The 69,842-nt window shown below is 46.2% G+C and overlaps 3 protein-coding genes and 1 long non-coding RNA gene across 5 annotated transcripts; 1 reads left to right on the top strand and 3 right to left on the bottom strand.

The window, feature by feature from the left end:
• Positions 1-14,357: 14,357 nt before the first annotated feature.
• On the bottom strand, positions 14,358-38,635 carry TRPV5 (transient receptor potential cation channel subfamily V member 5). The gene is made up of 15 exons (XM_032245195.1): positions 38,305-38,635; positions 35,293-35,390; positions 35,003-35,125; positions 34,368-34,505; positions 33,961-34,059; positions 33,630-33,805; positions 33,030-33,176; positions 30,515-30,727; positions 20,417-20,503; positions 20,242-20,318; positions 19,827-19,992; positions 19,584-19,650; positions 17,434-17,702; positions 15,776-15,882; positions 14,358-15,056 (listed from the first exon to the last, which is right to left on the bottom strand). Exons 1-15 carry the CDS (start codon positions 38,430-38,432, stop codon positions 14,762-14,764), a joined length of 2,190 nt encoding a protein of 729 aa, XP_032101086.1. The 5' UTR covers positions 38,433-38,635; the 3' UTR covers positions 14,358-14,761.
• A 1,285-nt stretch (positions 38,636-39,920) lies between these two features.
• On the bottom strand, positions 39,921-42,723 carry LOC116527960. The gene is made up of 3 exons (XR_004258801.1): positions 42,023-42,723; positions 41,100-41,452; positions 39,921-40,545 (listed from the first exon to the last, which is right to left on the bottom strand). It is a non-coding gene; the product is annotated as an uncharacterized LOC116527960 (long non-coding RNA).
• A 614-nt stretch (positions 42,724-43,337) lies between these two features.
• Positions 43,338-68,758, bottom strand: KEL (Kell metallo-endopeptidase (Kell blood group)). 2 transcript variants are annotated; one of them, XM_032245188.1, is made up of 18 exons: positions 68,367-68,758; positions 67,514-67,655; positions 67,086-67,262; positions 64,567-64,691; positions 63,935-64,081; positions 60,600-60,662; positions 60,319-60,507; positions 59,938-60,086; positions 58,646-58,775; positions 50,221-50,331; positions 48,937-49,035; positions 48,614-48,691; positions 48,081-48,181; positions 47,788-47,898; positions 47,578-47,645; positions 47,177-47,346; positions 46,736-46,831; positions 43,338-45,390 (listed from the first exon to the last, which is right to left on the bottom strand). In XM_032245188.1, exons 1-18 carry the CDS (start codon positions 68,367-68,369, stop codon positions 45,352-45,354), a joined length of 1,998 nt encoding a protein of 665 aa, XP_032101079.1. In that variant the 5' UTR covers positions 68,370-68,758; the 3' UTR covers positions 43,338-45,351. The 2 variants fall into 2 exon arrangements, with proteins under 2 accessions (XP_032101079.1, XP_032101078.1); XM_032245187.1 differs by lacking the exon at positions 43,338-45,390 and adding an exon at positions 45,421-45,720 and having other exon boundaries at positions 68,367-68,755.
• LLCFC1 (LLLL and CFNLAS motif containing 1) lies at positions 43,851-45,186 on the top strand. Its single transcript, XM_032245189.1, has 2 exons — positions 43,851-44,115; positions 44,652-45,186. Exons 1-2 carry the CDS (start codon positions 43,854-43,856, stop codon positions 44,855-44,857), a joined length of 468 nt encoding a protein of 155 aa, XP_032101080.1. The 5' UTR covers positions 43,851-43,853; the 3' UTR covers positions 44,858-45,186.
• Positions 68,759-69,842: the final 1,084 nt, after the last annotated feature.

Below are 69,842 nucleotides of genomic sequence, written 5' to 3'. Positions count from 1 at the left end.
CATGGTGGTGCACCTGTAGTCCCAGTTACTTGGGAGGCTGAGTTGAGACTGCAGTGAGCCATGATCATGCCACTGCACTCCAGCCTGAGCAAGAGTAAGACCCTGTCGCAAAAACAACAAGAAAGAACAAGTTGTTGCAATCCTCCCTTTGCAGCTGCCCTCTCTGGAGGTGGTTTATTTAGGGAAAAGAGAGGGAAAGTGAGGGACTACAGGATGAAGGGCTGAAGTCTGAGAGTTCTTTAAGAAGGAAAGAGCCATCACTGGGGGGTCACCCTCTCTGACCCATGGGCATGAGAGCGGCGCTAAGGACCTCGCCAGTGACACCTTCACGGAGCCATGGTCTTTTATTTCTACATCTCCTTCCCTTGCCTCCTTATGTCTGAATTGGAAGACAGTGTCCAGAGAGGGCTGAGAAAAAGCAGAGGGAGCAGGAGCACAAGAGAAGGGAACCAGGGCAGCCCACAGTATTGCAGTCACTCCTTACAGCAGTACGATTTTAGGAACGTGTGTGCTTTCACATGCTTGGCGCCATTTTATTATCATAATCATGTCAGGTGCACAAGTCAAAAATGATCATCACTCACTGATGTACAGGTTTCCTCAGCTAACACCACGGCAGAGCTGGGGAGTGAAACTGGGTTTTCACGTGCTCACGTCATCCGTAAAGGGCCCTGATTCTCGAGGGAGCTCTGCTCATAGGGACAAGAAAAAAAGCTGCAGCTGAGGTGGCCTTGGATTAGCCCAGTACCTAAGACAGTCACCCACCAAAGAAGGCCCTGGTGGTGGCGGGGCAGGGTGGTAGTGATGACGTGTTGCAACCCTCGGTGGGCACCATAGCTTGGTCAGGAAGAAGAAAAAAAGAAGTGCAGGTAAAAGGGCTGAGGAGAGAAAGCTTCATTGATAAGACAATGGCCTTTAAGAGTCATGAAGGAGTTTTTTTGATCTTGCTCCTCTAGCTCTTTCAGTTTTGACGATAGGGTGTCAATTTTAGATCTCTCCTTGCTTCTCATGTGGGCGCTTATTGCTATATATTTTCCTCTAGAGACTGCTTTAAATGTGTCCCAGAGATTCTGGTATGTTGTGTCTTCATTCTCGTTGGTTTCGAAGAACATCTTTATTTCTGTCGTCATTTCATTGTTTATCCAGTCAACATTCAAGAGCAGGTTGTTCAGTTTCCATGAAGCTCTGCAGTTCTGGGTTAGTTTTTGAATTCTGAGTTCTAACTTGATTGCACTGTGGTCTGAGAGACTGTTTGTTATGATTTCTGTTCTTTTGCATTTAGTGAGGAGCAGCATGTTCTCACTCATAGGCGGGTGTTGAACAATGAGAACACATGGACACAGGAAGGGGAGCACTACACACTGGGGTCGGTTGGGGGGAAATAGGGGAGGGACTGTTGGGGGTGGGGAGCTGGGGAGAGAGAGCAAGGGGAGAGATGCCAGATGTAGGTGATGGGGTGGAAGGCAGCAAATCACACTGCCACTTGTGTACCTATGCACAATCTTGCATGTTCTTCACATGTACCCCAAAACCTAAAATGCAATAAAATAAATAAATGGGGAAAAAAAAAAAAGAATCACGAAGGAGGCTGGGTGCGGTGGCTCACACCTGTAATCCCAGCACTTTGGGAGGCTGAGGAGGGCGGATCACATGAGGTTGGGAGTTTTAGACCAGCCTGACCAACATGGAGAATCTCCATCTCTACTAAAAATACAAAAAAGATTAGCTGGGCCTGGTGGTTCATGTCTGTAGTCCCAGCTACTTGGGAGGCTGAGGCAGCAGAATTGCTTGAACATGGTTTTGCGGCACTCCAGCATGGGTAAACAAGAGCAAAACTCTGTATCAAAAAAAAAAAAAAAAAAAAAGAATCATGAACGAGAAGCTCTTTCCCTCAGGCAGTGCAGGGAGCGCTGCACAGGTCAGGGTGGAGGCACACACTCGGGCTTTCCAGCTGCAGCTGGCTTGCACAAGCCCCTACCCCTCAGGCCCGGTTGGTCCTAACTGCCGCCTCCTGGACCACAAAGATAGCAAAGAGGTGCAAGCAAAATGAAGAAGGTGTGTCCAGTCCTTCCGCAGGTGGCTGCGGCCTGGCTGCCATCCCAGGGCAGAGAGAAGGGGGCCACACTTCTGCAACCTCTCCCTGTCCACATGACATCACTCAGCATTACCTGGGTAAAGTATTTCTCTCCATGTTCACTTCTCATCTTTTCCTCATTAACCTTTAAGAAACAAGTGAGCCTGGCTCAGAGAAGTCAGTGCTCCTTGACCCCACGCCAAGGCATTCTCTCAGCTTTTCCTGGAGTGAGCTCAGGTGTGCCAAGAGGCCTTTTGGATGCCAGTGTCTCTTCTCTGCCCTGCCATGCAATGCCATCCTGCCCTAGGGACCTGCTAAGGCAGCCCTTCCCTGACATACTCTCTCCCTCCTCCTTTTCTTCCTCTCGTTCAGCTCTGCCCAGACCTTATCTTGCATTTCTTCAGGTGCAACACAGAGGGAGGAATGCTGCCCTCTGGCCTCCCTTCCTGAGGCTGCCGGCAGAGCCACTTCTCAGGTGCAACTCAACTGTCCTTACCAGAACGGAGCACCTTGTCCATAACACACTTTGCAAACATCTGAGGGAGGGAGGCATTTTAAAAGTCCAGTGATGCCTGTGAGAACATCTTCACACTGCTTTCCTGCCTCTGGCCTCCAAGGCATACAGGAGCATGATTACTATTATTTTTTCTTTGCATATTCTGAAATAATCAGGGACAGCGGGAGACAGGAGGGAAGAATAGTAACCATTTGTGAGTACCTGAAAAATTCTTGAGGCAGAAAGAGCAGTAAGTATTTCTTCTACTCCTTGTCCCTGTCCCTGGAGCCCCGTAAAGAAGCCTTGCAGCTGCCTGGCAGGAAGAGACATTTGCCATCTAGTTTAGCACATGGTTCACTTCCCACATCTGCCCTGCAGTGAGCTGAGTGTGTGTTGTGTGTGTGTGTTCTCCTCCTTTCTTACTTGGGCTCCTGAGGGCAGAGGTGGAATCTCGCAGATTATCTTAATGCCTCTTAAGGATTCTACATACCAGCCTGATCAGTAAGCACGGTTGCAGAGCTTTGCTGAAGGACTTTCCCCCCTTTTCCTCTTTTTTTCTTCTTCCTCTTCTCTTCTCTGTCAGCCCCCCTCCTGCCCCTTCACTTCCACCACCTTTTTCCTCTTCCTCCTCCTCTTTTCTCTCTCTCTGTCTCACATCCACACACAGACACATAGACACACACACACCCACATACACATATTCACACACACAAGCCTATTTAGGCTAAAAAATTTCCTTGTAATCTCATTTGCATTGGTTTTTATTCTTTCCAAAGCATTTCCACTCGTATTACGTGGTCATCTTTAATGACTATAACCTCACTCAAAAGGCAGCCATGTTTTCAACACCTTTGAGAGGTGGAACAAAGTGGAAACATGTATGGCCAGTGAGAAAAGTTAGAATAAAAATCAATCAATCATTTATAGATTCAGTTAATGAATATTTATTTCACAATACATCGTACTAGGAATTATGCCAGATGCTGGGAATACAAGGATGAATAAGATGGACATCACCTTTACCTTTGTGAAGGTAACAGTCATTTAAACAAGTAAGTGCAATACATTTCAGTGCGTGTAATAAAAAGAAAATATAGGTGGTCTAGCAACATAAAGCAGGTGGTCTTTCACCTAGCCGAGGAGACAGGGAGCCCCCTCTTTTAGCACACAGGTGCACATGCACACCCCCTAAGTGTATAATCTTTAAGCTGAGACCAATAGGATGAATAAAAGCCACAAAGATGAAAGAGGAAATGGAGGCAGAGGGGTAGAAAGGTCCAGAAATTATGAAGCCCAAGAGGAAGGAGAATATAGCACTACCCAGGAGTAAAAATAATACATCATGGTAAAATCATGTGCAGAATGAGATACTTTAAAATATCTTAAGGACAAACGCAACAATTTTTTCTAATCTACTATGCTATTATATGTATTTTAAGAGAAATGTATACACACATATCCTTGGAAATGCCTACAGCATTTCTGGAAGGATAAATAATAAACTTTTTATCAGTGAATGTCCTTGAGAATAACAAGCAAGAGGCTGAGACAGAGATAGGAGAGCTTGCCTTCCTAGATACCTTGTGTGCTCTTTGCTTTTTGTACCATGTGATGTGTGATCTAATCAAAATTAGTTATTTTTCAAAGCACATGTTTAGGGACTAGACTATCCACAAGACGTGAGATCATGAGATTCACTGGATCTGAGAGTTGAGATAGCGCGTGGAGGACGGGGCGCCTAGGATCCTGGCTTAGGCAACTTTGTTGTGCTGCTGCATAGTTCGTTGGGAACACTGGTGGAGGAGCAGGTTTGGTGAGGAAGAAAAGCTTTTCAGTTTGGGACATGTTGATTTTGATGTGTCTGTAAAATATCCAGGTAGAGCGGTCCAATCAATAGGCGTCCAAGCTGTTCCTGCCTGGAGCTCCAGAGACAGACAGATCTAAGGTGAAGATAAGGAGCTAGGGATTCTGAGCTGGGTGCGTGGTAATCTATTGAATTAGGCAGGACTACCCAGGTGGGGAGGAAAACAGCCTGTGGACTGAAAATCTTTAAGGGGTCGGTGGAGGAGAAGCAGCCAGAGCAGTTACAATGTGTGGCACCAGACGTGTTAACAGGTAGTGCAGTTAACTGTAAGCTGAATGCTACAGAGAGTTCAAGCAAAACTAAGACTGTTCAGTCTACAGGTATGTAACCTCCCCACGTGATATCTGTAGCATGAAGTAGACGGGGTCAAATCACAATGAGTGGAAGTGTCAGTGGGAGGCCAGTAGACAATTGGGTTTACTCTTAAGAAGTTTGGCCCTGTATAGGGAGTAAAAAAGGTAAAGCAGTCGCCGAAAGGAGAGGTGGGGTTGAGGGAGGGAGTTTGCAATTTCTTTGAAAATGCAAAAGAATAGAGCATGTTTATTTGCTGACAGAGCTACCAGGGAAGAAGAGGTTGAAGGTACACACGTGAGAAGAGACATCGATGGACCTGGGGTGTGAAAAGACAGCGTTCGGAACGGATCTAGAACACAGATGGGAGTTTCACTTTGCACAGGAGTGGAAGTTGTAAACTCAGAAAAAGATGTCTGAGACAGGTCCCGATCAAGTTAGAGTTTTGTTTTGCAAGGTCGAGGACACACTCAGGAATAAGAGACACAGTAAGCTCTGAGGCCTGCACACAAAGTGGGTTTTGAAGGCTTCAGTATTTAAAGGGGGAAAAGTTAAAGAAAGGGGGAGGGTAGACAAATAAGACAAGTGGTTACCTCCTTTTTTTTTCTTTTGTGCTGCCACCCAACCCCCACACCAAGTGGTTACATTCTTTAGAGGCTTTGATTAGTGCTCACTGAATCTACATGTTGCATGTAAGAAGCAGGGAGCAGAGGAAAATTCAATTGTGTATTTGTATCATGCTCCATACATCTGCACTTTACGTAAGACAAAGTAAATTAGAGGAAGAAGTCAAATATGCCTTCATCCCGGCGTAGATGGAGGGATGATTTCTGTTCCCCTCTTGTCCTGCACCTGTGAAGATAAACTGTTAATTTGCAATGTCAGGGTGAGGGAGGCCACCTGTTTAGGAACAAAAAGACAGGGAGTTTCCAAACTTTTTGGAAGAAAGGCAACTTCCAAAAGTTTGACTCAGTTTCCAAACTCAACTTTTCCCTTTCGCCTGGTGAGTTTGAGGTCCCAAGATTTTATTTTCCTTTCACATTCTCCTCCCCTTCCCGTTCTTCCAAATCTTTCGGGGAAAGCATTGTAGAAGAAAATGAGACTCTTATCTCAGGTTTGGTCTATCCCTTGTCACTAGGACGGTCTATTTCTAGATGCTTAGGTCCTTCATTTTAGGAAGGATCATTCTTAGCAGGCTGTGAAATCTCATGTTCCACAGAGAAAAATAGAGGACAGAAGAGAGAAAGAAAACCAGTAAAAAAGGAGGAAAGATCCTGACAACAAAAGGGGAAAGTAATCCTGGAAAACTGATTTAGGCTATATTACTCTGAAGTCCATGCATCACTAGGCAGGCACAAAAGTGGTTTATATATATAAATACGTTGCTGTTACTTTTCCCCAAGTTTAAGTTTCTAGTTTCACTTGGCAGAAGTTTAAGAAAAGCACAGTTTTAATTTAAACTTAATTTTAAATTAAAATTTCTAGTTTTAATTTCTAGATTCCAAATGAGAAAAAAAAATGGGAGCAAATGAAAGAAAAAGGAAAAAAAAATGAACAGTAGTTTGGAGACTTGTAGCCAGGAAAGAACTTAGGATTCAGTCCAAATACATTTTAATGAAGAATAAAACTGAAAAACAATGGATAATGTAAGGTCTAAGAATAGGTGTTTTAAACTTTTTTTTTAAACATAATTTTCTCTCCTTAGTCCTCTATTTTTATCAGACAAATCATAGTAGGATAAATTGATTTGTAAAGAAGTTTTAGTTGTATTGTACGTGGCCTGATTCTTTGTATAAAGTGCAGCAAGAGTAATTATTTTCTATATAGCCTCTTTTTTTTTAATTGGCTTGCTGGAAGCTTTTTTGTTTAAGGAATCTCAGGTCAGACTTTTTTCTTTTCTTTTCTTTCCTTTTGTTTTCGAGATGGAGTCTCACTCTGTCGCCTAGGCTGCAGTGCACTGGTGTGCTCTCAGCTCACTGCAACCTCCATCTCCTGGGTTCAAGCAATTCTTCTGCGTCAGCCTCCCAAGTAGCTGGGACTACAGGCACCTGCTACTATGCCCAGCTAATCTTTGTATTTTTAGTAGAGATGGGGTTTCACCTTGCTGGTCAGGCTGGTCTCAAACTCCTGTCCTCAGGTGATTGCCCGCCTCAGACTTCCAAAGTGCTGGGATTACAGGTGTGAGCCACTGCACCCAGCAGATTAGAGTTTTTAAAGACCCCAAGCCCAGTCAATTTATTTGCACCTGCAGATATCTGTATGAATTGGGTGAATGCCTCTCTTCTTAGTCTCAAGATAACTTGGGGTTCCTGGGCCTGTCAGAAAGAAACATTCTTTACTTATCACAGGTTGGAAACCCTGTAAAAGAATTGTGTAGGCCAGGGACAAGGCCAGCTTTTTAAAGGATCTTTTATTGGCTCTATAAGTCAATGGCAGTTACTTAAAACAGCTTGTTTATCTCTTAAAATATTTCATTCTAGAGAAGCTGAGGAGAGAGATCCAAGATGGCTGATCACTAGCAGCTCAGGATTGTAGCTCCCAGTGAAAGCACAGAGAACGAGAGGACGCCACACTTTCAGACGAATTTTTGTTGCTCACACACCAGGAGATTCCCAGCAGAGAAGCCCCACGGGTTGTCAGCGCGACTCTTGTGGCCGGCGAGGCAGTTTTGCCACTGCCTTGGTGTGGCAGTTCTTGGTGCAGAGTCAGAAAAGCACCATCAATCATAACGCCGCTATTTTTGCCGGCGCGCAATGGGTTGCTCAGATTTTAGTGCTGGGAATCAACAAGTTGGATGTCCACTCAAAAACCCAGTTATAAAGACAGTAATTATAAAAACCACAGATGGATAAATTTATAACAAAGGGAAGAAAACAGCCTAAAAAGGCTGAGAATACCCAAAATCAGAACGCCTCTCCCTCTACAGGGGATCACAGTTCCTCATCATCAATGGAACAAGACCTGATGGAGAACGAGTGTGTTCCATTAACAGAAGCAGGCTTCAAAAGGTGGATGATAAGAAACTTCTGTGAATTAAAAGAACTTGTTCTAACCCAATGCAAAGAAACTAAGAACTTTGAAAAAAGGTATGACGAAATGTTAACAAGAATACACAATTTAGAGAGGAATATAAGTGAATTAATGGAGCTGAAAAAACACAACACGAGAACTTCTCGAGCTATGCACAAGTTTTAACAGCCGAATCGATCAAGCAGAAGAAACGATATCAGAAGTCAAAGACCAACTTAATGAAATAAAACGAGAAGACAAGATTACAGAAAAAAGGATAAAAAGGAATGAGCAAAGTGGGTGGGTGGATCACAAGGTCAAGAGATCGAGACCCTCCTGGTCAACATGGTGAAACCCCGTTTCCACTAAAAATACAAAAAATTAGCTGGGCATGGTGGCACATGCCTGTAATCCCAGCTACTCAGGAGGCTGAGGCAGGAGAATTACCTGAACCTGGGAGGCAGAGGTTGTGGTGAGCCGAGATCGTGCCATTGCACTCCAGCCTGGGTAACAAGAGCGAAACTCTGTCTCAAAAAAAAAAATAAATAAATAAATAAAATTTAAAAAAAGAAATGTGGGACTATGTGAAAAGACCCAATCTACGCTTGATAGGTGTACCTGAATGTGACGAAGAGAATCAATCCAAGCTGGAAAACACACTTCAGGATATTATTCAGAAAAACTTTCCCAACCTAGCAAGGCAGGACAATATTCAACTCCAGGTAATACAGAGAACACCACAAAGATATTCCTCAAGAAGACCAACCTCAAGGCACATAATCGCCAGATTCACCAGGTTTGAAATGAAGGAGAAAATACTGAGGGCAGCCAGAGAGAAAGGTCAGGTTACCCATAAAGGGAAGCCTATCAGACTCACAGCAGATCTCTCAGCAGAAACCCTACAAGCTAGAAGAGAGTGGGGGCCAATATTCAACATCCTTAAAGAAAAGAACTTTCAACACAGAATTTTACATCCAGCCAAACTAAGCTTCATAAGCGAAGGAAAAATAAAATCTTTGGTGAACAAGCAAGCACTCAGAGATTTCATCACCACCAGGCCTGCTTTACAAGAGCTTCTGAAAGAACCATTACACATAGAAAGGAACAACTAGTATGAGCCTTTCTAAAAAATACCAAAAAGTAAAGAGCATCAACATAATCAAGAATTTACATCAACTAATAGGCAAAACAGCCAGCTAACATTAAATGGCAGTATTAAACTCACATATATTATTATTAATTCTAAATTTAAATCGACTAAATCCCCCAATCCAAAGACACAGACAGGCAAAAAAAAGCCAAAACCCATAGGTATGCTGCATCCAGACCCATCTCACATGCAAGGATACACAAAGACTCAAAACAAAGGGATGGAGAAAGATTTACCAACCAAATGGAGAGCAAAAATAAATAAATAAATAAAAAGCAGAAGTTGCTTTAAAGCAACAAAGATCAAAAGAAGCAAAGAAGGATATTACATAATGATAAAAGGATCAATGCAACAAGAAGAGCTAAAGATCCTAAATATATATACACCCAATACAGGAATACCCAGATATATAAGACTTATAAAGAGACTTAGACTCCCACACAATAATAGTGGGAGACTTCAACGTCAATACTAGACAGATCAATGACACAGAAAATTAACAACGATATCCAGGATTTGAACTCAGATCTGCAACAAGTAAACTTAATTAACATTTATAGAACTCTCCACTTTAAATACACAAAATATACACTCTTATCAGTACCACATCACATCTATTTACAGGTTTAAATGAAATATTGGTTGGCTGCTTGTTTGTTATTTTCTTCCCTCATTTTTTTTCATGTCTCTATTATTAAGCACAATTATAGGCATACCCATTTTTAGACCGCATTCTAGCCCGGGCAATAAAGTATCACCCCCGTTCTCTCTCCCTCTTCCTCTTTCTCTTTCTTCCTCTCCTTCATTCTTTTTATTATTATTACTATTCCTTTTTTTTTCTTTCTTTCTGTCTTTTTTTTTAGAAAAAAAAAATACTTCATTCTAGTCAGTAGTAAAGCTTTAGTAAAATAGTAGTCTCCAATTGTGTCCTGTTACAAAAGAAAGGAGATTTTTATTGAACTCATACAAATAATGATATTGACATCAATTAAGAATACTCAAAAATAGTTTTCAAATTCTGGAGAAATCAGGTAGAAAGAAAGAAATATGCTTTAAATTTGGCTCACAAGAGCATATTTTACTCAATTATTAAAGCTGTAAACAACCCAAAAACTGAAAAGAATCAGCAATGTTTCAGATAAAAAAGGTCACACACAAAATTATTTTAGTCTTCTATTAGCTCAGTTCATGCAATTAACCTCTGTTCTACTTGATATTCGGTCAGCAATCCTCATGAATACATCAGATCTCTGAAGGTTTCTTTTTTTCTCTCTCTCTATTTTAATGGAACAATCTCCAAAGCTGTCAGAAATCTTCATTTAAAAGTATCCATCTGATATGGTTTGGCCTTGTGGCCCCACTCAAATTTTATCTTGAATTGTAATCCCATAATACCCACATGTAGTGGGAGGGACCCAGTGAAAGTTAATTGAATCATGGGGGCATATTCCCCCCATGTTGTTATCATGATAGTGAGCTGTCATGAGAACTCACTCTCTCAGTGAGTTGCCCACTGTACTCCAGCAGGGGCAACAGATGGTTAGATAAGGGGCTACCCATTTCGCTTGGCACTTATTCTCTTTCCTTCCACCCTGTGAAGAGGTGATTCTGCCATGATTCTAAGTTTCCTGAGGCCTCCCCAGTCATGCAGAACTGTGAGTCAATTAAAGTTTTCTTTATAAATTATTGAGTCTCGACTACCTCTTCATAACAGTGTGGGAATGGACTGATACACCATCAGAGTCCTATAGCTGATTATAAACAATGTTTTGATAAGGAACAAAGTAAAATAATAATTGTGAATGACAAAAGATATCCGTGGTCAAAGATATAACTGACAAGGAAATCTGATTATTTCTGTGGCACACAATAATTTAAAATAATTATAATTATTACTAATAATATATACCAAGACATATTAAAATTATAATAATGTTATACAATTTTGGAACACATAGCAATAGCACATTTATATAAATATATCCCAGAGAAAGTTAAATACCATTTTATATTTGGCAATGCTTCCTGTATGATTTTAACATATCAACTAAGCCAAATATGTTTCTCTTGGACCTTTAAAAGTCAGTTTGAGGTTAAAAGACTGCATTTAGAATTTAATTTTGGAAAATTTGCCAAACATTAAAAGTTTAAAGCACTTGATATCACAAAATGAGATTACAGGTTATTATGAAGTAAGTCATTTAGCTAAAGTGATAACTGACCAATTTTTTTAAAGCAGAAATCTTTACATCTTGATAAAGAAGAGCTTAATTTCCTAAAAAAAATAGGACCTAATAGAGGCATGAAGTCAACTGAATCTTTCTCTTTTTCTTTATTATTATTTTGTTTTTGCCGTTTATTCAAAGGGTAAATGAAAATCTTTTACCATCTCTTAATATTATACAAAAATCTTATTTAAAAAATAAAACCAAATTTTATTTTTTCTATTACCATATTATTAATTCTAAAGCTAATTTTAATAGAATCTTGTAAGCAAATCTATCAAATTTTAGTGAGTTTGATTATAAGGTGAGGTTTCCACAAGACTCTTTTAAACTTTATAAATTCATGTTAAAGAACAGATCAATATTCCAAGAAAATCCTGTTATCCTCACACAGGTGCTCAGATTTGGACCCCTTCATCAATGTGCTATTTATATTAATGTTCAATTTATATAAAAACTAAATAATCCCCTTAAAATTTTAGCCAAACTTGATCACACAGAAAATTTCTTTTATAAGATCAATCTTCCACAAACCTTCTACAATTTGCTTAAAACTTCAGTTTTGTCCTTTCTGTTAACTTGAAACAATCCTTAAAATCTTCTAAACTAGGGCCACTCGCTGTGGCTCACGCCCATAATCCCAGCACTTTGGGAGGCCGAGGCGGGTGGATCACTTGAGGTCAGGAGTTCAAGACCAGCCTGACCAACTGGTGAAACCCAGTCTCAAAAACAAAAAAATCTTCTAAACTTGAAAAAAAAAACTTTTTTTTTTTTTCAAGAGCCACACTCTTGTGACTTATTTTAACATTTGTTTTCAAAAAAAACCACATCCTACCTCTTTAATACACATTGTTTGTACCTAGTAGTTTTAATTACATTCATTAATTTATAATGTTAATTCTTAGTAGCTCTTATTTTTAGTGAAAAACCTAGGTGGTAAGAAATTTTAATTATATACCAGGTGCACCAGGACAAAGGACAATACCTGGGGGTATGCCAAGGGCTCAAATCAAAAAACATATAAGTTTATAGGCAAGTTAAGCAAGTATTGAAAGGATTACAGAGCTGAGTGCAGTGGCTCATGCCTATAATCCCAGCACTTTGGGAGGCCGAGGCAGGTGGATTGCTTGAGACCAGGAATTCAAGACTAGCCATGGGCAACATGGCGAAACCCCATCTCTTAAAAAAAAAAAATACAAAAATTAGCTGGGTGTTGTGGTGCACACATGTAGTGCCACCTATTTGGAAGGCTGAGGGGAAAAGATTACTTATGTCCAGGAGGTCAAGGCTGCTGTGAGCAGTGATCGCGCCACTGTACTCCAGCATGGGCAACAGAAGAAAACCCTGTCTCAGAAAACAAAAACAAAAACAAAGGACTACGGAAGCAGAGTTTTAAAGAGCTTCCACTATGAAGAGAATAAAGAAGAATGACGGCAACTGAGCAGTTGTACATACCCCGCCACCTGTGTGTCCCAGTGTGTGTGAGCATGTGTGTAACACATTGTGTGTGAGCATGTGTGTTACACAGTGTGTGAACATATGTGTATAACACAGTGTGTGAACATGTGTGTTACACAGTGTGTGTGAGCATGTATATAACACATTATGTGATCCCTCACTGTTGGGCACTCAGCCCTGAGCTGGTGGTATCTGAATGAACAGTCTGTGGTTTCACAAATCCCACTTATATCTCTGCTATCCCAGACCACAGTCCTCTGAAAAGCTGTCATGGCTTTTTGGTGAGGGTGATGATAGGGGCTAGAATTAGAAGTATAGTGCTGCAGACACAAGAGAGGTTACCCATGAGCACCTATAATGGGTGCCCTGGACCCCTGATTCCTAATTTCCCTCCTGGAGAGGGATGACCCTTCCTCTGTTGTTGCTGGTCCTTTCACAGCTCAGTGTGGTGCAGAGAGAGATGGGAATGGAGGATGGCTATGTCAGGAGTCCAAGCAGGAGCCTGTTGCCTCCAGGCAGAACGATGATTAGCTGCTAGGGACAGAGCAGGAGGGTCCTAGAAAATAAATGATTAGGCCATTCAAATATAGGCATAATTTGCCGTACATACTTAAAAACACAGTAGGATGCAAACACTTCAGACTGTGAGCCTCAAAAAGCAAAGATAGGGCAATTCAACAACAACAACAACAAAACCTAATTTGAAAATGGAAAAATAAGCCAAAAAGACATTTCTCCAAGGAAGATATACAAATGTCCAATAAGCAGGTACACACAAACATGCTCAGTATCATTGGTGGTTAGGGAAAGGCAAATATCAAAACTACATGTGAAACCACTTCATACCCATTAGAAGGGAATGTAAAATGGTAAAAGCTACTGTGAAAAACAGTAGGGCCGTTCCTCATAAAATTAAACGTAGGAATTACCTAGCAATTCCATTTTTAGGTGTATGCCCAAAGTAACTGAAAATCGGAACTTGAACAGATATTTGTACATCAGGTTCACAGCACCATTATTCACAACAGCCAAAAGGTGGAAAAAACTCGAATGTCCATTGGTAGATGAATAAACAAAATTTGGCAGATTTTGGACTAAGATCACAGAATCCCACTTGTATAAGATACCTAGAACAGTTAAATTTGTAGCCAGAAAGTAGAATATTGGTTATCAGGGGCTGGGGCAGGGAGATAGCTGGAGAGTTATTGTTCAATGGAGATTAGAGTTTCAGTTCGGAATGATGAAAAAGTTTCATAAATGAATAACGGTGTGATGGTTACACAATGTGATGGTTACACAACAATGTGAAGGTACTTAATGCCACTTAATTGTACATCTAAAACAGATAACATGGTAAATTTTATGTGACATGTATTGTGCCTCAATAAAAAATTAAGGCAAGAATAAGGACATTTTCTCATTGTAGTTGCGGTTTGGGTGCTCACTGGGGAGACAGCCCAACAGGAGGTTAGGAAAAAAAGAAGGGCCACACTTCTAAGCCATGCCTGGCCCTCCCCACATGAAGCCCTGGGGAGCCAGAAAAGCCTCAGAGCTTACTTTTTAATTTTTTTTTTAAGCTGGAGTCTCGCTCTGTCTCCCAGGCTGTAGTGCAGTGGGACAATCTTGGCTCACTGCAACATCCGCCTCTCGGGTTCAAGCAATTCTCTGCCTCACCCTCTTGAGAAGCTGGGATTACAGGCACCCACCACCAGGCGTAATTTTTTTTTTTTTTGTATTTTTAGTAGAGACAGGGTTTCACTATCTTGGCCAGGCTTGTTTTGAACTCCTGACCTCATGATCCACCTGCCTTAGCCTCCCAAAGTGCTGGGATTACAGGCATGAGGACCACACCTGGCCACAGCTTACTACTTTCTAGGGACTGTGTGGGGCAGAAGAGAAATGGTCCTGACATTAATCTAGCATCCCTACCACATGTCTTTAGTTGCCGACTTCCTTTTTCCTGAGATGTGGGACTTACAAGAACCCAGAAAATACGTAAGACAATAGATGACCGTTGTCCATTGCCAGAAATTCTCATGTGAAGTGTGAGACATGGCCCCTTACGGACTCTCCTGTCCCATCCTCCCATGATTAACAGGCACAGAAGTTAGACACTTGCATAGGCAGATGTCTCTGTGTCTGTCCCCACCCCCAGACTAACCGGGAGTAAGGTCAAGAGTGACAGTGATGCTAATCAGAAATGGTAGACCTCCTCTCCGTCCTCCTCACTAAGGTTCAGTCCAAGATTCAAGTGCCCCAGGGTGTTTCGACGAAGGATCTCCCAGCCTCGGTGACTGCTGCTCTGGGACGTGGTCCGGGATAGGGAGGAATTTGGGAAGGCCAGGGAGGCTCTGGCTAGAGTCCCACTCTCAGCCCCAGAGGGCTGTTTCTCAGAAAGATGCTCTTGGTCATCCTCCTTGTCTGAGTTCTTGAATGCTTCCACATAGCGAAGCGCTCGCAGAGGATTCTGATCATTGTGGTTCTCAACCCTGATGGGGGAAAGGGGAAAGGACTCAGTTCAGGTGGGGAGAGAGGGGCAGGGGAGAAGCAGAGGTGAATATGTAGAAAGCAGAGTCACGAGGGAAGGAGAAAGAAGGGAGTAGAGCTGAAGCAGGAAGAGTCTCCGGGATCAAGTGAAGGGAGGTGATTGGAGTGGAGGATAACCTGGGATAGAGATGATCGAGGCTGAGAAAGCAGGGCTTGCTGGGTGGTAGGATGCACACAGGGGTGTGTGTGTGTGTGTGTGTGTGTGTGTGTGTGTGTGTGTGTGTGTGTGTATGATGTGTTGCTAATACGTGGGAATGTGAAAGAAAACAGAGCCAACGAATAGATAAGTGTGTCACAAGGATGACGAGATGCAATTCAAGAAGTAAATGTGAGGAGAGAGGAGAGTCACATCAGGAGATGAGGGCAGACTATAAAGGAGGAAGTTAGATCCAAGCCAAAATTACACTGGAAATGAAGGTCAGCTCGGAACAAGACTACAGCCAATTGGGTAACCCATGCTGACACCTGAGGATGGACACATGCACACAACCTTTTACATGTGGCTGCCCTGAGGTATGCACAGCATTCTTCTTACCCCTCCACTTCGGCTCCAGCCCCCTCCCCTAGACAGGCTAAGGCAGGCTCCAGGACAGCTCTCTGTCACCCTTGCTTCCGTGGCCTTATACGCGTCTGCAGCTTTGCATGTGCACACGTCACTCACCGCAGGAACCAGCGGTCCCCCAGCCCGTACTCGCACCCACAGATCCCGGAGCGAGGCCACAGGCAGCGAGGCAGCTTTCGCTCCAGCATCACTGTGGTGGCCACGACCTGGAAGGAGGAAAGAGGGACAGGAAGAACTCAGCCAGAGCCATGAGGGTCAGAGAGGCACTGAGGCCACTGGCAAAGGAACCAAAGGCAGCCTGCGAAGACAGGACACTAGAGGTGGGTGGTGAGAACAGCCACCTATTCACCCCCCAGCCTACACCAGGCACAATGCTACCAGCTTCACTCATCAAGAAATGAGAGGGGATATTTTGGTGAGTGTTTTGAATAAAACAGCGGCCCTTACATTACTATTCAGACTCATGGAAAATGAGTCACTCCAAACTGATCTCAATTTCTTTTTCACAGAAAAGCCATAGACCGGTTATCTTGATTTAAATAAAATGATTAAATAGAATCTCTATGATCCTGGGGGTGAATTGACACTGTTACCGTTCAGGGAATTTTCAGCAAATTAAATATCCATATCTTAAGAAGGAAAAGGGTTGATTAATGACTGCAAAGTTGGCCGGGAAATTTCCAGGAGCAAGTCCGCTGCGCGTTCTGTCCTTTGCTCAGCCTTCATTAATTACTTAGATGAAACGTGGAAGACAAGCTTATCAAATGTGCCTGTGACACAAAACTAGGAGGGATACATAATATGTGGGGCAACAGAGCAATATAAAATGATCTCACTAGACTGAAATGCTGGTGTAAAATCAATAACAGGAAATTTAAGTAAACCAAATCTAAGGCCATGAAGTCATTCGCTTCATGCCTGTCTTTCCAACTAAACGGTCAGCTCCATGAGGGCACAGATGGTGTCTGTTGTGTTTATGCTCATGTTCCCAGCTCCTAGACATTTTCCAACACACAGCAGGGTCTCAATGATCATCATTAAATGAATAAAAAGTCTAAGGGAAAAACGATGGCTATTTTCAAATATTTGAATGGTGCTTATATGGAAGAATGTGTTCTGTATTATATGGGAGGGAAAGACTGGGGCCAAAGAATGAAATTTTAAGAATATAGGCTTTAGCTCAATGCGACATGAATGTCTAAGAACAAAATCTTTAAAAATATAAGAAAACTCCCCTTCTCCTATCCTCTACCTGAATTTACAAGATAATAAGGTCCTAATCAGCATTAAAGAAGATATTGAACGACCTGACCAATAAATGACTATTATGTTAAGTAGGAGGTCAACTTGAGGGCCATTGAGGGTCACTTCCAATTGTAATATTTGTTAGCCTATGGTATAAAGAAAAGATCTTGGAGAAGCAGGGATTTATAGAAGCAAATAGAAGGTTCAAATGAAAAACTGGAATATACCAGAACAAGGCCATTTCTAGTTCCCACTGGACTAAAGGATGACTACTAGATCGACTTTTCACCTGTGAGCAACAATCCCCCTCATGCCAGTATCCTTCATTTAATCCTTCTTCCATCCCTTCCATTTATCCACATGCACCTTAGGTGTATGCAAACCTCTGTTGAGGTGACAGCCTCACTGGATTTTTGTGTGACTCTTTTAAGAATGATCCACCATAACATAGCCCACTTGGATTTTTCTCTCCATCTCCTGCCTCTTAGCAAGACTAACACAAAAGAACTCACCTGGGCCCTCCAGAGCTCATCCCTCTCCTGGGCCACCCTCCAATGGGTGTCACCCATCATGGCGATGAACAGGTTGAGCATGAGCAGTGTGGCAATGATGGCGAAGGCGAAGTTGACAATGCTGAACATGAAGGGCAAGTCCACATCGTAGTTGGCAGGCGCATCAATAACGGTGAGAAAAAGCTCGAAGGTGCTGAACAGTGCCATGGGGTAGTCATAGAATTCCCCCAGACTGGTTGGGTCCTCTGTCTGGAAAATGATATAGAACGCTGCTCCGCCCAGGAAGAGGACATGGAGATGGGATAATGGAGTTACCACAATAAGCATGGACCTAGTAAGCACTTATTCTATCTCTGATTTACATATTTGTCTAAATACACTTGCACAGATGCACAGGTAGTTACGTACAGATAAATCTTTCCTGTGGAACTGTCTAACCCTAATATGCCCGAAGATTAAGTTCACCACTCTGGGTAATGGTCATGGTAGTAATAATCAGTCATTTAACAACAACAAAATTGTATGTGTGTGCAGTGTGTATGTGTGTGTATGGATAATGGATAATAGGTCACCTAACTGGTTTCTACATTTTAGAAAACCAAATACTTAAAAGGCGAGTTATTACAAGAATGCATGGAATCTTCAACAATTTTTAAAGAACAGAACACATGAACAGGCTAAAAGAAGAGCCCCTTTTTAATCTTGATGGCCTCTAGATAACCGTCTGTCACTCTGCCATTCCCTGGGTGAACCTGAACCATCATAGGAAACGGATTCCTGCTCAGGGTGGAGCCTACCGGATAGCAGTGACACGGGAACTTCAGGAGAGCACTAGACTATTTGAAAGCCTCCTCTCTGCATGGGGGACTGAAGTACAAGGTGATTCCAAGGGCAGAAACAGGGTCTTTAACAAAGCATTGCCTCCTTATTTATTTAAGAGAAAAGCAAGTGCAATGGCCACGAAGGGATCGTTTAGAGAGTTCTGGATAGAGGACATCTGCAGAGAGCCACTCTGTGACCACCACCTCATTTTGTAATCTGTGTCATATGTAGATGTAGATGACCAGGGAGCAGGAGGAAAGGATACATTAGGGCTTGGGGTGGAGAACTCCAAACAGGCAGAAAGCCATAGTTTCACCCTTTCACATTTCAGATTTTGGTGGTGGTTTTTTGTTGTTACTGTTTTTGGTCATTGTTGTTATTTAGGTCTATTGTTTTGGGGGAATCCCCATTGAATGGGAAATTCTTGAGGACAGTAATAGAGTCCTCTGCACTGCGTCACGCTCTTTAGAGATGGGGGGATCCTCATAGGCCATCTAGTGCCTCCTCTTGTCTAACAGATGATCAGTTGCAGACACCGAGGGCTGAATTTGAGTTACTCGCCTTTCACTCTTCAGACCTAGGCCTTCCTCTTTCTGCCCCTCTCTAAGGACCTTCTTCCGCTCGTCCCCCCACCCTCTCCTTCCCTCTGGCTCTCTCCAGCTGCCTGCGGTTTCTTGCCGTGCTGCTCCTTTCTGTAGCTCCTTGCTGTGCTGCTCCTTTCTGCAGCTCCCTGGCACGCTGACTGGCTATGCCTTGACTGGGTGCCCGTGTGTCCCTGTTCTCCCAGTCTCTCTTCACAGCTCTTCTTTATTATTTTCTCTGTCATTCTTCAAACTGTCCAAGCTGTTTTTCTGCACCTCCTTTTTACAATTCTTCGTTATTTTTCTCAATTTTAAATGACCACATATAGAAGGAAAGCAAGCTACATGTTGTTGAGTGCTTTGGTTCCTCTTCTGCATTGTAGACATAGGAGAGTTAAGCGTGGCACTATCTTGTCCACATGGTTTTCTGAGATCCGAGACTGGCCACTCTTTCTTGTTTAATGCCCCACTCTCACCAAAGGTCTTTTTCTGTCTCTCCTTTAAAGCCCTTGCAGGGCAGTTAGTGAACGTGAATGTTATTAACCCTTAACACATGGCTTTACCTTCTAGGCCAACCTGAGTGGCCCCAGGTCCTGTAAATATGGGTGTGCTTTTAGACTTACTTTCCAACAGGAGAAAAAAAAAAGGGCAAAATGAAGTGCAAATGTGAACTGAAAGCAAGAATGAGAGTAAACTTTCGGGAGAACTGGATCTGCTGATCTAGTAGAGGTGGGAATGGTGCCTTACCGGAGGCAAATCCCAAAATGACCACAGCCATCAGCCAGCAGAAACGCATTAGGTCTCCAAAAATCATCTGCAGGAAACAGACAAAGGAGAAAGGGTGGGATAATTGTTTTTCCACTGCCTCTGAGCAGCTACCGCGAGCTGGTCAGGAGGCCCCCAGAGTTCTACCAGCTCTACTCTACTGCCATCCCTCTTTCTGGGAAGGCCCTGTGCCTGAGGCAGAGGAAGCTGTGGAAAAGTACTGACCTTCTGGATCATGATGGTGAAGGGGCCCAGCATCTGGAATCCTCGGGCGAAATACATGACACTGCACCAGCCCAGCACCAGGGCAAAGGACATGGGCACCACCTCCCCATTGGTGTTGGTGAGCCGCATCACCATGGTCACCAGCACCAGAGAGGCATAGGTAATGCTGGGGGAGCAGGGAGCAGTGAGTGAGAGACAGACTGAAACTATTCTAGGTTCCTACAGCACAGTGCTACCCACACACTCAGGCCTAGTCTTTACACCTGAAACACACATACAGTCACACCTACAAGCCAACTGAAGAGAAATCCTTGGAGTGACAGTGAGCTGAGATCTAGATCTCAGATAGTGAACTGGGAGACGGGAAACGATTCTGGTAAGGAAAGGCAGGGGGCTGGAATGAGGGGATACTCACATGATGACATGGAATGGCCCCCCAAGAGTCGTCTGTCCAAAATATCGAGACGCACCAACTCTGAAGATGTCTGGGATCTGGGGAGAGGACAGCAAAGCAAAAAGACAATGCCGACTGTGGTTCCGTCTGGGCCTTAGATGGGAGGGGCTTAGCCTGGACCCCGCCTGCACCTCACCTCTAGGAGCAGGATGATCACAGCCCCAGTGACGCTCACCAGCTCCCCCACCAGCCTGATGATATCTTCACGTGTCTTGTAGGCCTCCTGTTTGGGGAAAGTCAGAAGAAGTGCTTTCTGATGGGCAGAGAGTCAAATCCTTTTGTGCAAATGATTGAAAGCTGCTAAGGTCCATCCAAAATAAATGAAAGCTCCCCTTTCCACCAGCATCACCCCACCCCCATTGTACTTGCCATTGCGGGCAACTCTGTGACCAGGACAGGAGTCTATGTATCCAAGGTTTAATATATGTCACATATGCCAATGTCTTGCTCTACCATCTAGCAAAATCACCTTTTCTATAGATACTGTAAGCAGTAATTTATGATGTATATACTGAGCAGCTGAGAACACATTTCAGAGCATCAAGTGAGCCAACAGGAAGATTAATGGCTTGGGATGGTTTCAGCTATGTGGAAAGTCCAGCGTTTCCAATCTCGTCATGGTTCCCAGTGAGAAGAATACACTATAAACATGTAACAGGATTCAGGTTCCCTCACGGGCCCAGAATCTACTACCTCTAGTGAGACCTTGAACCAGTCATGGCAAATCTCTGAACCTGAGGTTTCTCATCTGTAAGACGGAGGCTGTAACGCTTACCTCCCAGAGTCATTGTGAAGCTTACATTAATGATATATTTACATAAACTTTATAAACCATAAAGCATTATAGATATATTCACTGTGGTTTGATTATTATTTGATATTATAGCAAAGAGCAGAGAAGGGGTTAGAGACACTACGAGGAAGGATCCCTGTCTATCCTAAGCAATAGTTGTAGAAGGTATAGTCCACAGCGCAAGGTGGAATGAAGACCACCCTACTTCAATGCATGTTACTTCACGGTGAAACTTATGCAATATCACAGACGTAGTGATAGAATCCTGCATTAATTCTCCTTATCTCTTTGAAGTTATGAGCTGACTTGAAAACATAATAAAAACTGGATGCCTTCTTTCTAGAAACCTGTGTTCACCTATAGACAATTCCCACGTGATATTGCACAAATAATTTCAACACATGCAAGCAGCCTTTTGACTTTTGGGAGCTCTGTTGTCCAAGGTCACATCTCCAAATTGTGTACACAAGAAAGAAGTTGAGAGTCCCCTGGGGCCAGCAGGAAAGCTGATGATTTGAGCTAGGGAGAACGTGATCCCTCATTAGCATAAGCAACAGCAATTACCCTGCTCTGCTCATCAGCTGGAGCCTGTAAGCGTCTCTCCGGATGCGAATGCAGCAGCACACTCACCTGTCCAGTGAGAGGCAGCACTTTTAACATAGGGAACCAGGAGAAACTAAGACGCGAGCTTCTGTCTGCGTGTCTGGGGAACTCCGTGGTCTAACCACCTGCGACCAGACGTCAGTCAACACTTCTATTTATTTATTTATTTGGCTTAAAAAAATTGTATGCTCTGTAAACTTTTCTGCCATTTACATCTTTTGAGAAGCTGGTAAATTTTATTTGATCATATAATCAAAAATTTCTTTTTTTACTTGCTTCCAAAAAATTTAAGAGTTTTTCTTTTTTTTAATGCCCTCAGCTCTAGCAACTATGTTTGAATTCCTATCTGCTCTCCTAAAATTCTGTTCATGGACTGTGTGCTTTCTCTTTATCTTAATGTTTCCATAGCATCTGTCTTTTATTGCAAAACATGCCAACTCCTTCAGAGTCAGGTAGTGAGTAGGAGGATAAATAACAAATACATTACTTTAGAAACAAAACAACACTAAATATAGAAATAACTGCATCCATGCCTTATAAGCGTCTGTAAAAAAATTTTTTATTTTAAAAATATTGTGTCTTGATTCAATATGTCTGAAAAAATGCTACCATTCTTTTCTCGGCTCAAGAAGAAAAAGACTACACATAAGTTGGCGAGGACGGCTGTGAAGATCAGAGCGCCCCTAGAAGCCAGCCAGGGAGTAGCGGCAGCCATCCCTTCAGGAGACAAAAATGTGAAGCCCCTCTAATGCTGGAGACAGTTTTGGTCACCAAACTCTCCTGCTGGGGCTTCCTCTCACCAGTTCAACAGATTCCTTTACAAGTAGGTGTTCCCCTGCCCAAATTCACTAATGAGTAACGGAGGTGTTCAGAAACCCCCATTTTTTGCCTCTGCACTGCCAGGGATCTGACTGCCCTAGAGTAGTGCCTCCAGCATTGTCCCCAGTGTCCTCACCCTTAAACCAGGCTGCAAAGTGCCACAGGCCCCTGAGAGCACCCTTCGTTGCTGCTGTCCAAGACCAGAATACAAACCCTTCTGTAAAATTTTGTTTGCTTTGTTTTATAAACGACTCTCTCTGGAAAACAAAAATAATATATGTGTATAAAAGTCACAATAAAAGTAATGATAATATTGGGCTTTTAAAGCACTTTGATTTTCTTTAGATTTCCAGGGGAACTCCAGTGTTTCACACTGATATATAATGTTAGCTCTTGCTTTAGAATAGAAACTCTTTGCAAAGGTAAGGAATTTTTCAGTATTTCAGAAATGGAAAGGGGCATTAAATAGAAGTGAAAATAGGCTCCCCTTTTAATTAACCAGGGTTGCACCCCTAGAATTAAACTCTAAGCCCAAACTGGTAATGAATGTCTCTTTTAATTTTTAGAATTCCATTCTTGCAGAGTTGCATTCAAGATTTTTCTTCTAGATGGAGATGCTGATTCAAAACTCTCTAGATTTAAGGTCCTTACGAAAATGTTTCTGCCTAATTTTCTGGGTGCAGTGGTTCATGCCTGTAATCCCAGCACTTTGGGAGGCTGAGGCGGGCAGATCACCTGAGATCAGGAGTTCAAGACCATCCTGACCAACATGGAGAAACCCCATCTCTATTAAAAATACAAAATTAGGTGGTCAAGGTGGTACAGGAGAATCACTTGAACCCGGGACGTGGAGGTTGTGGTGAACTGAGATCGCACCATTACACTCCAGCCTGGGCAACAAGAGCAAAACTGTCTCAAAAAAAAAATGCTATAGAAAATATTGTTGCCTAATTATGCTTGGCGAAGTAAATTATCAGGGCACCCATTCCCCAGTCCTGCTCGTTCAGTTCCCAGTTCTCTCTGGCATGCTCTTCTTTCCCTCAGTTAACAGAACTACTGCCTTAGGGCAAACCCATGCCATCTACCATCTAGCTTACCCTATATCTACTTCCTCTCTTTCAACCCACACCCCACAATGCTTCTGAATTGATCTTTCTAAAATGCAGATAACATCCTGAGGCTCCTCTGTTTAACATCTTCCTAGCTCCCCAAGGCCTTCAGAATAGAAATGCAGGAGAGGTGGCAGTGGAGGGTGCTCCTTAATCTTTATCACTGTAGAAATTCATTAGATAATGTCTAAATTTGATTGACAACTAGAGATAGAAGCATTTGATTCAAGGGATGCAGAGGTGATGACAGCAAGAGCTAAAAGGCGTAAAAACTGGTTGACCCCCATGAGTAAGACACGGGTGAGGAGGAGGGGCTGTCCAGGACGCGGTTGCTCTCTATCAGTACTGCCATTTGATTTGTAAGTCATGTGCATGATGTACATCATTTTCTTTGAATTAGGAAAGCTCACTATGAGATAAGAATTGGAAAAAGTAAAATCAGAGTACCAAACAAGATATACAAAACCCTCGCTGCTATGGCCCCTGCCTTGTGTCCTCATACCCGTGTGAGCTCCGGCCACATTGAGCTATTGGGGTTCTGAGTTGCTCAGTCGGGCCCCTGTACAGCCTGTGCCACTTTCTCAGAATGCCTTCCTCTACCAATTGGCCTGGCTCAACCTCACCGATGCCTCAAGACTCAGGTCAGGCCAACACTCCTCCTGGGCCTCTTTTCCTGCCCCTCCATGCCCAGCTCAGGTGTCTCTCCCAGGGCATGGGGGCTTCAGTGGATTGCCAGCCCTCTCCCAGTACACTGAAAGCGTCTGGGTGCCCCATGTCTCACCAGTAGTCTTAGAGCTCCCTGAGGGCAGGGATGCCTCCCTCCTACTTTTTATCCACAAATGTACAATGTGGTAGGTACTCAACTGGTGAAAAAAGGAAAGAAGGAAGGAGGAAAAGGAGAGAGGAGACAGCAGGTGCAAGCTGAGCATTGCCTAAGACACGCAGATGGGTGGTAAGGAGGAGAAGAAGTGGGATGGGGAGACCTATTTGGAGCCATAAGAGGAAAAGGATGACAACTAAATAGAAATGATGTCATCCTTTTCTGAAATTTCTAGATGCCTAGATCAAGGTCACCTAAGCAGGCCTGGCTAACAATGCACAGGGAAAATATTCCAATCCACCCCTTTAAAAATAAGTATCATCTAACAACAACTGGAAGTTTTTAGTTCACGACATGGCTTGCAATTTAAGGAGTTGTCAGCAACCAAATCCCCTATGCAGGTTGGCACCTATACTTCACTGAGAATTGGCCTAATGAGATTTGCTCTCCCATCCCAAATGGATGAGTTCACTGCCTTGAAGGAAATGTCCAGAAGGAGTGGGCATAGCAGTACCTGGCGTTCTACTGGGTCATAAGGCCAGAAGTGTACCATGCGGAAAGGATGGGCAACATAGGCCACCCCAATGGGAAGTGGGAAGGCCCCGGAACCAGTTGTCAGGCCCAGCTCTAGATCTTTTTCCTCCCCATGATCCCAGACTTGCAAAGGAATGAAGTTCTCAGAGAAAGCTCCGCTAGCTCATAAGAGCTTCTCCAATTCCCTAACTGGGCATGAGTTCCTAACCAGGACTGCCACCAGAATCAACTGGAAAGTCTTTGTCACAACACACATATCCAGGCCAGCACTGGGTTAATTTGGATCAAGGACCTAGCATTTTCTTTTTCGTTTTGTTTTTTTCTTTTTTTGAGATGGATTTTCACTCTTGTTGCCCAGGCTGGAGCGCAATGGCACGATCTCGGCTCACTGCAACCTCTGCCTCCTGGGTTCAAGTGATTCTCCTGCCTCGGCCTCCCAAGTAGCTAGGATTACAGGCATGCACCACCACACCTGGCTAATTTCGTATTTTAGTAGAGACAGGGTTTCACCATGTGAGTCAGGCTGGTCTCGAACTCCTGACCTCAGGTGATCCACCCACCTTGGTCTCCAAAGTGCTGGGATTACAGGTGTGAGTCACCATGCCCTGCCATTTTCTTGAAAAGTTCTGTAGATGTTTTGGACATGTACCCCAAGTTGAGAACCACTGGGCCATAAAGAGAGAGAGAGAGAGAGAGAGAGAGATCTGGTTCCCATGTAAGTCAAGCTGCCTTCCAAGGGTAAATTTCATGTCTAAGTCTCTGCATTTTCTCAGGAGGATTGGCTTGGGAAATGACCTCTTTCTTCTGAAGAGTCTTTACTCATTCTCACAGAATCATGACTTGCTCTGTATGCCAGTAGGTTAACCCCATCAAAAAATAGTGCCAATGATCCAAACTAGAGAATAGCCAGTAGGACAGTATCTGGGAATGGGAATCCTTCTCAATCTGATCCCCTCCTACGGCACTTCTCAAGTGTTGCTCATCTTGACAGGGGAAGATGACATGTATAGATACAAGTGAGTGTGGCAAGCCCTGTCTAGCCGAGAGAAGCCTGGGATCTAGCCCATCACTCTGCAGGGAGAAGCGGACTTGTCTGGTGTTTAAAGGTGAGGATTCTGAAGGGAAGCAGACCTGCAGTCCAATCCCTGTGCTGCCCTTGCTAGCTGAGTGTCTTTGCCAAAGTGTTCAACCTCTCTTGACCTCAGACTCACCATCTTTAAAGTGGTGATGACTGTATTTACTTGTTAGGATTTCTATGAAGATTAAAGGTAGAACAATGCTTTGCCACTCAAAACATGGTCCACAGAATCACAACATTGGCCTCCCCTGGCAGCTTGCTGGAAATGCCAAGTCTCAGGTCCCACCCAGCCTTACTGTCACAGTCCACATTTAATAAGGCCTCAAAAACACTGATGGATGCAGGTGAAGTGCACATGATAAGTGCTCAGTGGATGTTACTTCTACCTACCAGGCTCCCTGGTTCTCCTCATCTCTTTCCCTGTCTTTAATGTGCTGTGCTTGCTCCACCTTGTGTTGGTAGAACCCCTGAACAGAGGTGTATAGAGTTGGCAACCAGTCGCTTTTCAAATAGCAGTGGTGCTTTGGGTTGTTCAGAACTTACAAGGGACGATGATGTGTAGACAAATAGATCCTACTGACTGTGACAGGTAGAAGATGATTTTTACAAGACGGAAACACAGTCGGGATGATTTTTGCCTTCAACAAGTCCTGATGCCAATCCCTTCCCTCCATCTCCCCAATACATTCCTAGGCCAATCTACCATTATCTTTTGCTTGCTAAACTGTAATAGCCTCCTGACCGGTCTCCCCATGTCCTTCCTACCACCCCACACGTCTGTTATTCACCATGCAAGCAAAGTAATTTTTCTAAAGCAAAAATTACCCTGTAAGTCTCCCCTTGTCAAATCCTTCTGACTTCCCATTACCCTGGGGATAAGGAGTGAAATCCTCAACATGGCCTTTAAGGCTCTACATAATTTGGGAAGGATCTGCCTGGACAACCTCACCTGGAGGCACCCACCCCAGCCCTCTGTGCTCTAGCGAATCTTCTTACAGTTCCTAGACCTTGATGAGGTTCTTCCTGCCCTGAGGCCTTGAATATGCATTCTCTCTGTCTAGAACTCTCTTTTCACACTGAATTCATACTTAGATCTGAGCTCAGTAATCTTTCTCAGAAGCAGTCTCTGGCCTCCCAGATGGACCAGACCCCTGTTATAAGTTTTTTTCCCACTCTGTGCTTTTCTCATAAGAAAAAATAATAACAATAACATTGATGCCAATAGTCTCAGGCTGTAATGAAATATCTATTTGCATGATCATTTGATTAATATCAACCCATCTATAAACGCCAAGAAAGCAGAGATCATGAGTGTTTTGCTCAGACTATGGTTGTTGAATTTCCAACACCTGAAATAGTTGTTTAGCCTGTATGAGGCTCTCAATAATAATTTATTTAATGAATGGATCAGCAAAACATTTCTGGGAAAGAGAAAAGCAAAGGAGGGCTCAAGAAAATATTTTTCAAAAGTCAAAACGGAGACGTGATGAGAAATTAGAACCCCCTGCTGAACAGTGCTCCAGGAATCTCAGTGACCAGACTGGTGGACCTAGGACAGGAAAGACAGAGCTACATGGACCTCAAAGATGGAAGCCAGGGGTTCTCAACCCTGGCAGAACACTTGACTTACTCAAAGAGTTTCTTAAAAGTGCCAAGGCCAGAGCCTCCGCTTCAGACATTCTAACTTATTAGGTCTAGGGTGTAGCCTAGGAGCCGGTCATTTTACTAGCTTTTTTACTAGGTTTCTAATGTGCGGTCTGGGTTAAAAATCACAGATCTAATAGGAAGTAGGATTTTCCCGAGGACACACAACTGTTAAATTTCAGAGTTAGGGCTAAAACCCAAGCTGCTGGACTCCTGGACTTTGAACTTTTTGCTCACCTGGAAACCTAAGAGAACTTTTACTATAGTGCAGGCTGCTTTGCCTAAACCAAGTAGAGATAAGAAGTTAACTCAAATTAATAGAGTTCTGGAAAATCCCTGGTGAAGCAGAACTTTTATGGCTGAACAATGAGGGATCTTAGGGTCATTAAGATAGCCCCCCAAATCGGATAGAGATAAACTAACTCCAGCTTTACATACATCAGTTTTTGTATAGTTTTTGCTGCCTTATCCAGAGGAATTTGTTTTCTTTCACCTGTTCCGAGATGCTGCTGTTGCACTACTCCCATAAAACCCCAGATATTAAACTAGAAAGGATCTTAGGGGTCATGGAGCCCAGTGATTTCTACAGATCCCAAGAGATCTGCAGAGGAAGTCCTGAAGTAACTGAGATCCCTGTGATCCCAGAGTTATTAATATAATTGGATGGTAAAGTATTCATTCATCTAAGAAAACGCTCCACCGGCTAACAAATATGTCAACAATTGCATGCCTCAAATCAAGACATTGTATTTGTGCATTTTCATTTTTTCTAAGACTTTCAAGTAAGAAAACAGTAGGAAAAAAACATGAATTTCCTATTATTTAGCAAATCTGGTGCATTGTGAAAATAGAATCTTCCAAATCATGGTGATAAGTTTAGAAGCCCCTGATCTAATCCACATGGGCTTACTACTGAAGAAGAATATAGTCATCCCATAAATCAGGTCTGGGGCTCAAAGCACAGGGACCTTTCACTAGTGTTCTTTGTTATCGAACCCCTTCCAGCAGCATTCTTAATCTTCTTAACCACGCAGTTCTCCACCTAGAAAAGAATACCTGAAAGTCCAAAGTCTTCTATTTGAGCTGAAGTGGCTTTCACTGAAGCAGAAGGCAAAAGGGTAAAAATGCCAAGGAACAGGAAGGAAGGCAGAAGAGAGAAAAAAAGAAGGATGGGTCAGGTGTGCAGCTATAATTATGCTTCTGAGTCCTGAAGCAAAGGAAGTGATCTTTTAAACATAGACTATCTGGATCAAAGAAACGTGTTTGTACATAACTAGCCTTGTCCCAAGGAGAAAGAGACACACAGGAAGGAGATTTCTGGTCATCAATGGCTCAGCATTGTCCACCTTTTAACCCAGAATACTGTCTACATTCAAAATGTAGAAAATCTCCAAATAAGTTTGACACAAAAGGAAGGCTGGAGAAGACATATCTGAGGAAATAGGGCCAGGAGCATTGAAAAAGTCCAGCCACCCCCAACGTGTTTGTGTGTACACATTTTCTCAATTTTTAATCACTCCTCCCTCCACTTGCCATCTCCTAACTGTCCTTATCTCCCTCATGTCCTATGCCAGGGACAACTTTTGTGTCCAGACTGAGATGCGCGGAGCACAGCCTCTCTGCGCGTCGCCAACACATTCAGGCTTGTCTTCCCCAGGCAGCAACCCTACCTGGGGAGAGGCAGTGGCTCTGGACACATGACACACTGTGTATATATACAGAAAGGCAATTCTAGAAACAGGAGAGGTGACGTGTCTCTACCTAGCATGGGGTTCATTGGGTATCTTTGCCGTGTTCTTTCTCTGTGCATACCGCTGTCTTTGGTCTAAACCAACTCAGGATTTTTGCTTCTTGGCTATAGAAAGTTTATATTCTTTTTCAGACCCAAACTACCTCTCTTCCTAGTCCAGGTTGAGCTATACCTGTAGCTGCCCTCTCCTGCATCGAGATCATCTTCAGTCACTCAGCTCTCACTTGCTTTGCAAAATTCTTTTTCCTGGTCTTTTGCTTTCTGCCTATGTACCTAATCACCTTCTGTGTATTTTCAGCTCACCAGAACAAAAATTTTAGTAATCCACAAAGAGTCAACCCCCAAATGTCGCTATATTTGTTAAATATATATGTTCAGAAGTGCTCATTAGAGTCTACCCTTTCTGTTGCCAAAAAAAGGGGGTTACTTTCTTCAACAGCAGATTTCTATATTTACTCTGTACCTCCGATCATTCCTCTTCCTCACCCCAGGTTTCCCTTGTCAACCACAACACAGAATGGCAGCCCTACAGCAGTAAATGGAATCTCAGAGGGTATTTATTTCAACCTGATACCCAATCCAGACATCTTTCTGCAGAGTGTCTGACAGGCAGATGGCTGACCCGTTATTCCCATAGGCTCATATAGACCATGCACAGAAGAGGTTGCAGGCCAGCAGGGCTGTCCGTGTTGCCCCAACACAGCAGAAATGGACTCAGAAATTGACTTGGAGCAATTTTTCTCCTTTCAAGCAATAGAGTTTACCTTAAACATCCCACTACAAAAGCATGATACTTTTTGTAAATTACCAAAAAATTTCACAAATGCACAGGCTTACTCATTCCAAGTACTCTTTCAAAGTTTGTCTGAGAAAATCCACAGCTCCCTGGACAAACATTCTTGTACTTATTAAAGCCCATCTCTGGCCTCCTGGTCTCATGTCTAATTTCGACCTGGGCGTTCAGGAGCCCACACTTGCTGGAACCCAGAGGGTGGTGTCATCCCTGAGTAGCATCAATTCCTTTCCAGCACCATCAACCCCATGACACAATTCCCTTGCATCCCCTTCTGAGAAGAACAATCACCTGTAGTAGTTTTTGCTGGAGGATGGTGATGTCTCGAGAATGAGTGCGGTTGCCACCACGGAACTTAAGGGGGCGGTAGACGCAGCACATGGTGAAGCAGATCATGTAGAGCAGGTACAAGGCAGCTAGGATGCAGAAGTACGGCCGCCCGTACTTGCTCCACTTGAAGTTCACCAGCTCCTTCACTGGGGTCTGTTCCAGAATCTGACGAGCCTGCCATGAAAGTGGAGTGAAACTTGGGGTGAACAACACAGAAGGGTGTTGTTTTTTTCACTGTGTACCAGAAGAGGCAGGGCAGTAAGCATCACTCATTCAGCGCATCAGTCACTTCTTTGATGGACAAATAGTATATTTCTTGTATATGCTGGGCCTTGTGCTAGCGACACAGATAGACGATTATAGCAGTAAACACAAGACACCGTAGCACCACAGAGGATTTAAAGGATGAATAGTAGTTGGTTGAGTAAAGGGAGAGTTAGGAAAGATCATACCATAAGGTAGCAGCAGTTGTCAGGTCAGGAAGCTCTGAGAACCCATTGCCCATTTGCAGCTGAGGTGTGGTTGGGGAGAAGGGAGAATCTACTGGGAGTGGTGAGCAAAAATATAATGACTGAGGTAGAAAAGGGCATCATGCATCATAAACGCCAAGGTAGGAAGTTTGCATTTTTTGCTTTTTCTAAATATAACAGTAAGCAATTGGGGAATTCAAGCAGGGAAGTGGTCAGATTTGCTCTAGAAGTATTGCTGGGCTAGAAAGAAGCAATGGAGGTTACAGGCAGTAGGATGTGGCAGGGTGGGATCGTGCTCTGATATAAGCAATCAGTGAGATGTTAAAGACACACAGGAGAGGAGATGATGGACAGAAGGAGGCATCTGAGATATTAGAAAGAGGCAGATTCAAAGCACAGTGGAGTAGCCATTAACAGCAAGAACACCTTTTCTATGGAAGCTGGAGGGGAGGAGAGGGACAGCGGGCAACTTCCAGACATGCCTGGCAGTTTAGGGCAGGAAGCTAAAGGACCCCCAGCCAGAAAGCCTCTATTTTTATCCTAAGGCAGGGGTCTAGGTCTTCAGAACTACAGCTGAAGATAGTGAGGGATGTGAAATAGGGCGAGAGAGGAAGATTTATGGACGAAAAAAAGCAACTGACCCAAGACAGGTATGAAACCTCCTGGAGAATATTGAGAACAACTTAAATCAAAGACCAAGGATATGTAGTGGTGAAATCCACATGGGATTGCGCTTTTAATTCCTGCTCAAAGTTAATCTGTTTCCAGGGATATTCTCTGAGGAAGATCTCACAAACTGGCCACTCGACTTTTCTTCTATTCATTAGTATTAAGTCATCATGTTTTCTGGCTCTATAAGGGTTCCTGGGAGATTGCCATGTGGCAGACAAAAAGTAGAAACCACATCTTGGCACTCTCGTGGAGCATCCTGAAACCTGGAGGTCTTTTCTCCTCTCTACCGCAATCTTCAACAAATTTTCCTTTCCCTCACATCACTCAACCCAGCATTATTGAAGGGCTTATATGTTGCTCCCTCTCTTAAAAGCTCTTTTTTTTCTCATCTTCCTGGAGACTCCCAATTCTTCCTTGAAGATCCAGCCCCAGCATTTAATGTGTGACATCTTCTCTGGTCTATCCAAGCCAAGTTAACTTGACCTCAATGTGGCTGTCTGCATGCAGGGTACACACCATTATTATGACATATGTCCTACTCTGTTACAATTATCCAGGACAAGGACTGAGAATTGAGGAAGTCAATGAACAGAAACTGTGTTTTATTTATTTCTGTATTGTTGGTTTCTTGTGCAGTGCCTGACATACAGCAGGTGTTCAGTATGCTTGCATTAGTCCATTCTCACATTACTATAAAGAACTACCTGACACTGGGTAATTTATAAATAAAAAAAGGTTTAATTGGCTCATGGTTCTGCAGGCTGTACAGGTTCTGGAGAGGACTGAGGAAACATACAATCATGGCAAAATGCCTAGGAGAAGCAGGTACATGTTACATGGCTGGGGCAGGAGGAAGAGAGAGCAAGGGGAGGTGCTACACACTTTTAAACAACCAGATCTTGTGAAAACTCACCACCACATCCCTCAACATCAAGAGGGACTGCCCCCATGATGCAATCACCTCTCACCAGGTCCCTTCTCCAACACTGGGGATTACAATTCGACATGAAATTTTTGCATTTTGACAAAAATGCAAACCGTATCAATGCTGATCCAATGAATGAATATGAGAAAACCACTCTGATTTGGAGTTTCTCATCTGAAATGTTGGAATGAGGAAGGTAGGCAGAAGGGACTGCAGCTAAGCAGAGATTCAGGGGATTCAGGATAAGAATGTGCACTGGACTTTTCCCCAGGTCCCAGGAGATTGTTTTAATCTCCACCTATTCTAAGGCTGGGAAGTGCCTCGGTCCCAGGATCTTAGTGAGTGGACAGACTCTGCACAAGCACTAAATTCCCTCACACAGCAGCCCTGGTCCCCTTGGCATCCATACCTCTCGTTTATCTGAGGAGACCACAAGCTCTAGGAACGACAGCTCCTCTCCCCAGGAGTCAATCTCCGTGAGGTCATAGAGAATGGAGGTCAGGGGTCCATATGACCACTGGATGTGCTTCCGCTTCTGCATCAGGTGCTGGAACATCTGAGAGACCACCGGGATGGGTCAGGGGTCAGCGTGTGAGAAGGTGGTCTAGAGGAACAACTGCATTGGATGGAGGCAGTTGCCCACCCCTTGAGACAGTCAGACAGTGGGGAATCAGCAAACCTGTATCCACAAGCGTTCCCTTTTTGTCACTTTTCCTGCTCCAACACCCCAGAGAGCTCAGACAGAAGAAAATAGGCAAACGAAGCTAGAGCTGTGGGTTACCATAGCACATGCATTAAGGTGAGGTTCTCAAATCCTCTTGAGTCGAGGAACTTAAGGCTGAAGATTTCAATGATGGAATAGGAAGCAAGGGACCACCATCCCTTTGGGGAGTGTGGGGAAAAGGGATTTTACAAAAAGGTGGGTCCTTCACCTCGGTTTCTCCCAGGGCCAGCGGGGTAGGTTGAGGGTCATTAGAAAGACACCTCAGGGATGGGGAGTGTGTCTCACCACAGTGTTACCCTCCACTCCAGCCAGCTTGAAGGGGGTGAGACCCTGGTGATTGGGCACGAGGTCCAGGGGCTGCAGGTGGTCCCCATGTCTGTCGTAGGACAGCAGCAGGTTGTACATCTGGCAGGCGAAGGTTTTGTTGGGCTGGAGGATGAGGATGTGTAACACTGTGTTTCCTGGGGAGGACACAGGGTATCATGTGGGCACTGGCCTAATGTCCCTGATGTCCCTATCCCCACTCGGGGGTCTTCCTGAAGATCCCAGATCCTCTCTTCACCCTGCCCCTGGCTCCCTGCAGCATCCCAGATTCCCTCCCCATCCCAGCTCTTACCCAGGGAGTCCTGGGCCCGGATGTCAGCTCCATGCTCGATGAGCAGCCGCACGATCTCCTCGCTGTTCACACAGGCAGCAAAGGACAAAGGGTGCTCCCCTGGGGACACAGAGAGATCCATGGCAGGAGAGTGCAGGACGGCAGGATGGGGTGGGCAGTCTATCCCAAATAATGTCCTCCTCCTCTTCCCCCACATCTCAGCTCTGGGCTTGGGGGGACACTGTTCCAGCAGATCCAGAGGAAGGATCATGGAAGGAATTGGCCTCTGGCTTAATTAAGCCCTAGAAGGGCTGCCCCTCCCAGCTGCCCAACAGATGGGTCTGAAGGCAGGACCCTCCTGCCCTGGCCTCCCTTTGCCTTGCCTGCCTCTCCGGCTGCCCCTCCTCCAAGCCCAGCCCTGCTCTCACCAAAGTAGATGAGGTTGCGGGGACTATGGCGGAAGGCAGTGCCCGTGGCTCTGGCAGAGACACTGGCCCTGCGGGTGAGCAACGCTCGCACCAGGTTCACGTTCTGGTTCACAACAGCGATGTGCAGTGCAGTCTGACCTGGCCCAGAGACAGCTGTCATCAGGGGTCTGCCTCTGTCCCAGTTCTCTCAGGGACACAGCATCCGCCACCATTCCTCTCAGGAGGTTCCTGATGGATCTTTGCATAGACTTTTCTGCCCTGGGCTTGGGAGGGTGGCCTGGGACTGACAGTGGTTCGCTCCTCAGGCTGCCCTGCCCATTGTATCCACCCCTCAGCTATTGGGCACCGGCAGGGGATTGCTGCAAATATAGTCATTCTCATGTTGCTAAGAGGGAAAGAAATTGAGATAGGTCCTGCAGGGGCTGTGGGAGGATGGAGAGGAAATGCTAAAGGAAGCCACGGATCGCTAAGAGCCAAGACCGGGCCCTTTGCGTTTCTCCCAACTCAACGGAGCCTGTCCTCCTGACCCTCCATCACCCCGCCCCACCCCATCCTTCAGAGGCCAGTTTTAAGAGACAACAGCACACCCCCCATCTCAAAAGTTTCTGCCTTGAATTACTGTGCGACCTCCTTACCTGCAAAAGACTCACATGTGGTGGGCTCAAAGACCAGCTCTGGGGCAGCCTCCATCAGCACCAAGGCCACCTCCAAGTTGTCATAGAGGGCTGCTATGTGCAGTGCCGTCTCCCCCAGGGCTCCTGGAGTGGAGTAAGACAGGAATGTTAGACACTTCCCAGGCTCCCTTGAGGAAGGGGCCTTAGGGTCCAGAGAGACCCTCCAAGGCCCCATTTCACAAGCTTAAAGTCCTGGGGAGGGGGGTAGGTGCTTCTGCCCCCACCTCCATCCCATGAAATCCAGATCCCACCTCTTTGTCGGAGGTCACAGGTGCGGTCCAGTAGAAGTTGCCTAAGGACAGACAGGTCATTTTCCTTGGCTGCTCGAAATAGTGGAGACTCTAGAATCCTGGGGCAAGGTAAACATGCGTTTGGAAGAGACAGTCAGAGCAGAACAAGGCCAAGAGCAAAGGGGATCTGAGACATTCTCTAAGACCAACGTGATGCACACAGTGTGCAGTGACACTGGAAAGAAGTGCCTACTGGACTCGAATGACCGAGGGTGGACTTGGGCAAGGCTCAGTCCCAGGGCCTTCCTTGCAATTCACATCATGGTGATTCTCCTGTGAGGGTGGGCCTTGAAGCTCTGCTGGAGGGGAAGAGTTCATGGAAGGGCCTAGAACAGGAGGGAAGAGAACTTGTGGTGTGGTCTGGAAAGAGTGGTCTGAGAGTCTCTGAGAAGAGGAGGACCCTAGGCGTGGCTGAATTCACCTAACCTGAGTAACTGTCTCAGATCCTGGATAGTTGAAGAGTGAGACGGAGGGCACTTCCCTCTGCGGTCCCCTGGCTCGCGGGACTGCCGGACCTGCTGCCTCTAACCAAGGGGAGTTTGGGGGAAAACAAAACAGAGAGGGAGGAGGAATGTACCGACTATTAGATCTTTCTTAGACCTTTTGAAATTTGTGAAATTCGTGAGCCACTGAAGTTCTGACGACTCCCTCAAGCTTTGTCTGTCTGAGAGAGTCTTGCTCTGTCGCCCAGTCTGGAGTGCAGTGGTGCGATCTCTGCTCACTGCAGTCTCCGCCTGCCAGGTTCAAGTAATTCTCATGCCTCAGTTTCCCGAGTAGCTGAGATTACAGGTGTCCACCACCATGCTTGGCTAATTTTTTGTATTTTTAGTAGAGACAGGCTTTTGCCAAGTTGGCCAGGCTGGTCTCAAACTCCTGAGCTTAGGCAATCCCCCTGCCTTGGCCTCCCAAAGTGCTGGGATTACACTGCACCTGGCCTCTTCAGCCTATTTCAATACAGGTCCCCACAGAAAGTGGAGAGTTGTGGTGTGAGGTAAGGGATATCTGTTTCTTCTGCATTATACCCTTAGATGCAAGGGTCTAAGCAGCTTGTTTATTTGGGTGTCTCAAGCAGGTTAAGATGTTCATTCTACAGGACTCTGTTAATCTTCGTTTCTATCATACCCAGATTTGAACCCAACAAGAGATAAAGCCGGAGCCTCTCCAACTAGACATATGCAAGTATTGGCCCCAATGGCAAATACAGAGTCTGGAGGGGAAGAACAGAAAGGACAGGCCAAGGAGTGGCTGCTCTGAGGTCCCCTACCTCCAAATTTCTCTCTTCCAATAGCCCCAGGAGCCAGAGTGAATAAGTGTTTTTATTTAAAGAAGTTTAATCTAAAGGTGGGGCCTGGGTTTCCGTGTTCGGGCAGCGCCCCTAGGAGGGGCCGTTGTGAGGAGTCAGTTCCCTGCCCCATCTCACCCAGGAAATCAGTCCCAGGGAGCCCAGTGTTCCAGACCAGCCCAGAGTGGTCAGGGCTGGCATTGTAAATTCACCCCCATCCTGTGGCCACTGCACAAAAAAGGTTCTTGCTTCTCTAGCCCTCTAGCCCCACTGCCTCTCTGCAGAGGGTCCAGGTTTGGGCTGGAAGCCCCCGTTCCCAGAGACCCAGGGGTCCCACTCTAAAGCAGGAAGCTCAAAGATTCCACTTCAGCAATGGGGTAGGGAGGTGAGGAAGCAGAGGGCTTGCCAGTATGAGGGCTCACAAGCACTTGGGACCAGGCCCAATGCAAACTGCAAATGCTGGGCCCCTTGTTCAAAATTAATAAGAATTTCAGGCTGGGCACGGTGGCTCACACCTGTAATCCCAGCACTTTGGGAGGCTGAGATGGGCAGATCACTTGAGGTCGGGAGTTCAAGACCAGTCTGACCAACATGGAGAAACCCTGGCTCTACTAAAAAAAAAATACAAAATTAGCCAGGCATGGTGGCACATGCCTGTAATCCCAGCTACTCAGAAAACTTGCTTGAACCCAGGAGGTTGCAGTAAGCTGAGATCACGTCATTGCACTCCAGACTGGGCAACCAGAGCGAAACTCTGTTTCAAAAAAAAAGAAAAAAAAAAGAATTTCAAGATAAGGACATCGAACCAAGCACAAGACTCTTCTGGAACACAGGGGAGCCCTTTGTGATTGCCAATGCTTGCTTACCAACCTAAATCCTCAAACAGCTCTTTTTGGAAAAGGAAAAGGGATGAAAGGCAGGTCCACAAAAGGCTAAAGGCAAAAGGCAAGCCCCAGAACCCCTGGAAGCAGAGGCTGCCTGCGGGATTCATCCCTGCCCCAGCTGCTCTTCCTGGAACTGGACCGTAGGGCTAAGCCATGAAATGATCTACCTGCAGGTGCGCTAGCCCTGCCAGCTCTGAGAGCTCTCCAGGAGCAGGCACGAGCCCCACTCAGTCTTTGCATCCTTGGGATCAAGCACCCCTCTGCACAAAGCAGACTCCATAAAAGGCAGATGGACTGAACTCAGCAACCTCCAGTGCCACCTGAGCAGCCCTCCTCAGCTGGTCAGCACCCAGGGATACACCAAACAAAGTTCACCCCTTTCCCACACAATCCTCTTTCATTCAAATGAGTGTCGATTCCTCATCGTTCTTCCGCCACTCACAGGAGTGCAACCCCCCTCCAGCAGCCTGCTTTTACCTGCTCTCTCCGTCCCACACACCCTGGCTTCTTCCCTCAGGCCCTTTTTGGTCTGCTCACTCCCCTTGCTGTCATTCTGCCTTTGTCCTTAGGTCTACTCTCAAGATTTTCCTGTGTGGCCCAAAGCCATATCCTCCACCACCACTAAAAGGAGCCAGCTGGGATTCTGTAATTGGTGGTGGTGGGCGTGGGGAGGGTTGCTGGAAGGAAAGGGTGTGTTCACGTGACTGGCGCTGAATTCTAGGGTGCTCTATCCAGGAAGCAGACCCAGGTGTGTCAGAGGGTCTGAGGATTGTGGCGGGAGGGACCTGGGTCCCGTGGGAAGCCTACCTCTTCTGCTGCAGCATGTGAAGCCTGTCCAGGTGCTGGTCCCAGTCTTGTTCTCTGACCAGAAAGGAAGGCAGAAGTTTCTGGAGTTGGCTCCCGGGCCCTTCTGCCTTGGGTAGAAAACCTCCCATGTCTTCTTTTTGCAGGCACTGGCAGATTTTAGAAATGTAGCAAAATAAACAGGTCTAGGATGACAGCAGTTGAGCCAGAGATGGGGTCTGTTTGGAGCTGGGACAGGAGTTTATTTCCCATGTGACTTGTGTATGCAGTGTGCAGCGTGTGTGTGTGTGTGTGTGTGTGTGCGCGTGCGCGCGCGCGCGTGCGTGTGTGCATGCAGTATGTGGGTTGTGAGGTGTGTGTGTGTGTGCACAGTGTGTGTCTGTTGGTGTGTGGGGGTGCAGTGTGTGGTTGTGAGGTGCTGTGTGTGCACGCAGGTGCACTGAGGAGACTGACCACCCTGCCTAGGGAGAAGTGCTTTTCCTGGAGGGGGAGGAGCTATTTGCAGAGCTGAGCCCCAGGGCCACAGAACCACCCAGGAGAAGAAAAGGAGGAGGGGAAGGTTCCTAACTGTGGACTGGGACTGCTGAGACCGGAGAAGCTGAGGGGTGGGGCAGAGGAGTTTGGAAAAGGAAAAGGGATGGAAGGCAGGTCCACAAACAAGGTGGGCAGATCATTGGATGAGGGAGAGGAGGAAGTAAAGATCTTCAGCTCAAGAGTCAGGCAGAGCCTGGTTCAAATCCTGACTCTTATCCCTTACAGTTAGGTGAGCTTTCTGATCCTCAGTTCCTAACCTGTGAAACTGGGGTAACAGCTATGCTGTCTCACGGGAGCATCTGGAAAGCATGTGTCACAAGCATGCAATCACTGCTGATCCTTGTTCCACAAGTGGGCTCAAGAGACCACCAGGCTGCTTCTCAGAGCTTCCCATTTATGTGTTTTGTGGTCATCTCCAGGGTTCCTGACCCCTCCTTCCCAGACCAACTGCTCCCTGTGAGAAGTCCTCATGACCTTGACCGGCCAACTTCCTGGAGTGTCTCTGAGCAGGTTCTCCTATACCTGGAGATACAAGTAAGAGGAGTCCCTGGTGACCCCGAGTTTCTATAGAGGTTGAACAGCAGAAACTGAGCAAAGGTAGATGACAAAGAAATCGTCATTCTATGTTTGGGACTCTTCAGGAATGAAATACCAAGAGGAATGAGTAATGTTGCGTTATTTTATTAAGTAGTTTCCCTTATCCACAGTTTCACTCTCTGAGTGTTCAGTTACCTAAAGTCAGCCACAGTTGGAAAATAGGTGAGTGCAGTACCATTTCGAGAGAGAGAAAGAGAACATTCACATAACCTTTATTACAGTATATTTATCATAATTATCTATTTTCTTTATTGTTGTTAAACTCTTTTTTTTTTTCAGACAGTTTCACTTTTGTCACCCAGACTGGAGTGGAATGACACAATCTTGGCTCACTGCAACCTCTGGCTCCCAGGTTCAAACTATTTTCCTGCCTCTGCCTCCTGAGTAGCTGAGATTACAGATGCCCACCACCACGCCTGGCTAATTTTTGTATTTTTAGTAGAGACAGGGTTTCACCATGTTGGTCAGGCGGGTCTCAAACTCCTGACCTCAGGTGATCCACCTGCCTCAGCCTCCCAAAGTGCTGGGATTACAGACGTGAGCCACCGCACCTGGCCTAAACTCTTAACTGTGCCTAATTTGCAAATTAAACTTCATCACATGTATGTATATGTATGTGTAGAGAGAAAGACGGTTTATACAGGGTTTGGCCCTATCCACAGTTCCGCAGTTCCTGGCCTCCACTGGAGGATGCTGGAATGTATCCCCTGAGGATAAGAGGAGGCCGCTGTATATGATAGCTCGTGTTGTATATGTTCTCATTGTTTTCAAAGATATACATCAATATTATTGAATTGTATTCACTCAATAGACCTATAGGTAAATGGGAACAAGGAAGAATTCTCTGTGTGAGAATTTGTGGATGTGCTGGCTCCAAGCCTCATGGTTAGTGGTGATATTGGAACTAGTTTTGAAGGTGGGATCTCAGCTCCAAACCGCTCTCCAGACCTTGCTGCTTCTTAGGAACCTTTTGGCTATAAAGATGTGAGAGGCCAGTGTGAGGACACACTGGGGGCCCTCCCTCTGGGAGTCTTGAGGAGTGGGGACTGCCCCCTTCTTTTGTTGCAAGAAAAAGAGATCTGCTCCAGAGATTGTCAGGATGGACAGAAACACCTTTAGAGAAGGACAAGAATTGCAAGGAAATTAAATAAGGGAAGTCACAGAAGCCAATATCCATTGATGTTTCAAAAAGGGGAAAATTTGGATCTTTTTCTTATTAAAAGCCAAAAGGAAAAGTTAAAAAAATATATATGGGGGAATTATGTTCTCACTGGGAGTAGGGAGGGCTCAACTTGTGAGACATTCTTCTGCCCCGCTGGGGGTGAGGGCCTTGTGGAGTGACTTCGAGTCTAAGGAGATGGAGGGAGAGATAAGGGTGAGGTGGGGGTTGTAGATGCCTTGATAAGCGAGGCACTCCAGGAAAGGAGCACCTGCCAAGGAAACTGCAACCCATAAAGCTGGTCCTGGACACGGGGGCGGGGGTAGGGGGCCGGCAGCGGCTGAGGCAGGGGAGGAGGCTGGCCCAGTCTGAGCTGCACAGAGCAGGTGTACAGGGACTTGCCGCCAAGGGCATTGTCTAGGGGTCTGGGGAAGAGAAAGGTGAGGCCCAGTGCTCAGGCCCCCTCATTCCTGGATCTTCATCTTCTCACTCTCCCTTCTCTGCTTACCTTGTCCTTCCCAATGGGAAGGGCATGGACAAGTAGCCTGGGTGAGGACCAAGGTGTCCCCCCGCCATCCCAGCTGGTAGATGAGAGATTTGGAGTCTCTCCTCGCCTTCTCTCCCTACTGTCACTTCCTTTTGTGGTATTCGACATCACCACTCTATTTTTTCTTTTCTCTCCTTTCTTTTCATGCCTCTCTCGGCATGCTGCAGGTGAGGACACCTGCACACTCTCCAGCTTCCCCGCCACTGATGTATGGTCCGTAATGTCTCCAGGCAGCAGGAGAACTGGGTTGCGGGCACCAAACTACACCATCAGGTCCCAGAAGCTTTCACACCAAAGCAGCCTGACCTCTTGTTCTAACATAATAAAGAGGAGGGGGAAACTTAATACCTGGATTTTCATTTTTCAGAATTATACTCCCAAACCACGTGGCCACAGCCATCTAGGAAAAGGTTTCAAATACTATACTTTAAAACCAATTGTGATTATCACTGGATGGTGGAATTATTAGCCTTTTTGGGGTTTGCATTTTTCTATATTTTATACTTTTGTAATAAGAAAAAAAAATGTTTAAGGGATTCCCTGTTTTCTGCAAGAATTTATCTCCTTCAACAGCACAGGGCCAGGTGGGTGGCGGTGGTGAGGAAATGGAAGTAAGGGACATCAGTGCCACTCAGTTATTTCCACTCAAGCCTGCCCAGGAGGCAGCTCTCACCCCAGCCACCCTCCCCATTCATTCCCACAGAGCTGGAGATGCATTCTCTTTTTTGCCAGGAAACCAAGAGGCTCCTCCCCCCAAATAGCCAGGAGGGAGGAGATTAGTGATGGTTTTTTCCATTCAAGCATTATTCTTTGGATCTCAGGTCAATGGGTTGAAGGTAGGAGTGAGCAGGGTCACCTGCCTACTTGAATCTTTCCTTACTCACCTTCAAGTGACCTCCTGTACCACTCCTCAGTCCCTCGTCATCTGGCTTGGACCATGGGGAAGAAAGTGTGTAAGAGACGATGGTGTGTGCCGTATGCAAGAGAGTGTCCACATGGGTGCGTCTCTTAACACCAGTAACCTCTGTGGGAAAGCACCTCCTTGTGTGTTACCTTTTCTGAAATTCTCTCTTGCAGAAAGGGTGCCTGTCTCCACAGTGTCCTTGGATCTGCATGTGGTGTTTCATTCAGGGCTGGTATGCATGGATGAGCAGGAGCAGCGTGAACTGGTTATGAAAGTGCAGGAGTGACTAAACTCTCCTCTTACCAGTCAGCATCCATCCTGCATCTCAGGGCATATGCCTCTGTTTCTGGTTTCCAAAAAAAGGCCTTCAGTCTGTCTCCCTAACTTACAACCTTCCATCCATCTCTGCCCAAGAAGCAGTTGGGGGTGACTACCCACATCCAGTTGCTGCCAACAGACCTGTGCTCGCCAGCCTCACGGGCAGGAGGCGCATCCAGGTCCTGAGGCAGGATTCTTCCACATCTGTTATTTGGGATTCTAGACTCCCTGCCACACTGTGGCTTCTCTGCAGACTCTTAACTCCTTCTGGCAAGCAATGGGATAGGAGATGAGCCGCTAACAACCTTTTCTTTCTGTGCAAGAGTGCAGAAAGGAGCCAGACGCGGTGGCTCATGCCTGTAATCCCAGCACTTTGGGAGGCCGAGGCGGGTGGATCATCTGAGGTTGGGAATTTGAGACCAGCCTGACCAACATAGAGAAATGCTGTCTCTACTAAAAATACAAAATTAGCCCGGTGTGGTGGCACACACCTGTAATCCCAGTTATTTGGAAGGCTGAGGGAGGAGAATTGCTTGAACTTGGGAGGCAGAGGTTGCAGTAAGCCAAGATTGCGCCAACCCACTCCTGCCTGGGTTATAAAGTGAGACTCTGTCTCAAAAAAAAAAGAGTACAGAAAGGTGTAAAATGAGAGAAGAGGGCGTTTCAGCCTGGTGGTACAAGAGGGCAAAGGCTAGAAAAGGGGGAAAACCAGGGGAGATGAAGAGAGGGTGGGAATGGGTTCTACTGGGTGCGGGCACCCTGCTCTTTGTCTCTCTGTTCACTCTCTTCATCTGTCTCTCTCCTCAGTGTCTATCTCTCTCTGTCTCTCGCTCTGTCTCTACCCTTCAGTTTCTGTCTTTGTCTCTGTCTGTCTCTGCCTATCTTTGTCTCTCTTTGTCTGTCTCTGTCTCTCTGTGTCTCTGTGTCTCTCACACACACACAGAGCCTGCGCCCTTGCTCACCCTCACCCTGCGCTCCTCCCCATCTTTATTTTCTGGCAGACCCATGCTTCATGTAAAGCAGCATGTTCACCCCATGACTTGAGAATCCTGGCTGGCACATCTGTTCTGAACCTCATCCTAGGCAAACTATTCTTCTGAAAGAAAGGCCGTGTGGAATAGTGGGAAAATATCATATTTTAAAATAAAAGTTAACCAAGTGTCCTTTTCTGCCCCTTAATATTTGGGTGATTTTGGGTGAGTCATTTTTTCAGTGAGTTTTAGTTTCCTCATGCATGTAATAAGTATGGCAACACTATGATTTTGCAGTCCTCGTTGCTACGTGGATCTAATGGATGTGAATGTACATTCCAAATTCTTAGGTCATTTCTGTTGCTAAATACAGGATGACCCACTGCGGTCATCTTGGAAGACTCTGCCATCCCTGCTGGCTGTGCTCCATTCTCATGCCTGGCAACGGAATGCTCTAGGGAGCTGGAGTGAAGGTCGGGCCTACGGTTGTGATGTCACAGAACATGTGAAGTCAGGGGTCCCATGGAAGGGAAGGGGAGAAAACAGCCCTTGAAAGGGATCAGGGCCAGGACAGGAATGGGGCAGGAGGTGCGGGTAGCCTGCTGGGCACTGGGAGCAGGGGGCGGCCAAAGGCAGTGGGTTGGCAGATCCATGCCTCCCCTGGCCCGCCAGCTCTGCAGGGCAGCATTCCTGGTTGCCATCTTGCTGCTGCTGCAGGTGAAGCCTGTGAAGGGGAGCCCAGGCCCCAAAGACAGGAGCCAGACAGAGAAAACAACCTTTGCTGGTAGGTAGAAAAAAAAGACGGGAGAGTCTGGAGGCTCAGGGTCAGGTCTGTGTGAGGCCGGGCCCAGGCCACTGATGAGGCTAGGGTGAGACCTGACCTGGGTCTGGGTTATGGGAGGAAACTCCAGCCCTGATTGTTACCGTGTGAAATAATAGTGTCAGGGCACACTATGGGCCAGCTGAACTTGCACGCAACCTCTGTGTGTGTAAGCGTGGTGCATTTGGCTGGCTTTTGTCATGCTTCAAGGTGATCCCTGACTCCCCCAGTGTTGAAACCCTAGAGGAGGGAGCTAGCCTTAGGAAGAGTGTATGTGTGTGTGTGTGTGTGTGTGTGTGTGTGTGTGTGTGTTTGACCTGTGGCTGTGGGCTGTGGTTGAACACGGATCAGAAAAAACCTCTAGAAAGAGCATCCACTGTCTGGTCAAGGTCAAGGATATGGGCAATTGGGCTGCAGCCCTGGGCTTTCCTATTCTAACTTCTCCTCTCTGGTTCAGGCCAGGGTCAGGGCTCAGTCCTCGTCCTTTTCCCCTGTTCCAGAGCAGAATCAAGAAGAGTTCGAAGAGCACTTTGTGGCCTCCTCAGTGGGGGAGATGTGGCAGGCGGTGGACATGGTCCAGCAAGAAGACGACGAGACGTCCGAGACGGCCGCTGTTCACCACCACCCTTTTCACCTCGGCTTCTGCTTTAGTCTGGCCAGCCTCACGGTTTCCTTGGGAGGGCCATTGAGGCTGCCAGTGAGTTAGCCTGTTTCCTGGATATCTACCTCTGCTTCACGCTCACTAGCTGACCCCCTCCCCCCACAGGCTCCAGCTCACAACTCCCAGAGGCGATGCAGGCATGGCTCTCTGCCTCTCATCACCATCACTGTACCTCAGGGTTCAGCAGGAGAGACACCAGTTGCCGGCAATGCCAACTGACTGCCTCCCTGGGCTCAGAGTTTCATCTCCCGGGACCAGAGACAGCAGACCCACGTCCTCCTCTCCCACAGCTCCCCTGCTTTTGTTCAGGACAGCAGATTAGCAGGAAGAGGCAATGACAATCAAATAGCAATAAAATCCTGAGAAAATTGGGAGCCGCTTTCCGACACTTAATCCCAGCCCTTCTCGTCTCTAACTAGACTGCTTTATTGTCCAATCTGTGGTCCACTGGGCGGAAACGCACCAGGTCACCAATTGTTGATTCTTTCCTTTTCTTGTGTCCATGAGATATTTTTGACATTTCTCCCTCTTCTCTGTTCTCACTTCGGAGTATTTTTCTCCCGCCTGGTTTCTGACTTCTAGGCATAAAACATAGCAGGAACAAGTCATTAAGAGACAAGCAGAAGCCAAGTGCCAGCTTTTATTTTTGGAACAGAAGCGGAAAGGAGATCTTGCTCTGATTCTGTGGACGTGACCAGGGCGGTGTCGGTCAATATTTCTGTGCTGTGGCATCTTTGGTAGCTGCGTTACCAGAGCTGGCAGCGGCTGGAGGGGTTCAAGAGGGCACCAGGTGGACAGCGGAAATGTCTAGCAAAGGCAGGGGTGCTGCTCAGGGGCCCGTGGACTCGGAGCTGCGGAGGGCTGTGAGTGTCGTGAGAGTCCTGGGGGCTGGGCTCCCTACACATCACCTGAGCAGGAAGAGAGGACATTGAAGGAGGAGGGTCCACAGGACAAGGCTGACCTGGTGATAAGAGGTGACCAGGGACAGCAGACAAAGAAGGGAACAGGGGATCAACTCCTCCAAGGGCCACATGGAGCATCAGAAATGTAAAGGCTGTTTAACCCTGTGACAGGAGTCCAGGAGGGCCTGGGCTGTGTGATGATATCATTTACCAGTGACCGGGAGGCGGGGTCTAGCCCAGGAGCTCTGGGGGGACGTCTAATCTAAGCGTGTTGAAGGCCTCGTGCCTGAGTCTGTTGAGGGGGCACAGGGTGCTTAAGGAGGTGATATCAAGTGGGCGCCACACTTAAGGTGAGGCGTCTGAAGAGGAACGTGGCACACAGTCAGCTTGTTACGGGCTCTTTTTTTCCTTGAGACTGAGTCTCGCTCGCTCTGCCACCCAGCCTAAAGTGCAGTGGCATGACCTTAGCTCACTACAACCTTCACTTCCCAGGTTCAAGTGATTCTTGTGCCTCAGCCTCCCAAGTGGCTGGGATTACAGGTACCTGCCACGATACCCGGCTAATTTTGTATTTTTAGTAGAGATGGGGGTTTCACCATGCTGACCAGGCTGCTTTTGAACTCCTGACCTCAAGTGATCCACCCACCTTGGCCTCCCAAAGTGCTGGGATTACAGGCGTGAGCCACTGTGCCCAGTCACAGGCTCATTTTTAAGACATCTGTATTTTGGGAGCATGAGAGAAGAAAAAGTTGGTCTCCTCTCCTGGAGGAACCTGGGAATAGAGATTTTTCTACATTTTGAATTGTGGGGGTGCTGAATTTGGTAGAAGAACCTGTAGTCATCTGGGTGGTGATTCCAAGAAGTAGGGAGGGATGAGAAAGGATGACAGTGAGGATGTCTGCGGCAGAGGGTCTGGGGTATTTGGGGGAGGGGTGTCTGAGGAGGGGAGTTTCATGAGCTTCCGGAATAAGGCGTTCATCTGACATAAAGCAAGTTGTGGCGGGAGGTGGCTGCCACCTACCTGGGCATAGCTTCGGAAGAAGATCTGCGGGGGGGTGAGGTCCAGGCTGGGCAGGACGGTCTCCCCATGGTGCCATAACAGCCTCTTGTTGTATGCCTGGGTAGGAGTGGGATGGAGAGGGGCCCTTAGGCTCTAGACCTGTGGCCATTTGAAAGTCCCTCCACACAGTAGCTGAACCCATGGCCCTGGCTCACTGGTTCTGCACTGACAAGTTGATCTGAGCCAGAAGGAAGAGTACTTCCCAGAAGACCTATAGATGTCCTAAAAACTGAGGATGGCTGGAATTGGGGGGTGATCCCCAAGTTGCCATCTGTTCAGGTGGATGTGAAGGGCAGAAAGCCATGTGACTGGACTCGCATAAGGAATGGTGGAAGGAAAACTCAAAGACATGTTTTCTAGTCTGCCAGTACATGTACGTAGCAGCCTCTGACACTGGCATACCTGCAGCGCAATGGCTAGCCCCCCAGCATCTGCAGCATTCTCCAACAACGTGAGGGAGTCATTGAAGGAGCTTCCTCTGGGCAATGGAAAGGCAGCATAATGGCGCTCTAGGCACAGGAGAGCTTCCTGGAGGGCATGAGTGTCACAGCCCAGGCAGCCCCCAGGCAGCACTGTTGAAAATGGGAAAAGAGAACACCCGGTTGAGGGTTGGTTGGTGCCGCAGAGATGAGGATGGTGGGGGGGGGGTACCACAGACTGACCCGGCTCCCAGGAGTATGGCAAAGTTTCCAAGACTGCCCCACCTCAAACCCTCAAATAACCTTCCTTTCCCTGCAGATCTCCCCTGTGGCCTTTCCTTGGGTTCCCTAGAATCCCACCTCCCAGTGGCCCCTGTTACCCACAGAGCTGGTAGAAGATGTGCAACAGCTCGTGGGCCATGATGCTGCCAGCAGCGCCAAAGTTCACGGCTCTGGGGAGATAAGAGCTTGTTTGATCCCCAGAATCTTTCAGCATTTTTGACCCCAATTCTCCAACCGTAACTCCCATCCATCCCAACAGCTGTCAGCCCCTCCTGGGAAACCCCCTGCCTACCCTCACAGAGTGACCCATACCTGGGGTAGCCAGGGTGGAAGAACGGGGGTTGGAGGAGTCCAGCTGGAAAAACTACCACATGGTCAGATGTCGAATAGTAAGCACTGACCTCCCAGGGGGACACTTGCCACCTGCGGGAAGAGCACATATGAATTGCAGCCCCCACCACGTATTGCCCTGCCACCCCGAGGCACACGCAGTCCCAACTACCATTACTGCTCGTGCTGCCTGCCCTGAGCCCTGCCTTCCTTTCCTGCCAATCATGGATGGGTCTGTCTGGGATGGAGCGCCCGAGTCTTCCCTGCTCTCATACCTGTGCGGAGGGAAAGGCCGCAAGAAGCTCTGGACAATTCTAGCTCGGAGGGACCGGACGCAGCTCAGGACAGACTGCAGGAAGCTGGGTCCAAGTTGTATCTGGGGAAGAGGCCGGAGGTGACTTGGGCACACAGAGACTTATACAGATGTGCGCTGACATACACCAGTGGGTCCATTTGACCCTAAACAGACAACCCTGATACACAGGCATCCAGAGATCAGGGGACAGCAGCCCAGTGGCATCACCACACAGCACACAGGCTTTACACATATCAGCACACAGATGAACATGCCCAGGCCAGTCACAGGATGCATGCATGCCTGTGGGCACACACATTGGGACCTGGGAAGATTCTGCTCTTCTGCCAGCAAGACCTATGGTGTGGATATCTCCCCATGAACACCAGCCAGCATCAGGGCAAGGACAGGGCTGAGTCACCCAGGGAAACTGATTGTCTGACAAAGACTCAGGAGGATCACAGAAGTGAGAAGTCAAGGACTGAGAAGGAGCTGGACAGCACAGGCACCCACATCGCTGTACTCTTGTTGGGCCAGCTCTGGCTTCAGGGTCCATTCCGAAGCCCCCATCTCCACCCGCAGTTGAGCGACCTGGAGAGAGACACAGAAGGGGGTAGGAATCCAGCTACTCTGAGTCTACCAGAGGGAATTTCTCCTGCTCGTTGCCCTGTCCCAGCCTCTCACATTGTTGCCAGGATGTGCACGCAGCACAGTGGCTTCCTTACTTAGTGTGTGCCGGGGAGGCCTTTGGCTCTTGCTTCCAGCCCCCGACTGGCTTGGTCCAATACTCCATTCCCCCAACAGGCTCCCACACCAGCCAGGACACCTGGCCTGACCTTGTCCTGGGCCATGTTCTGAGTCTCCTTATTCATCCAGGGAAGCTTTCTGAGGCGAGTGATCAGGGTATCTTGGATCACAGTGAATAATTCCATGGCCTGTGGGAGTGAGGTCCGGGGATAAGGGGACAGGATCAGGAGAGGTCTCAGCCTGGCCCTGCCCACAGCTTCTGACCCTTGGAAAAGGCTTTGGCCTCAAGGAGCTGCCCTTGCTGGAGCTGCAGCTAGAGAAGAGGCAAGAGCTCAGAAAGAGATGTGGAAAGGATCATTCCTAGATGGCCATAAACCTCCAGCGGGCAGAGGATCGGTGGAGAGAGGAGGGCAGTGCCAAGCCCACCACGGGAAGATGGGGCTGGCCATCCGTGAGGCCATGAGGGAGATAGTTCCTTTCCGTGGGGAAATAGCCTGATGCAGGAGAAAGACGGTGTTCTTACTCCTGGGGGCAGGAACACCTCTCAGAAAGCAGAAGGAGGAGAGGGCTGTCATTTTCTTCTCTGGCTCAGGGCTCTTGTCCTCACACTTTCTTTTTTAAAGCGTCCACTCCCTCTCCCCATCCTCCTGAGCTCTTCAGCTTCCCAGCAAGTCTCCCCAGCTTCACAACCTGAGTGTGTAGTCACTGCTTCCCCAGCCACCTACCACCTCATGGAAATCCTTCCTTGGAGGAAAATGAAAGGCATTATCAAGAGCTTGTGCTCTGGCATCGGAATGCCTGAGTTCAAATCCTGTCTCTGCTTTTTGGTAACTGTGTGTGACCTTGGGCAAGTCACTTAACCTGTTTTTGCTTCAGTTCTCTCTTCTACAAAATCAGAATCATAGGAACTAAATAAAGTAGCTCATGCAAAGTGCTTGAGGGAGTCCCACGTGGTAGGTACTCAGGAAGTTTTCAGTGGTGATTTATTTGCCCTCTTCGAGATTATGTCATCCCATTCTGATGTCATGTCATGTGTTGTTAAAAAAAATCTTAGATATCACAGGGAGGAGGCTTAGAGATCATAGTGTTTGATTTTCTCATCTGATGGTTGAAGAAATGCAAGACGGGGAATGTTGGGTGACTTGTCCAAGTGACAGTATGCTCTCAAGACTTCATGTCCAGAAGCTGAACTGTTTCCACCACAGGGATGGAGCAGGTCTTTGGGTTCCCTCTCTCAGTGGCCCTTCTCTCTCTGACTGCCCGATTCCCCAACCACACATACCACTGAGAAAGGCAAAGTTCATAGAATGAGGGCAGGCTGGGTTGGGTGGGAAGGGGTGGAGGGATGTGGGCTGGGAAGAGCTCTCACATACAGCACTTCGGGTGCTCGGGCCAAAGGCCTCATGAACAAACAAAGCTGCCAGCGTGGGCTGGAAGAAGGTGCCGGTCTCCTCCACGCACTTCATCCATCGCGGGCGGGCAGGCTATGGAGACAAAGCTAGAATGAGTGGTCCCATTCAGAGCTCTTCCGCATTTGTCTCCCCAGTCTTCACTAGATCTTCATTCCCAGAGGGTGCTCTTTTGACCAGACCTTCTGGGTTTCATTTTACATTACTATCCCTTAGGGTGACACACATCACCGCTCAGTACAAAAGAACATCTTCATTCAGAACTGATCTCATGAGCCTGGTTAAGCAAATCTTTCATGCTATTGCCTATTGAGTTTGACAGCAAGGCCTCTAGGAGGCATCATTCTGGGGGACCAAAAGGCTACTGGAAAGAAGATGAGAACCCAAACCTCATACTTCAGCAGTCTTATGTTCCCCCTGTTCACCTCCGAACACTCTATTCTGGGGTCCAGCAATGACTCCCATCCTCCATGCTTCTTTGCTCAAAATGGAGATTGGAGATGGAAATTCTGTCCTTTACCATCACCCTTACCCTCTCTCCAGGCGGGCACTGTGTATCATACTGTAGCCTCTTATAAAGAAGAAAATTGTCAGAGTAGAACCAGGTTTTAGGATTTTAGATGCCATATTGTTAGCTTGGAGAAGAGGACACAAGACAAGACTAAGTGCATAAGTTCAGAGAGCTAGAAGACTTCCGACCAAATCAGAGGAGAGAATAGAATGGGAAGGTGGAGGGCTTTTGCTGCAGAGGCAGGGAGCCGTGGACAAACATCCAAGAGGGCAGTGCCAGCTGAGGACCTCGAGAATGAGAAATATAAGAGACAGGTGCTGAGAAGGTCTTGGCTATGGGCTTGAATGGCTTTTATGACCTGACAAAGGAGTAAACCCAGAGATGACACGGGGTGGATGAAGACGCACACTCGAGGACCCCAGGGACAGGAGGAGGTAGCTGGCCTAAGGGAAAGCTGAGCTGGAACTGATACAAAACAGCTAATATGCTAATTTGGGTTAGGCAGGATCAAGCCTCAAAACTTTATTCCTGTGATTTGTTTACTTCCCAAAGATCTGCCCACAGGGAAGGTAGGAAGGCTGCCACTGCTACTCTCTCTGCAGGACCTGCAGGAGCTAGGCTGGTCCTGGGGATGGAGGGAGTTTACGGACATCCCACTAGAGGAAACAGAACAAGTCAGTCTGGTTAGTCACTGAAGAAACTCCTGAACCCACCAGTTGAAGAGGGTATCATTTTGGAGGTAGCTGCAGGCCTGGCTGCCCACATTTGTGTTCAATTGCACCTTGAGGTCTGCTAACCTTGTCTTTTTTGTGTGTGTGTAACAGAGTCTTGCTCTGTGACCCAGATTGGAGTACACTGGTGGGATCTTGGCTCACTGCAACCTCCACCTCCTGGCTCAAGTGAGTCTCCTGCTTCAGTCTCCCAAGTAGCTGGGATTGCAAGTGTGTATCTCCCGAGATGGAGTTTTGCCACGTTGGCCAGGCTGGCCTCAAATTCCTGGGCTCAAGCGATCCACCCGCCTTGGCCTCCTAAAGTGCTGGGATTACCGGCATGAGCCACCACACTTGACCAACCTTGTTTCTTATAAAGAGAAGAGGCTCAGATTCTTCTCATGCTGTGTTAGTTGGAGCTCTGAAACACAAATGCGAGGAGCAAACAGGAACTGAAAGGAAATCTGGATCTGAAAGCAATTATGGGGCCAAGTTGAGAGTCTGCCGGCCACATTCTGCTGAATAACCTTGGCCCCAGGAATACCTCTTATCAGACAGTTGTTACACCTGGAGGAGCAACCAGCATCAGCAAGGAGCCCACTTGAGCTTGGAGGTGTGGATCGGCCTGCCCTTTTCACCCCTCCTGGTTCTTGATTTGTTTCCTGATGCCCTTTGCTGGAGGCTGATCATTTCTCCTACGTGCCTTGCCTTGGGACCTGACTACCAGAGGTGGCAAACGCCACCTCAGACCACTACAGCTGTCTCTCGAGATGTGGAATGGTAGTGCATACCACACTGTCTGCAAAGGGAGAGCTAGAGAGGGGGTGGGAGAGAATTAGAATTACAAAAGAAAGTCTCCAAAATATAAACAATAGAAGAAATACTTCAAACCCAAGTTAATGAAACTCAGTGGACTCATTTTAGGGCACCAAAGAAAGTTGCATGTATAACCTCAGAACCACAAATAATATTTGAGGAATGATAGAAACCAGGACAAATTCTAAGAGTCTGGAGGGAAGCAAAAAATTGACCCAACTTCTATAGGATTAGGATGAAAGGAAATTTTAGGGATTACAGGCCAACCAGGAATCTTTAATGTTAATTTCTAAACACAATTGTAGAACGAATCATTAAACAGTTTTTGAACACTTGGAAAATAATGTGTAAATGCTAAGAGCTAGGATAGAATCAATGAAGAAAAATAATGCCAAAATAATAAAAATTCCTTTGGTTAAAAGGCTTATGAAACTAGGTGTATGATAGGCCAGAAGCCACAGACTTCATCCAATAGGGGCCATGCAGAAGCATAACAGAGAATTGCAATGCAACATCAGAGCCACGGGGCACGGTGGGGCTACAGCCTCCTGGAGAGCACACCCAGCTCGAATCGAGCTATGCCATGTAGTGACAGTCACTTGTCACCACAGGAGAAGGCTAGCCCAGTGCTTCCCAAGCTTCACAGACACACAGATGCGCGCGCGCGCGCGCACACACACACACACACACACACACACACACACACACACACAACACACACAGGCTGGAAACCTGAATACTGGCATGTCATATCTGAATTTTTGAATGTTGGAGATTAATTCAAAGTTTGCAAAAGACTCTACAGGCTAATGAAACACATCTAGAGACAAAATTCATCCTCAAGCACCACTACCATCCTACCGCTGAATAGAGTATTAGTACTTACTAAGCTTGAGTTATTAACTTAAACCCCTGCGCTTCCACTACACCAGCTGTCAAAATGAAAACAATACCTAGCCTACTTTCCTCAAAGGTTTGGGATCAGGGGAAGTAATACCCTAAGTACTCTACGGCACTACCCCACTCTGTTGGCATTATCTTGGTTTTGCAAGGCTTGGAAAACACACAGATTGAGTCCTAGTGAATTAGAGAAACTGATGATGAATGATAGTGCAATTTGGGTGGAGTCGCATCCGGCTGCAACATAGGTAAACACAATGGTGAATGATTTCAAGCTAACTTGACCTCCCCTGACATTCTTACTAAGAATTCTAATTAATCCTTGCTTAGCATTTCTTTTTCTCATTTCCTGTTTTGCTTTTCTTCATAACACCACCTAACATATTTTATTATTTTGTTAGTTTATTGTCTTTCTTCCTTCACCAGGACATGTGGCTGAAGGCAGGGTTATTTATTTGACTGTTTTGTTCACTGCTGCATTCCAAGTGCCTAGAGAAGTACCTGGAATACAGTAGGTGCTCAATAAATGTTTGTTACATAAATGAATGGATAAATCTGTAGCTAGGTCTTCAAAAACCTGACCCGATGTCCTTCTCCCTTCAGGATCTTTTAACAGTGGTCTGGATGAAGACACACTGAATAAAACTGCAAATGATCCAAAGTGGGAAGACCTGAATAAATTGAGATGCTGGGCTGAATATAAATCATTCACATTTAATCATCACAAATGTGAACTTCTGCTGTTACTTCTCAAAACCCATCTTCCCAAGTTTCATAAAAGAAAACCTGACTTAACAGCCATTTTCATTGACTGTAACTCTATTCAAAATTAATCATCCAAAGATGGTCCAATAATGAGATTTAGAAATCTTTCTGTATAAAGGCACTATAAATTTATAATTCATTCAGAAGAATATGATCAGAAGTCGGTAATTAATGGCCACTGCATAGAACCAAACATCTTGATCATATCAAGGCCAACCTCTAGGTGATGTCTTTGATTCCATTCTTCCTCTTAAACATCACTCATCATCAGGCTATCTCGTTGCTAACCTTAAAATATGTTCTTTTAAAACATAAATGAGATAAATTCCTCTGCATGTCCCTATTTATTTATTTAGATGGAGTCTTGCCCTGTTGCCCAGGCTGGAGAGCAATGGTGGGATCTCAGCTTACTGCAACCTCTGCCTCCTGGGTTCAAACAATTCTCCTGCCTCAGCTTCCCGAATAGCTGAGATTACAGGTACATGCCACCACACCCAGCTAAGTTTTGTATTTTTAGTAGAGACGGGGTTTCGCCATGTTGGTCAGGCTGGTCTTGAACTTCTGACCTCATGATCCATCCACCTTGGACTCCCAAAGTGCTGGGATTACAGGCGTGAGCCACCACACCCAAACTTGCATGTCCCTATTTCATACAGACAGAAGCAAAGGTCCTTACAGTGGCCCACCTGACTCCTAGGATTACAGGAGTGAACCACCGCTCCCTGCCAGCCTTCTGCATTTTTTAAGCCTGAGCCCCAACATGAGCACTCTACAGCCTCCAGGAAGTGCCATGAAGCCATGGTACTGACATTTATAGGTAGCTGTATGGTTCTCTCCCTCCCGCTCTGATTCCCTCCCCACTATTGTCAGAGTCACTCTGCTCTAGGTGACCTGGCTTCCTTGCTGATAATCAAACACCACGAGCACGCTCCAGGGGCATCAGTGGACGCTGCCTGCCTTGCAAGCCTAGTCTTCTCCTCCCAGCCAAAGCCACCAGGAGGATCCCTCACCCTGCACCAAGTTTTACCCAGCCTCCCTCCTGCCCTGTCCTCATGAGATGATGCCTCTTTCTTTGCCAGAAAACTCCTTCCTCTCTCTAGACATTTTGCCAGTTCTGCCTACTGCAGAGAGATGCTACTGATCCTTCAAATGCTCCCTGATCTCTCCCTCTTGGGAACTCCAAGAATATCTGCTGTCTAAACCAGGATCCCCTGGGAACACAGCCATATGCATCCATTTACTTCGGTTACAGCTGTTTTTGCACTACAGGGACAGAGCTGAGTAGCCGTAACGCCAACCATTTATGGATCACAAAGTCAATATTTCTATCTTGCCCTTTACAAACAAGTTTTCTAACCTTCATTTGTAGCACCTACTTATTTCTCAATCCTGTACACTGTGTGGTTAAAAACATGACTTTATGAGCCAAAACATCTGTTTTGGAGTCTGTTCATTTACTTGTGAGCTGTGTGGTGTTGGGAAAGTTTCTGGACCTTTCCGAGCCTATTTCTGCAGCTGCAAAATGGGGATTAAAAACTGCGAAGTGTTTTTGGAAGGTTTAAATGAAATAACCTGCACTAAGTGCTAACAGACAATGACTACCCCATGTGTATCAGCTGTCATCATTATTATTAAGTGTCATATTTTATACTGTTGTTCCAGAAAGGGGAAGTGGCTTCCCCAAGGTTACACAACTATTTGTTGTCACAGATTAATTCAGCTTTTAAGCCTAAGGACAATTATGTGCCCTAGTGGAAAAGCTAACGGCTTCAGGACATCTAAGCCTTCTGCATTCTTTTTTTTGTTTTTTGAGATGGAGTTTCACTCTTGTCACCCAGGCTGGAGTGTAGTGGCATAATCTCAGCTCACTGCAACCTCCACCTCCCAAGTGAAAGTGATTCTCCTGCCTCTGGCTCCTGAGTAGCTAAGATTACAGGCACCGACCACCACGCCTGGCTAATTTTTTGTATTTTTAGTAGAGATGGGATTTCGCCATGTTGAGTAAGCTGGTCTCGAACTCCTGACCTCAGGATCCACCCGTCTTGGCCTCCCAAAGTGCTGGGATTACAGGTGTGAACCACTGTGCCTGGCCAGCCTTCTGCATTCTTTAAGCCTGAGCCTCAACATGAGCACTTTACAGCCTCCAAGAAGTGCCATGAGGCCATAGTGCTGACATTTACAGGTAGCTGTTTGTTGTCAGGGATTTTGTAGCAATCCCAACCAAGAAAACTTGGGGCTCTGGTCTGCTTCACCTGAATCAAGACAAAAGCTGGGCAGAAGCTTCTTGGGGACTCTACAACCCAAGTGGCGCTCCTCAGGAGGACTGCATTTTTAGCACAATGAGTAAACAACACAGATCCTGGAGCCAGACTGCCAGGGTTCAAATCCTCACTCTATTAACTTACCATCATACCTGAGCAATTTCCTTAACTTTAGCGCCTCTGTTTCCGCATCTTTAAAATAGGAACAAAAAGGTACTTCGTGGAATTATAAAGATTAAATCAGCTGATAGATCTAAAGGATTTCAAAAGTGTCTAGTACATTATAAGCCCTTGATAAGCAGTAACTACATTCCAGTCCCTGTGAATACCTTTTCCTTCTCTGAATTCCACAGCAATTTTAGGTTGGCAAAGCAGAGTTTCTCCAAGGCAGAGAAATGGCCCCCAAATGTGGGTCAAGATGGACAGGGGGAGGCCCATGTTAATTCTAGCTAAATAATTATAAGCTTGCTTGGCTCAGAGCACACTGAAGTTTATACACTGAACTAAACTATATCATTGGTGCAGTTAATTAGAAATCAAGCGGCAACAGGAGGCCTAAGGTAAAGACCACCCGAGAGCACAGTAACACCGGGGAACACCTCGGGGTGGTTGCAGAGCAGGTAATACTGCTCTTGTCCCACGAATGCCTTCTCAACATGGAGACTGCAGGAGGGCCTTGTAAAGAGGGCTTATGCAAAGATCTCTGAGAAGGGAGGTGACCTCTACTCACAAGATCTGGGAGGGTCTTTGCAGATGCGAGCTGGCATGGAGGTGAAAAGCCTTGCAGGGAAGAGATCACGGAACAGCTCAGGCTCTGCCTAGGTTCTCGGAATATGGAGTGATTTTAATTGCTCCACGTCCTCAATGCTCTGGAGATAAAAGCCCCTGCATTGGGTGTGGTCAGACCAGGTGGCTACTCATCCGCTACATTTCCAATGCAGCCGCACCCTGATAACAATCGGGGATAAACTCTGAGTACTAGTTTAGCACGCCTTAGAAGGATCTCAAGTGCTCTCTGCCCAGCTGTCTTACCTACCCCTTTACCCTCCCCTTCCACGCCCATAAGATCAATGAGATTATGCACATAATAAAAAGTGTCTGGAGCCCAGAGCTCGGGGCCAACGCGTTTCCCACGCTTGTGTTGGTCCCCTGGATCCATGCTGTAACTTCTACTCTTGTGTCTGTCTTTATTTCCTTTTCTCAATCCCTCGTCACCGCGGGGACTAAGGGCACCCACGTATGGGATTGGGGCTGGTACCCAACATCACTACTAAGATAAAAAAATCCAGTGATTTTTAAGACTAAACTAAGGCCTTCAACTTACAGAGTTAAACTGATGTGTGCATGCAGCAGTTCAGAAACCCTTTCTGTGGAGAATCTAAAAACAGACATTTCCAGCCAAATCCAGGCATATGAGAAATAGCAGTAAGACTGCATCTAAAACACAGAAGAAACGTATCTTTGAAACTGCTCTGCCGTGTGTTCGTTCACCTTAGGGAGTTGCATCTATGTTTAGATTCAGCAAGTTAGAAACACCTTTCTTCTAGGAGCAGCGTTTGGATATTCCAGAGTGAATGGGAGTATATGCTGTAATGAGAAATATCTGGCTCTAAAACGAAAACGGAGCTATCTAATGGAATGGTTGTCAATGTGTGCTTTCAACTTACAGAGTTAAACTGATGTGTGTATGCTGCAGTTCAGAAATCCTTTCTGTGGAGAATCTAAAAACAGGCATTTTCAGCCAAATCCAGGCATGTAAGAAATAGCTGGGACATATCCAATATACTAGACTCTTCTGCTTACATTTGGATATATCCAACTTGGGATTTCAAGATTCTTCGCAAAGGAGCATCTCTGCATCTTACGTAATAAGTAGACTCTGGTTAGTGAAATGCATTTTCTACCCAGGCCCCTCCTCTGATATATCCACATCTGTGCCATGAAGCCTACATGTGGCCCAGTGGACCACACTGGATGTCAGAGATCAACTCTTTGTGAAGCACATTTGAACATGAAATCAACTCGACAGAAGACAGACCACTGCTTAACATATTTCTCTCTCATCCCAACACGTCGTTAAGTTCTATGTCCAAGTTATCCTGAGCAAATAGTGTAAGGGTTATGACAAAGAAAGGGCAGTTCTTGATAATTTCAGAGTTTTATATTTGAGCTCAAACACCCAGCAAGAAGCCAGAGAGGTGGTCAGTCTGGGAGACGTGTGCCTGAAGGTCTGGCATGTAGGATCTTGGTTTTCAAGTTAAACTTTGTCTGTCCAACTTGCCTGCTTCTATGGAAAGCCAAGACATGTGGGGGCATCTACTATCATGCCCCCTCCCTCCCTGAGACAGAGATGCCAACATTTACTCCTCAAAAGAGTAGATGCTCCTTTCGAGTATCTGGGCAAATACAGTCCCCCCTCTTCTCACCATGGCTGATTGCTCTGTCAGTTCCCGCAGTTTCTGGCTGAGCTTTCTGCGTGCCTCCTGGAATCGACTATCCAGGGCTGGAGAAAGGGTCCCCACCAGCCCTAAGATCATGTGGCTCTGCAGAAAGTCCCTATGGAGACAAAAGAGACCGACACATATACCCCACGAATCTGGAGATGCCTCACAAAAAGCCTCCCTTGTATAAGTCGCCTTGACACTCCTCAAGGCAGCCCTTTCTCCTCTGTATTAGTAACTGTTTTAACATGCACCCAAGCCGGAAAGAGCTTTTTGTGGTGTGGGTTGGGGTGGGATCTTGCTCCTTAGTAAAAGGAACTAGATGAAGAGGCAGCCTTCAAAATCACAGGGAAAGGAAGCTCTGGGCTAGATGAAGTCTGGATTCATGTCATGAAACAGATTTTACTTCCACAGTCAGGAAATCTCAGGTTATCCTCAGACGTGTCTCATAAGCATAAGTAAGCTGGGCTCTGTGACTCCTCTCTACTCTACCAGCAATGCTCCGACCTGGGCTGCATTGCACCCTTATGTGAGTCTGCTCACTCTCTGCGAATGGGCAGTTACCTCCCTCAAAAGGAATTTCTAGAGGCTGATGCCATCATGAAGAAGGGTCTTGGGTCCAAACCCTTCGAAGAAAGGCACTACTTTCAGGTGGTAGCCACCCAGGGATCAGGGGATGCAGAGAACCCAATAAAAAGCCACACTTTCATGTCCCCAAACCCAACCCCTCCTTGAGTTCCTGATACCAGCAGAAATGCTTAGACACTATTTCCCTAAGAGCTCCAGAATCCTCACACCACACCTGAGGAATGGCCCCTCCTCTTGCTTTCTTCCCCTAAGCATCCCCAGCCTTCACCACCTTCATCTCCTCTCTTATGTGCCTCCTCCTCCTGCCCACAGTCCTTAGCTGCTAAAAAGACATACATGCACTCAACTGGCCTCTGTGTCTGGGTCTTCCAGCATCTTCTACAGCTCAGAGGCTCTTTACTGGCTGGTGTTCTACTCTCAGCATACCCTATGTCTTGGCTGACCCTACATTCTTCATGTCGTGTGTATCCTTCCTTACCCATGCTCCCCAAGACACATCCTTCTCTATCCCTCCATTCTCTCTGTGCCACCCACCCCATGCTTCTCTGCCACCACAGGTAGCAAGTTCCTCTTATCTTCTCAGGAGTCCCTTACCAGCCTGCCTCCCCAAGGTCTCCTTTGCCCCTGAGACCTACGGTGCTCAGGCTCTCCTCCCTTTCCATGATCTCCCCAATCCCACCTGGGCGAACCTGTCCTTTAGCAGCAGATCCTCCACCAGCTGTGACATGTTTTTCAAATACTCCAGGTCATGGACCATGAGTAACTGAGAGGGGCTCAGGGACATCGGTGTGAATGTCGCTTGCAAGCAGGACAACCAGTCGACGGCAGGAGCCATTTCCTTAGAGGAGGGACACAAAGCTGAGGGGGGATAGGAAAAGAGAAGAGAAGGAAGGGGAAAAGGCTTCCCTTTGGGTGTGAGAAAAAGAAGGGAAGGAGCTGACTGGGGAAGGGGATGGAGCCAGAGACAGGATGAAAAGGAATTAAGGGCACTAGGATGAAGGAGAAGAGGGGGTAATATTTGGGAGGGAGGTCCCCATGCCCACAGTCTTCTGGTTCCCAGTTCCAGGCACCTTGAGCTGGTCGATAGTGACCATCTGGAAGAGCTTGCCCTGTGCCCGCCGCTGCTCCAGGGGTCTCAGAAACTGGAACAGCTGCGAAGTGATGGAGATGGACAAGGAGGCATGTTGTTGCACCTTGTTTGGGTCTCCTCCCAGCAGGGTTCCCAGTCGACTCAGGTAAGTCAGGTATTCCCGATAGATCTGGAGGAAGGAAACATGAGTCACGGGTGCCAGAGGCCCCTGCCTTTCTCCTGGTGTCAGAGGGCAGGGCCTTTGTCCATGCACCATCTTACCTGGGCATAGATCTTCTGTTCCTGATCTTGCTTGAGGGGAACATCAAATTCTGGCTGGTCTATCTGGACACAAGAGAGACTGGAGAGAAGCAGGGAGCATGGGGGATGGAGAGGGAAGGTGTGGGGAGGTGGGGAATATACCATGGGAGATGGCCTTGGGAGATCGACATAAAGATTGAACAGAGGAGAAGCAAGAGTACAAAGAAAGGGATGGATTAGCGGTTGAGGGGCAGGAGAAGAAGAGCCCAGGTGTGAAAATGGGAAGGGATGGTGAGTATTACAACCAGTGTGGGTGTGCCCAGCAAGGCAGAAGCATAATAATCAGCATCCTAAAAGGAGCTATTCCTCATATCGGGGTCAGGGCCAGGGCAAGTGAGGTATGGAACCTGTCCCACGTACAAAATCTAAGAGGTACCAAAAAAACTCAGTAATCAAACTTCAACCTAACTTTGGAGTATATTCTTCTAATAGGTAGCTCCATCTCAGCCAGCCATAGCAGCTGAGCTTCAGCCGACCACAGGCTGCCAAGTGATCAGACCATGCCCATTAAAGGCAACACCTGTAACCATCAAGCTGTTTCTGGGTGTCACTTCCTCTTCTTGTACATACTGCCTGCCTACATTGTTGGGTGGAGCTCTCTGAACCTCTCTGCTTCAGGATGCTTCCCGATTCATGAATCATTCTTTGCACAAATAAACTCTTTTAAAAAATTCAGTAATTAAGATAAATATTTAAGATTTTTTAAAATAAAAATTACTACCAAAATTGTGTGATAAATAAAATCTCAAAACTTTGCTTATCATGGACTTTTTTTCCTAGAAAAAAATACACAATGTACTTTTAGTCAATTTCAAAAAGAATCATGATGTGTTCAAGAAAAGTCCTCAATGTATTTTTGATTCATTTTGAAAAAAAAAATCACTAGTATTTTTTTAAATATTCACATAGAATTTTGTCCCATTTTGGGGGGAAAAAGCATATTTTTTTTTAAATAAATTCATAATGAAGAAAAATTTGATATTTGGTTCGTCACAGATTGTTGCATTGATTTTGATGTTTTAGGAATATTTATTAAAATACTACAGTATTTATCATCATACTGAGTTTTGTGGACCTTTTTAAATTAGCACCCAGGCAAGCACCCTGTATATTTCACCTTAGTCTTGCCCTGATGAGCCCTTGATTCTATTCTGAAGATCTTTGCTTCTACTCTTCCTTTTCTTCTCCAATTTTAATGTCCCACTCTTATCTTGGCCCATATACTTTTCCTCCATCTTGAAAAAACCTTTCACTTGACTCTTGCTCCATTGTATGTCCAAAGTTCAAAGAATAAAAAGGCATCTATGTCCATTGTTTCCACTCTCTTACCTTCCTCCTAAGTTCTGTACAGTCTGTGTCCACTTCTGTAACTGTTTTGAAAGTATCTCTAGGTTTCCAAAGGTGTCTTCTCATTCCTTGTTCTCTGAGCTGACCCCTCCTTCCTGAAGCTCCTTTTTTTTTCTTTGTGGCCCACCATACTGGTCTAGCTCCCATCTCTCCAACTGTACTCACTCTTCTCTGGCTCCCTTCTGCCCTCTGTCTTTAGAGTTCTTCTTCTGTAGTCCATTCTTCCTACCTGTTTTTAACCCAAGACACTATCCAGACTCACACTGATGATAACCATCTTCCTCCCATTAATACTAAATCGAAACAATGGGATCATAGTGTAATCCCCCACTTTCTTTATATCCAATCAGTCACCAAATCCTCTATGAACACCATGGACTATCATCACTAGAGTGAAGTATCCTAAATCCTTGTGCCTGGCTCTTCCTTTCCATTTCTTCCACTATCTCAGGGCCTCAAAAATGCTCATTTAGTTTCCTCAGCACCCCCAGATTGACCTTCAAAACTGCTGACTTTATGCACAACCATCAAAATATTTGCTCTATGCACAGTTACCATAACAGTTGGATGTCCTCAGTATCTTTTTAAAAAATCATTATGTCAAATGTTATCACCTCTGCCTATCTTCTTAGAAAGAATCAGACTCAACCTTATGTCTTCAGCTTCACTTTTACCTCCTCCTACACCCCACCCTTCCTTCCAAATCCTCAATTAAATAGACCAGCCTCCTCATTGACTCCACAGAGGAATCACAGCATTCCAGGTTCTTCCCCTAGCTCAGGATTTCCAATGTCCCTTAGCTTCACCTCCTCCTGTGTGATTAATCATGCTTCAAGGCTGGCTTAGCTCACCTTCTCTCATTCTCTCCTCTCTGAGCCTTTCCTTAACCAGTTAACCAGTCCCCAAAAGCCACATCAGTTAAACTCCTGAGCACACTGTTTAGAACTAAATTTTAGAATACCTCATAATGATAACCGAGTCTTCTTTTGTATTTGTCCTCTGATAATTTTGTAGCTCTTTTGACAGTAGGGTTCAAATATACAGATAGCATTACATTGTTTAACCACAATAGCGATAGATTCAATGTTTTTCTTTAGTTACTCACTCAACAAATACCTGGCAAAAGCCTCTAGCTGCCCGGCTCCGTGCTAAGTCCTGAGGAACAAAGGTGAATAAAGCACGATCCTGTTCTGAGGAAGCTCATGTAACACAGAGTGATACATGCTGAGAGTATGAGGAAATGAGAGGAGGGAGAGATGGGCTTCACCTAACTCCTAACTAGGGTGTTGGTGAAGACTTCCTGGAAGAGATAATAAAGCCAACATTTGAAAAACATGTAAGTTTTCCAGGTTGAGTGTGAGGGATGGTTGCAGGCACAGAGAGCAGCATATGTAAAGAACTGAGGAATATTCCTGGAACTAGCAGTGAGTCAGCCTGGCTGGGGGGTAAGGGAGAGAAGGAATGTACAGGAGATAAGCTGGAAAAGTATGTAGGGGTCAGATCACAAGGTGCTTGCAAAGCTTTACTAAAGATTAGGGACAAGATTCTGATGACCTGGCAAGCCACTGGGTCACTGACAAGCACTTAAACACAGACAGTAGCATAGTCAGTTAGCCCTTGGTTCAGAAAAGTTCCCTCTGGTAAAAATAAAGAGTAAATAAAATGAGGGCAATCCTAGAGATAGGAGAGCTAGCTAAGGGGCTCTGAGATTAATACAGATTAAGTAAGAAAGACCAGGCCTACTTCCATCCTTCCAGCACTGCGGCTCCGTCTCCCATCCCCAGCTAATGTCCCTGACTTTCATATCAGTAATTTCTCCTAAGGTAGGGTTGTTTCCTATATCACACATGTGTCTTATCTCCCCAACCTGCAACCTTCCTCTGAGGGATGATTGGCTAGAGATGGAGGCAGGTCAGGTCCTACAGCGTCCTCACCAGTACATCCCTCACCTGGATGACTGGTGTGTGCGGAAAGGCAGGATGAGGTCCCAGGTAGGCTCTGAAGAAAGGGAAATGGCCATACTGACTCATCAGAAGTCTCAACGTTCGGTTAAAGTTTAAGGAAGTCCAGTTACCAGAGATGCGCCAGCCTCCAAGCTTTAAAGGAGAGAGAGGGGGCTGAGCATAAGAATCGGTGGGGCCCATCCCCCATTGTCTTGATCTCCTTTTATGCAGCTGCTACTGCCTGACCTCTGGTCTGACCCCTTTGATTCCTCTAGGGTGCCACATCTATTCTTGTTTCTCTGACTTATTCCAAGGTCCTGATACTTTCAGAGGGCGTAACCATTTTCTTTTCTTTCTTTACTTTTTTTTTTTAAGACGGGGTTTCACCATAATGGCCAGGCTGGTCTTGAACTCCTGATCTCAGGTGATCCACCCATCTCGGCCTCCCAAAGTGCTAGGATTACAGGCGTGAGCCATCGCGCCTGGCTGACATAATCATTTTCATCTCCATCTCCCTCCTAGAACTTGGGGAGCCTTAGGAAGAAGACCCACCCTCTAGAAAAAAAATGGCAGCCCCAAGCACACATTGGTCCCATACGTGATGTATCCAGAAAAGTTAATATTCCAACTTTTCTCACCTCCTCAATAACTTGTCTGAGGGGACCAGCCCCCGCAGCTTCAATGGCACGTGTATCCATGCAGGAGTTGTAGAACTGGAAGGCTTTCTCCTCCCCAGAGCCTGGGTGCCGGGAATTCTGGGCCTCTAGAAAGGAAGCATGGGAGTGAGGACTAAACTCTGATATTTTTATCTTGCCCAAATTCCTATATAAGGGATCTGGGGAGTCATGCCCTACAAATCCTGTGTAATCTTATGATTTTATTTAACCCTATGTAACATGATTTACTTTCCAACCTGATTCTGGCATAACATTAAGAGATGAAGAAGAAAATCAAAATACTTTATCCCAAACCATATTTCTTTGCCATATTTTGAAATGGCCCTGCAAAGCTGTTCTTTGTAGGGGAAAATGTGCATCTGTAAAGAATCTCTATTAACATAGCTAGATCTTTCGATTAACTAAAATCTGAAGAGGAGACGTTTGTCACCAGTTGTCTCTAAGGGCAGCCACTCTCCACAATCTTTATCTTAACCTCAACATTCCCTTTCTGTCTATCCCAGATCTTTAGACAAACCTAACCAATTGTCAAACAGGAAATGTTTAAGTTCACCTACAGCCTGGAAGCCACCCCCGCCCCTTAGAGTTGTTCTACCTTTCTGAACCAAACCAATGTATTTCTTAAATGTATTTGATTGATGTTTCATGCCTCTCTAAAATGTATAATAATAAACCAAACTGTGCCCCCACCACCTTGGGCACATGTTCTCAGCATCTCCAGAAGGCGGTTTCACAGGCCATGGTCACTCATATTTGGCTCAGAATAAATCTTTTCAAATATTTTACAGAGTTTGACTCTTTTCATCTGCAGGAGAATAAAAGGGGTGGCAACTGGTATAGTGGCAGACAGGGAGGGTGGGAGACAGGAAATTTACAGGAAAGACAGACTCACACAGAATATGGGAGGAGGGGGAGGAATAGAGATGAGGAAAATAAGAAAGATGAGAGGAATGCCCAATTTGGAATGGATCAACTTGATGAAAAGATGACAGCAGGGAGAGGGAAAGTGGGGAAGAAGACGCTATGGAAAATGAAAGAAATGTGGGGCAAGAAAAACAAGAAGGAAAGACGTGAAAGAAAGGAGAAAGCAGTAAGTGGGATATGAGCAAAGGAGAAAAGGCAGAAATGAAGGCAGGAAAGAAATGATTGAAGAAATTGGAGAAATTCAGGGAACTAGAGAACTTTAAGGAGTTGGAGAGAAGAAAACTCATAAGGAAAGGTTTAGCAGAGAAGAAACAGGGATGGACTCCCCTAGTCCGGACTCCTCATCCACTGATCCCAGGAAACAAACACACATATTAGAATAATCAAATGCAAGTCTCTCTGAATCATCCACCCTCTGATACCTAACACTCTTTCAATCCTCAGTCCCCCTAATATCTGTTCATCCCATTGTAGGCAATAGAATTTATCCTGAGCGTGTTTTTTCTTGTTATCTCTGTGCCTTCCCTGAAAGTATCCATCTACCCAAAGAGAGTCCACCTCCCACTCTTTCCCCATCAAAAACAGAGAGCAGAGGGATGCATTTATTTTTCCCAGATTCCAATGGACAGTGCCAACACATTCTTTAGGTTCCCTTGCACTGGAAATGCATGCCTATCTTATATGTTCTTATTCCCAAACCCTCACCAGCATCCACCAACTTCCTGGGCCCCACTTCCAACCTCCTGCACAGTTTCAGTTCCTCCACTGGTTTTCCTGTCAGTCCTGGCAGCTTTCCTCTGCAGCCTTCATCTGCAGGAACTTTACTTCCACTGCCAATTAACTCAGCTCTCCTCTTCTTCCAGCATATCCTTTGGGCTTCCCCATTTTTTCTCTTCTGCACAGTGATGAAGTGCTCTCTCATTTGTGACCCCACCACCCTACCTCTTTCATTCTACCATCATCCCTCACCTCCAGTCATCCATCTCTATGATCCTACTTCTTCCAGGCCACCTTGCTTGGCACGGTCCAATGTTATGATGGAGAAGCAAGAAGCAAGAGATCATTGTGAGAGGGGGGAGCTGCGGCATGGTGAGAGGGAGAGGGTAATATGCACAAGGAGGCATCGGGAGACTAGCGGTTTCGGAGGTGAGAGAACAAGACTGACAGAGAAAAGAATTAAAATGCAGGAGGTGCTGAGAAGATGCTGCTGGAGGAAACCACTATGCATGGGATAGAAGCTGAACATTTGGAGGAAGCAACAAAGATGGAGCTTGCTGAAAGGGACAAGCTGGAGAAAATGGATTAATTATGGATGTATGGAGAAGGAAAGAAGATGGAAAAAGACAAAATGCAGACAGAGACCAAGAGAAATGGAAGAAGGGTACCTAAGGTGGCAGGAAACAGTGAGAGAGGAGCAAACCCAGATAGCGCCCACTAACCTACCTCATTTATTCCCCCATCATCTCCAATCATCCATCCCTATTATCCCACCTGGAACTACACAGGGTTTGGGGTCACCCGCTTGCACAGAGTATCTTCCACCCTGCTTCACTCACCCAGGATTCTCCGAAGTCGGTTTTTGTTCCTTTTGGCAAGCTCCTGAAAAGAATTATTGGTCCCTTTGGCCCTTCCACAGGCAAAGCTGAAGAAGTCGGTGCAGGGGGCCACACTGGTATTCCCAGAGGCCAGATAATGATCGCGGAGGTCCAAACACACAGATGTCTCACAGGGGCCTGTGGGGAAAAGCTCAGAGCTGGGAAAGGAGGGAAAGAGACCAGGGCTCCCCCAAGGGGCTAGGCAAAGAACATCAGGTGAGCAACTAACGGAGGAGCTGGTGAAACGGAAATGGTTAGGCTGCAGGGAGGAGGAAGCACCATGGGGACCCCAAGGGTCAAGGTGAGTTTCATGAAGTCCCAGGAGCAGGGACTGGGCACCAGGGTTGGGGGAGGGCTGACTAGGTTAGGGGGTCTGGGAGCTTACTTACGAGGGCCACAGTTCCGGAAGATGTAGAACAAAAGCACAGAAGAACAAAGGAGCAGGCCCAAAAGCAGGATAGCTGTCAGCACCCGCCTGGCCACTGCCCATGGCCTGCTCCCTTCCACAGGCAGCCTCTCTTCTGGAGAGATCTATGGGAGGAACCAAGAGGTGAAAGATACAAGGTAGAGGATTGAGAGACAGGGATGGGTAGAAGAGGAGAGGAGGGGAGAGAGAATGAATCTGTTAGTGCCACAGTCCCTTTATACAGAAATAATTCTCCCAAGTCTTTCTAAAGCCAGTCCACTTTAATGCCTGGGAGATGAGAAAACAAGGAATATCAGCTGTTTTGGATGAGGACGAAGCAGACCATTATGGGATGAGTGTTTGTGTGAATTTAGAGCCTAGAGTGACAACATCAGTGTTTTCCAGCCCCAGGAGAGGAGGCCACTTACTTCCTGGCTCCAGAGATTCCCCATTCCACCTGCCTGGTTGGGTTCCCTGGGCTCTTCCTCACTTTGGTCCCCCCACTCCTGAAGTGAGTGGAGGGAGAAGGAGGAGAGAGAAGCTGGTTCAGGAAGCAGTGCATTAAAGAGAGTTTTATCAGGTCACTTTGATACCCCCTCTGCCCGCCCTGCCCCCACACACATATTTTTATATTGGGACTCTGTTCCCAGATGGGTTTCAGAATGAACCTGTCCATTGGATGTGCCATTTTTCACTCCCTCTCACATGACCTCCCTCTCTCTCCTGCTTTCTACTCTGTAAGCCTCACAGTCCGTCCCCTCCAGTGGGGACGGGACATTTGCATACAGCCACCCTTACCCCCCACCCTAGGCCTCCAACTCCAAAAGGGGACTTACCATCTGTCTGTCCTCTGTGGCCACAGAATCCTGCCTGATTCCACTCTAGGTGCTGATTCGGAGAACTGGGGTTCCAGGAAACGGTCCCCCTTCTGCCCCCACCCCACAGAAGGGGCACTTCTGCTGCTCTTTCCCCTGTCCCCAGACACACCGGACTGGCCTCTGGGTGGAGACTGCTTATCAGTGGAGGGCACCCAGGCTTCTCCTCCCCCTTTATCTCAGCTTCTCAGGAGAGCTGATGAAGGGAGTCTTCACTTCCCAAGCAATCTTGCCCTTGGTCTCCTCTTGTCTTGCACTGTGACTTTGCCCATGAAGTTCCTTTATTTCTAAAACATTCTTCCTTCTCTCGTTTCTTCTGTATATTAAAAAAAATAATGAGGCACGGTAAAATTTTAGAGTTTGAGTAAGAAGCAATTCATGAATTGGGGAGCACCAGACCGACAACGATTTAGTGCTGCAACAACAAAATGTCAGAGGCATGCATTTACTGGGAAGTTATAGAAGCAAAATAAAACATTATTTGATTGCTTTGCAGTTGTGTAATTGCCTTTTTTAAGGTAACTTTTTGGAAAGTTCTTAGTCAGATAATCATATGTTAGTTAGCTCCTTATCATTGGCTGGGGTTAAGTTTTACTTCTATCATAAGCATTTATCAGAAATGACCCAAGTGAAGCTTCACTTCTGTTTGTAGTTTTAGCAAGAATACGGCAATTTTTAAGGTCCTTGGTTTTGTTTGCCTGGGAATGTTCAGGCCCAGTCCCCATTTTAATTTTGTTTTCACACCTGTCTGATCGGTTTCTCTGGGATTCATCAATTCCCAGGTCAAAAGCCACCTTTCCCAGGAGGCCTCCCAGCTCCATGCCCATTCACAATGTTCCCAAGCATGCTTAATTGTTTCTCTCGGTGTTTCATAGCTCTGCTGGCTGCTGGCAGAGTCATGCATTTGAAAGATCACCCAGCTAGGAGACCCTAATCTGCTAATTATTAGCTCTGTGACAATAAACAAGCCACTTAAACTCTGAGGCAGGTAAGCAAGTTTTGTCATCTGGAAAATGAAGGTAATACTTGCCTATGCCTACCTCATAGGGTCTCATGCTTTCTACAAAACAAAACAAGGCTTTACTGAGCCCTTCTTTCTTTCATTCTGCTTTCTGTTACACTGGTAGCTTGCCTCTTCATCTCCTTATTGATTGAAATGCTGTCATGGCAGGTACAGTGTCTGGTTTTCATTCCTGCCCACCCAAGATAATTTCTAAATGTTAATAGAAATAAACTGCATTCCAAGCCGGAAATGCTCTTCCTCACATCCTGTTAAGCCCTTACCTGTGGTCTCAGTGAGGCAAGCACATTTCTGGGGGAAGGTATTTCAACTCTGTCCCTTGTTTCCCCATCCCAGGAAAAAAAAAATGTAATTTATTAGGATAGTCTTGTAAATGATTCCCTGGCGATATTTCCAGATTCCATGAGCACTGTGCT

The sequence above is a fragment of the Sapajus apella genome, unplaced genomic scaffold (genome assembly GCF_009761245.1).
Source record: "Sapajus apella isolate SASKATOON/1434 unplaced genomic scaffold, GSC_monkey_1.0 scaffold56, whole genome shotgun sequence".
Lineage (NCBI taxonomy): Eukaryota > Metazoa > Chordata > Mammalia > Primates > Cebidae > Sapajus > Sapajus apella.
This window is presented reverse-complemented; position numbering and strand designations above follow the sequence as displayed.

What these genes read in the sequence shown, in the direction of transcription:
- TRPV5 (XM_032245195.1), bottom strand. Translation starts at nt 38,432, where the DNA reads ATGGGAGGTTTTCTACCCAAGGCAGAAGGGCCCGGGAGCCAACTCCAG. An exon ending in CTGTGACCTCCGACAAAGAG is followed by an intron (nt 35,126 to 35,292) that starts GTGGGATCTGGA and finishes ACTCCACTCCAG; the next exon opens with GAGCCCTGGGGGAGACGGCA. An exon ending in TCACCATCATGATCCAGAAG is followed by an intron (nt 19,651 to 19,826) that starts GTCAGTACTTTT and finishes TGTTTCCTGCAG; the next exon opens with ATGATTTTTGGAGACCTAAT.
- LLCFC1 (XM_032245189.1), top strand. Translation starts at nt 43,854, where the DNA reads ATGGAAGGGAAGGGGAGAAAACAGCCCTTGAAAGGGATCAGGGCCAGG. An exon ending in AGAGAAAACAACCTTTGCTG is followed by an intron (nt 44,116 to 44,651) that starts GTAGGTAGAAAA and finishes CCCCTGTTCCAG; the next exon opens with AGCAGAATCAAGAAGAGTTC.
- KEL (XM_032245187.1), bottom strand. An exon ending in GCCCGAGCACCCGAAGTGCT is followed by an intron (nt 49,036 to 50,220) that starts GTATGTGAGAGC and finishes TCACTCCCACAG; the next exon opens with GCCATGGAATTATTCACTGT. An exon ending in GCACATCTTCTACCAGCTCT is followed by an intron (nt 47,347 to 47,577) that starts GTGGGTAACAGG and finishes CATTTTCAACAG; the next exon opens with TGCTGCCTGGGGGCTGCCTG.